Source organism: Pithys albifrons, chromosome 4 (assembly GCF_047495875.1).
Source record: "Pithys albifrons albifrons isolate INPA30051 chromosome 4, PitAlb_v1, whole genome shotgun sequence".
Lineage (NCBI taxonomy): Eukaryota > Metazoa > Chordata > Aves > Passeriformes > Thamnophilidae > Pithys > Pithys albifrons.
Window position 1 is genome coordinate 19,047,064 of NC_092461.1, and position 72,089 is coordinate 19,119,152.

The following is a 72,089-nucleotide window of genomic DNA, read 5'->3' on the forward strand; positions in this document are numbered from 1 at the left end:
ATTTTATTTCTCTGACCTTCAACTTCAGACTTTGTATGGTTTTGCTTTATGCTCTGGTTTTTCCAGGTTGTGGCAGAAATTGTGTGCCTGCCTATTTCTGGTTAGTAATCCTGAGCCATCTGGAGCATGTTTGCTCTGTTGGGTTTTTTTGTTTGTTTGTTTTGGTTTTGGTTTTTTTTTACATGTATTATTGTCTGTTTATTTATTAAAAAGAAACAATTTACAAGTTAGTTGTACAAAACATAAACTCTAAGTGAGTCCAGAGGAGGGCCAAGACAATGATCAGAGGGATGGAGCAGCTCTTCTATGAGGACAGGCTGAGAGGGTTGTAGTTGTTCAGCCTGGAGAATCGAAGCTTCTGGCAAGACCTCAAAGCACCTTCCAGTATGTAAGGGGAGGCTACAAGAGAGCTGGAGAGGGACTTTGTACATGGGCATGAAGTGATGGGACAAGGGGGAATGGCTTCAAGTTGAAAGAGGGTAGATTTAGATTAGATATTAGGAAGAAATTCTTTACTGTGAGGGTAGTAAAACACTGGAACAGGTTGTCCAGAGAAATGGTGGATGCATCATCGCTGCAAGTGTTCAAAGGGACACTTGGATGCTGGATAGGACTTTGAGCAATCTGGTCACTCTGGGTAGCATCCCTGCTCACAACAGAGGGGTGGAAGATGATCTTTAAGTTCTTTCCAACCCAAACCATTCTATGATTCTTATTCTGTGATTCTATGACTCTAAAGTTGTTGAAAGAAATTGCCCTGACAGCAGCAAGTATCCATTGTCCTTCTCTGCTGACTCAGGGTTTCTCAACAGTGCAAGAGGGAGTGAGGCTCTCAGAAGAAAAGGAGACACGCTGCCGACAAGCTCCATGGCAGCAGCCACTGCCAGAGGGTTTTGAGATGCTCATTTTAGATGTGTGGAGGAAAGTTAATCTCCTAACTTCTAAGAAACATTGTAAATGTGGTGTGAATATGTCTATGTTACAATGGGAAAGTGTTCTTCCTTAGGATAGTTTGCCAAGACACAAAGGGGTGTACAGAATTGCCAGAGTTGGCACCCACAAGAAATGTCACTTTGAGGTATGCCATGAAAACCTGAACTGAGCAGCTAGCATATATGCATATCAAAGAATAAGAAATTAAGGTGCATTTTGTTTTAATTTGTGTTTTCCCGAATATTGTGTTTGGATTTTTTCAGACAATTGGAGCATCTAAAAGGAATTATAGGCTGTTGGTCAGAGAAGCCGTATTTCCATGATTACTGAAGTTACTTATTCAACAGGAAGGTGATCTAACCAATTCATCATTGTTTAAATTTTAATTCAGTGACAATGTAACCTCTGGAAAACACTGTTCACATCTATAATTAATAGATTGTTATGCTCTGTAGTTTAAAATTTGATATACTTTCCTCAAACTCCATGAAGAAGTGCTTAATGTGATCTTTTTCTGAAGTCACAACAGATGAAAATGGCCTGCTTGGTTTAGTACAAGGAGGCTCATTTGCAGGGAGATGCAGATCCAGTTTGCTGTTTGCTGTCTAACACAATTTAGTCAGAGAAGCAGAGCCCTCCCTTTTTCTCCTGACAGCAATTCTCCCTCCAAAATGAGGTTCTGACAGTCTGCTTTCATACAAAGTAGACTCAAATGTAATTATGCTGCTATGACAACTTAGTCTTATAGCACTCACAGTCCTTTTTCTTCTCATCTTTATAGTGCTGCTACAAGTAGAAACTGATTCTGTTTTTTCTTCCAGTATAAATAGAAATACATGTCAGTGAAGTCTAAGTTGTACTGGTATAAGGTTGGGGTCAGTCCCATGATATTAAACAATTCTCTCTTAAAAATCATGTAGTGAAAAGAAGGAAAACATGTAAAATGCTCCATCCCCTAACCCTCCCTTAATGAAAGCCATGTTAACCACGCCTATCCACACATATACAAGAGGAAGGAAACCTTCTCTGTTTAAATATTCACAGGGAAAGAGAGCAGCCATGACCACATCTCTCCCCGCCTCACCTTCCCTCAGCAAAAAGCCACATCATTTCTTCAGAGCTCCTGGTTGCAGTTTTTAGCCCTTGCTAAGGAGTCCTGTCCATGCTCCCATTCAGGCTGCTCTTGGGACTGGAGTGGCTTACACTCCAACAGTGAGTCACTGCCATGCAGGGAGGCCAGCAAGTAAAGAAAATAAAGCCCAAAGAAACATCTCTGGACACTGCACAGTGCCTCTGTAGAAAGGCAGACCAAGGGGCTGGACAATGCATGGGAAAAGCTGGTGAGGGAAAGCTGGCTGGAAGGACCACACTGGTCACCCAGGTTGCTGGAGGGATTAACTGTTCTGGTAGGAGAACATCAGGGGAAATGTTCAGTAGCTGAGGAGTGTGTTATAGAGAATGGACATATTCTTTCTGTTCCCTCATGCCTGGTCCTTGTATGAGGTTTGAGCATGCTATCTCCTGCTATGAAAGCACAACCTCTGTTGCAACAGGTTTCAGCTACCCCTTAGACCTCCTCATCCAGCCTTTGAGGCAGGCAGTAGAAAGTGTCTTTGGAGGACCACCTCAAAATTCAGAGTGTGGCACAGGCATACTAAGGTGGAACGCCTAAGGCCAGCCCTGAGGGAACACATGGTTTCGCCATCAAGATATCTCTCTTAATTTCTACCAAAGCCAAAGCTTTTCCATATGTTTACCTTTGATGAGTTATGTCCAACAAAAAGTTGTAAGTGCAGCCAATGCAACAATTCACTGTGACACCTGGGGAGCTGTGGTGAGGTGCTGGAGGTGTGATGGGAGAGCACTTTACTTTCATGTGGCTTCCTGAAACTCCCCAGAGTACACTGAAAGCAGTCCAGCCATTTTTTTCTTTTTATTTAAGGTAAAAAGTATTCCCTTTCCAGCTGTGAAAGCAACTGCATAGCCCAGAACAGAAGGTGTTTGAGGTAAAAAGATGCACAGGCTTAGCCAGACTATGTTGACCTTCTTTTTCCTCTCTGAATTCTCCAAGGAGGAGAGGTACCAACATCAGAGAGAAGGAGAGACCTAGGAATTCTACTTATTTTCTTTCTTCTGACCCAAGCCCCGAAAGAAGTAGGAACTTCTGTCACTTGATGTCCTCTCTATCACTTAGGCTGAGACCTGAGGTCAGAGAAAGACTGTTCTTAGTCAATGTGGCTGAGGCAGTGACCAGACCCAGTGAGGGGCAGGAGGGAGTTCATGAGTCACTGCTTCTGAAACAGACTCTTGTCTAGAATCAGTGACCCACACCATACTTGTTTCAGCATCCTTGAAGCCCCACGGCCCTCACTGCCACGTGCATCTTCCTTTCCACAATGCAGTCACCTTGCAGTGGAGATGTAATTCCCCAGCTTCTCCTTCCCCAAAGCATTCACCCAGAAGCTGCCGTGTCAGACCTGGGGTTAAAGAGAATGAGAACACAGGGCTTTACAGAGGAAGCCACCCCTACAGCCACCTAGGGTGCTGCCATAAAGCCTCAAAAACATGCTAAGGAATAGTAAGTGTTAATTTCTGGGCCTGTGTAAGCTGTTTGGATTGCCTCCTTGCCTGTGCAGGGCTGTTTATAGGGTTAACACTCCACAGTCCTGCAGGAGAGGTGGGGTCTAATTCCCTAGACAAGGGAGCTGTGACAGCCACAATGAGTGCATGACTTCTGTCATGCTCCCTCACCCTGAGTGCTTGATTCTGGGTGCTGCAGAACCTGAGCTTCCTTCTCTGGCTTCACCTTCAGCAATGTCTGTCAGCATGAGCATCACGTATATCCACAGGTGGTCTGGTAATATCAGACACAAAAAAGCTGCTTTCAAAACAGCATCTGGCAGCCCTTTCTCTTCCCCTCTGCCCCTGCTTCAGAAACAGAGAACAGACACCACTGCAGGTGTTTTCCCTGTCTCATTTCAACATCTTTGTGAAGTAGCAGTGATAGAGATGTGTCTTTCCTGTGAAAGAACACCTGCTTTTCTGCTTGTTCCTTAACATTTCAGTGGATGAACTAAGAAGATTCTGGCCTCTATTCTGGCCTCAAGTAATACAGATTTCATATACAGACTGGTTACCGAAAGCTCACTACAGCATATGAGAGATATCTTGTCTGAAACACAGATCTAAACCCAGTGCTTACTGCACAAACACTGTTTCTGTCTCAAGCCCTGTTGTTTACTTGTTCACAGTTTTCTGGCCTCTCATAATGCTGCCTGCTAAGCACCTCATGGACCAGACCTCACATTTTGTTTGGTAGGTGGCTCTTTCTCTGTCGTACTCTCTAGACTTGTGTTTTGCAGACTAAGAATTTGTCTAAGACACTCAGGAAAGCTGAGACAGAACATTGAAAAAATAATGTTTGTTGTGGGAATTGTTCATGGCGGAGTAAGATGGAACTGGAAGGGCAATTTTCTGTGTTTCCATTGACCTACTGATCAGATGGTTTGCCTACTGCTGGCTGCTACTGGAGAGGTTCCTGGGGAACCTTTCCTTGGAGGAAGTCTTAACACACCTCCATATGTATGTCAGCTGTTCTCTGGGTAACCTGAGTGTTCCCAACCTGACTTTACATGTGCATTTTACTCCCAACCTCTTTTCCTTCTTGCACATACTGCTCCCTACACCTCCCTATTCCCAAAGGGACAACACCCTGCTTTGCCTCTCACCCAGTTTGTTCTCAGCTCTGAGGGCGCTTGTCCTCGGGATTCCTGTGCACCTTCACTCTTGGTAGCAGGTCCCTGTGTGCAGCTGCACCTTGGCCCCACACACTGGATACTTAAGCCTATTCATTTTAATGCTTCTTCAGAAGTAAAACCCTGCTTATGTTAAAGATCAGAATACCTGAGAATGTTCATTACTAAAAGTATACTGTGTTAGCAAGAAAAATGGGCATATGAAAGCTTTATGTTCTCACAGTCTTGATTCTTACACAGTCTTATACCATCAATCATACCCCTGCAGAGTAGAAAACAATGCAAAGTGCTGTCTCTCATATTTACTTTGTGAAGATGTTAATGACTGCAGGAGCAAAATGAAGTGGGCCTTCCCTGAGGAGATGATACCATTTTGTTCTGAGAGGCAGCACGTAACAGATGGGATGTATGTGCACTTACTTTCTTGTGTGCGCTTCTCATTTCTTCTTTACTGCTTTTTTACAGAATCCAAGTTAGGAGTGACTCATACCAATTGGTGGTTGTCTGCAAGACAAATATTTTCCATTTTGAGGGTTTTATAAGAGAAGAAATGGGAATTGCACTCTTCCCTCCTTGTCTGTAGCTCAAGTCACAGTCTATTAAGAAGTGGCAACTTTCTTCCAGGTGATGCTCATATTTAATTTAACAATAGCAATTTGTGATGAATAAATTAAAAGTCACATGATGCAGCATCATAGAAAGAGCTTGGAGCTCAATGGGATTCTTGTTTAGTTTCCTTTTTTGGCTTATATACTAGTTGGGCAAACAATGTTTCCTGGTTCTGATTCCGTGTTGGACTCTATGGCTCTGCATTTCACAGCTACCATAAAAGCAGGTACTGCAGTGATGGAAACCATATAAATACCTGGATAGATGATAAAAATATTGTTGCTGAGCACTTCAGAGTGTGCTTTGTGTGAGGAGACACTTAATCTGAAGAATAAGGGATTGTTAACTTTTATTATATAGCATATGCAATGCTAGAATTTATTAGTCTATTGTTCAGTAACAGCACAGTAACTGATGTGCTGTTTCAAGTATTTTTGGTTTCAACCCATGAGATAAAAGAAGTTCCCAAACTTCCTGCCTCAGTTTTCCTGTTTGCAGCATGTCAATGCTGGTGACACTAAGTGAAAATGCAGTAAATTAAACCACAGAATAGATATATAGCACACAGGTGGAACATGATTCATGTGTTCCATTAAAAGATTTGAGTTTTCCCCACATTAATAAAGGACTGATTTCTAGTTTAGCCACAGTAAGGTAAGGGCATTCAGCAGACACTGCTTACAGCACTCACACTCCCCTCATGCTGCATTTGAGAGTGAGCAGGAGAGCTGGTAGGGTTATCTGTACTGTTGTACTCCTCAAGTTGTCAGTAACAAATAGTTAATAAAACACTGTTGTGTAGATGTCCAAAGCCGTCCCCAACCAAATAACCTGCATGAAGGATTGATACAATCACTTTTTGTATATACAGGTCCTCAACAGGCTAGAGCTCACACACTGCCAGGGGTGGTCACTGCTGTGGGGAGCTCACTGCTGCTTCTACAGTGCAGTGATGAGGGGCAACAAATAATAAGAACAGAAACAAAAAGGTGGTCTTAGCACTGAGATGAGTCAGCAACACAGTCTTAGAGAGTTGAGCATTCATTACTTACCATACACAATACTAAGTATTGCCACCATTATTTTTTTTAATGAATATCACCCAATACATTTTTAGATTTTTGCATTTACATTCAGTTTCTGTTTTAAATTGACATGTTTAGCCCATAGCTGCTTTCAGCAAACTAGGAGGGGCAAATGCCATTTTTTAACCTCTCTGCCATTTGAGGGAAAACAGTTGTTCTTTACACAAAATCTCTATCAGTTGCAGCTTTTAAAGACTTCCTTGTGTGATGTCTGAATTTTTTAAAATTTTGAAGTGCCAGCTTTTTCTGCATAAAAGCTGCTTATCCCTCAATTGCAAGAACTTCAAACAGTTTGCTGACAGCATCTAGACAGCTTTAGCTGAAATAACTTGAGATGGGTACAGCTTCTCTTGGCAAGTGGGGGAGATTAAGAACAAAATCCTGCAGTGATGAAGATCATTATGCTGAAGTCCCACTCTGCTGTTGATCCCTCCACATCCTTATGCACTGTGCTGGTTTATAGGTAAACTGGCACGACAATGAACCCAACTCAAAAAAGATTACAAGTCAGAGTTACAATTTACTAAAATTATCACAATAAACACAATGATACAGAAAAAAATGGTTTTAACCCACAAAAGAACAGATGTATAACCCAGCATCCTGGGACACAAACAGAATGGTGTTCATTAGCTCCCGTGCTGAGCCCCATGTGGTCCCACTAAATCCAAAGTAAAAGGAAAGGAAAACCCATTGGTGAAGATGATGGTTGCAGTTATTGAGAGTGGCAGTCACAGTCCTGTCAAAGTTCTGATCCTCCTCTGGATCCAACCAGAAGTCCTCAAACCCCAGCTTTTGCTTCATGCTGGTTTGCAAAGCTGAATTGGCCACTTCACCCATTTTGGTATCTGACACAAATTCATCCTTCCTCCATGCCTCCAGAGTAGTAGATGGGCACAGTCCATTTATGTTTTGTTAAATCTTCATGAGAGGCAGAGAGATGGATTTTCATTATTTTCATCTGGATATGTGCGTGCAGTAGAGAGGGACAGTGTATTGATTTTTCTGTTCATCTTTTCCATCTCTCAATTAATAAATTGTTTTGCTCAGCAGCTGTACACTCATAACCTCAGGCTCAACAAAATTTGCCACTACAGCTCACCCTTCCCTCTAACTTTCACCTACCTGTTTCATATCTTGAGGATCTACCTTTATTGTAGATGAAACTCATAGATATAAAATATAAGATATACATTCATACTAACTTCCTGTTTTCTGGGATCTGAAAGGAGAAAGGCAATAAAGTAATGGGAATCAGCAGCAGATGAGAGGCTGACCCCTGCGACTGCACCATGTACAAGATGCCTGAATACCTCTGGAAATATGAACCCCAATGTCTGTATAAATAGTCTGTTGCAAAAGCAGTACCAGGGTTTATTGCATCTCTATCTGCCTATCCATGCATTATTTCTGCTGGAATAAGTAAAGACTACATAGGTCAGTGGTGATGGGCAAGAAATCTATCACTGAGGGCTTTTGGAGGCGGCTTTTGGATGCCAATGTAACACAATCTCCAGCAGCAGGTGCTAGGAAGGCACAAGTGAGCCTGTTGTACCTTCCCATCCTTTCAGCACTCAAGTCTGCATGTATGCACAGACAATGGTGTCAAACAAGTACTGCAGGCTCACAGCAAGCTATTTGTCTCCTTTTTAACATGGTGCAAGCACTCTATGTCTAAGGAAATGGAAATTCCCTTCTAATAACTGGCTCAGTCTCAAAATTCTGTTTGTATAGATCCCCAAATTAGAAACTATATTTTCAGCTGGCTCATTGCAAAGTCTGTTTTTCCACTGCAGGTGGAATCAAGACAGGAAGCTTTTGCAAACCTGATGAAAACCTTATCAGGCAGACCAAGACTATCACTTAACACAGAAAACACTTTTTGAAAGGAGTAAAAACAATGAGGTGGGGCACCAGAAGGCATGGATGCCCCATCACTGGAAGCATTCAAGGCCAAGTTGATGTGATCCTCAACAGCCTGCTCTAGTGGAAGGTGCCTCCATCCATGGCCAGAGAGTTGGAACTAGATCATCTTTAAGGCCCCTTCCAACCCAGACTATTCTACAATATCTTCTGGGTTTCATGCTTGAGCTGATAGCTCCTGCCTGGCTCACAGACCCCCTGCAAAGCTCCAGTAGACTTGCTGCAAGCTGTTGCTTTTAACCTAGAGAAAAATGAGCACCTGCAGCCTTCTGGGGCTTTTTTTGGTAACAGCTGCTATTTGTCAGAGTGTTCTCCCTTTCAATTTGCAAGTATTCCTTTTCCTTTTTCTCCTTAAGGTTACTCTGGGCTCCTTTCTTCTGCTGTTTTCACGTCCTCTGTGATTTAAAAGAATTGATCATGAGAAAAGTTGGGTGGAGAAAATAGCAACTTTCTTTCCAGCCTTTTCCTTTACTCCAATGTGGAGTATGCTGGGAAACCTTCATGAAGCCCTTCAGCCCCATCAGAAGGTAAAGTTTTGTAAAGCATGAAGTCCCCTCATGGTTCTCTTCTTTATCTTCCTTCACTTCATGTATGCTGTGGGGTCATTGGTAGAACACAATCTTCCTCCCTTTGGTCAACCTGGTCAGGTGCAATGTGTCTCTGCCCATGGCAGGGGTTGGAACTAGATGATCTTGAAGGTCCCTTTCTTCTGTGATCCTGTGATTTCTCCTCTCTGCTGGCAGGCCCACATTCAGACAACCCCAGGCACAGCTGTGCCAGTGCCAGCACAGAGGAAATCTCTGTGTGCTGGCAGAAGGTTGTTCAATGTTGTCTTTCTTTGCCAAGCCCAAGAGCATGCCAGTAACTAGTGGAAGGTAAGTTTTGAAATGCTTTTCCTCTGTGCCAACTCAACATATGAGATAGTAGTACTCTTTATGATATTTTAGTAGTTAACAAACACTATGTGCATGCTGTGAGAAAAATCCTATGTGGAAACAAGATAGTGTGGAATGTATGCTTTCTTTTTCACATTTTTTTTTCCTTTTTTTTTCCTTAGAAGTCTGTGGAATTGGAGTGTTACAGAGGAAGACCAGACAAGGTGAGAGGAATCAACTGAAAGGAAAGTTTGTGGCTAAAAGAAGAAAAGGTAAAAAGGTAGGATTGCATCTATGCAGTTGTTAACCTTTCACCAGCTCACATTGGCTGTAATGGGACTGTTGGCTCAGTCAATGCCACTGTCCGTTGGACCCTAAAGGTGGAACAGGACATTAGAAATCTCCAGAAGTTCAGGAAGATGGAAGTGAGGTGAGCAAGAAAGGGCTTGTACTGCTGTGCATGCGAGTTGACCGTCACAACCACTTTCTCCACTCCTGTGTCATTGTCTCTTTGAGACCAGCCCAACTTCACCACCAGCTCACACACAAATACATGAAAAAGAGCAAACCCTGCATTTATTTGAAGCAGCTACTTCCTTAGTGTTCAAAACTGCTTCATTTCCATAATGCTACATGGCAGCATCATAACCTTTAACAGTACATGAATCAAAGTTGTCCACTTTTTTGCCATAACCCTTGTGATTCTTGCCATGTTCTTCAATTTCTTGTGGTTAGCCAAAGCTTGCTTGCAAATTTTTCTGGCTTAGAAATGTCCATCATTTCCTGTGCTCTTTAACAACAAAGGAATGCCAGCCAAGGCAGGTAGCCTTTCCACACAGCTCTTTGCTCATTCACACTGAGGGTGCTCCAGGTAAACAAGGTTACTGCCTCTCCCTGTCTTGAAGCAGAGTGCAACAAGACTCCACTTTATGCCTTTCCCCTGCTGAGAGTGGGGGATTGGGAGGCTAGAGGGGAAAACTGGCCTGAAAAGGTCAAAAAAACAAAACAAACCCAAACCTCAAACAACCAAAGAGTACTCCACAACTTTTACATTGGTTGTTGAAAAAAAGGTCTCATACACTTATGTGGAAATTTTCCTATTACTGTTATTATTTCAGCTTGTAGTTGGCCATGGGAACATTTCCAAAGAAACCAGTACTCTGGGAAACCTTTTGTTTTCCAGAAATGCTGTCATTCAAAAGCAATTAACATAAAAACATTAAAATTGTCTAACTTCAGAGACAGAAGAATGGAGGAAGGAAATGCGAGAGTGCGTTTGTGAGCGTGCTGGGGGAACACAGCATTCTGGGGTGATGTAAGAGGCAGAAGGGGGACACCAGGAGACTCAAGTCAGGGATGGGTGCAATTGCCAAGGAGTGGGATGATGAGACTCCACAGCCATGGGATGCAGGAGCTGGGAGGACTGCTGGGGAATGCTGTGTCCTTGGAGTGTAGCACAAGCCAAGGAAAGGTGTGGGACCCAGGCCAGTGGGAGTCTGAGGACTGAGGGTGGAGATTCCCAAGGGCCTCTCTATTGTTCAGGTCACGTATGAAATGTGTGTTATGTGTTTTGGCATCTCTGAGTGCCTGTTGTGAAGAGGTGAAGCTGTGGTGTCAAGACCAGGCTTGTTCTCAGCAGCCTGGGGCTATTCTCCTGAATCCTCTTGTTTCCCACTGATAATGCTGGGACAAGGCACTGGCAGCAACAATGTTAAGGGGTTTTTTATACAGCATCATGGTGCAAGGTTTCTCCACCATTTTTCCAGTGGGTTTTGAGCCAGCTGGCAGATTTCAGTCTCACTTGAGAGGGCAGAGATATTAAGATACTGTCTGCTTGTGTGGAAATGGAGGTTGATCAGACAGAGTTCCCAGATGCCCCAAGGCAGATCTCTCTGCCTTTTTTCAAAAGAGTACAACTATTTGAAAGTCTGAACTGTACTCTATGCAGCCTAAAGTTAGGTGCTTTCTTTTGCAAGAGGTGTGCCACAGCTATAAATTCACAGATTACCTTTTGAGGTCTTCTGACATTTCTATCCATCTTTTCCCCTCCCCTTACCTCACCTCTGACCCTGTTCACGTCCACTTGTATCAGTGTCAGTCAGAAATGTGAAAGAGATCTCGGTCCTCCTCAAGGCGGACCTGAAGGACTTGGGAGTCAGCCAGAAGTAACACTGCAGGCAGGAAACCTGTGAAAAGGAGGGGTGGTAGTAAATATTGGGAAGGTTGACATCATTGGAAATGAATTAAGAAGCTGATGAAATGTACAAACCAGCCAGGATTCCTGAGATCAGTGACACTTGGAAGAACCTACCTATGTCCCAGAAGCACATTTGAAACAAAAACCCATAAATACTTTAGATGAATAAAAGTCTGAAATGCAAAGGCTTCTTCTAAACTAGATAGTAGTCTTATGTTCTGAAAAACACAGAGAAATGGGGCAGGAAGCATTGCATAAAAAAGGAAAAAGGCATGTGAACAACAATGACAGCAGAGCTGAAAGCAACTTCAGAGAGGCTCAGGGCAGAATGTCATGCTGGTGGAAGGGGAGGAGGTGTCTGGGACTGTCCTTCTGCCACAGAAGGAGGCTTTGCAGGTTTTCAGGGCAGTGTTTCTATGCTGGTGTTTTCCTGTATGCCTTCCCCTCCACTCAGAGGGCAGCATAAACTTTTAATAGATCAGCAGCAGCTCATACAAGAGTGTCCCCTCACTTCCATCCTTCTGTCTTATTTCAAGATCAAATTTTAATTGAAACAAGATATGGCAGACAGGATGAATGTCTATAAATAGGTTCTAAACTGTCATCTTAAGAGCAATGTATGTGTCCCAGTTCAAATACCAAGATGAAGAAAGAAAAATTGTTAAACACATATTCCCATTAGACACAAGAAGGTCTCCTTGTAAATTGTTTTATTCTTTGACAGATACTTATTTAGGCTGGTTCTAGAAAATGATAACATATTTTCTGCTTTAGTGCCCAGTAAATGCATTTTGATAATAGATTCCATTCATACTACATTTTGTATTGTCATTCAATTTATAGCACAGATAATGTACACCCTTACTAGTTTCTCTTTCTTTCACAATTTTTAAAGAGTTTCATTTATATACTCTATTATCTAACATGCAGAAGAGATTTTGTTTGGGTTTTAACAACATTCTCATTTAAAATATGTAATTTTTGATGATACAATATTCTAGAATGACCATGTGACTTACCTGAGAAACCATTCAGAACATTTGCAGAGATTGTGAAATCCATGTAGGGTTTTTACACTTCCAATTTATGTAACACAGTATTTAACTTGTCTGAGCCCCCAGAAAATTATCTGTATAAGTAGCAAAGGCTGACAGGATTCAGCTTTTGTTATTCAATCTCTTTTCAACATATGAGGTGCTCTTCCAACAGCTGGTTTCATGAGGAAGGTCTGTCAAGGTTATATTTTTCGGTACTTGACTCTTGGCACTGCATATTTCTCATTTGTTATTTGCCTCACTTTCTGGGGGGTTGCATATATCATCCCTACTGCTGAAGTTCTGCAGCAGCATGTACATTTTGAGGAAAATATTTATTTGAAGTGTGGAGTATTTTTTCACTATAAAAAATATGAAGCTAAAAGTGGCTGAAATAAGAGCCAAATATATTTTTTTAAATTATGCTTATGCAAGTTTAAATAAATGAAACACAGACTTTAAAACTTTACCCATACTCGCTGAGCTTGACATGTTATTACTAAAGATAGTCAGCACTCAGAGCCAACTACCATTTAAAGACCAATAACAACAGTCTTGTGTTTCTAGATGTTTTATTATAATGAACTGCTCCTTATCTGTTCTGTGAAGCTAGGGAAAGCTTTACTTTAGACAACAGTGTTTATGTACATACTGAGGAACTTTTCAAATATTTTGAAGCCAGGGGACATTCAGGTTGGAAAAAAATTCTTTGCTGAAAGAGTAAGTATTGCAATAGAATCCCCAGAGAAATGGTGGAGTCACCATCCCTGGAGGTGTTGAGAAAAAAAAGTAAGTGTGGCACTTTGCAATATGGTTTAGTGGGCATGGTGGTGTTCAGTCAAAGGTTGGACTTGATTATCTTGGAGATCTTTTCCAACCTTAATGATTCTATGATTCTATGAAATCTGTGTTATATCTGCATGAAAGCCAAGCAGTTATATTACATCAGGGATAAAGAAACAACACGTACATAATGCAGACTGCAGGATTTAAAATGCAAAATATAGGTGTCTTTTCTTTTTTTTAAGTTGACTTGTGGATTCAGAAACGGCACCCCAGTGGAAGCTGTGAGTTTTAGTATCCTAAACAGTCTCTAGTATGAGAAAGTCACAGAGCTTGTATTACAAAATGAAATATAAAGTTGCCTCAAGCCACAGACAGCAAGCAGTTTGTTTTGATAAGGTTTTTGGGATAGGCTGACAGTTTAGTTCATTGACTTTGCTATTGCTAGAATTTGGGCATTAATCTTGGTATCTAGTGGATAGACCTCAAAATGTGTTTTGAAATCTGTTTTCCTGAATACCAGGGTGTACAAAGGCAGGATAAGAGGATGTGGTGGTGGTGGAGGAGAAAGAGGTCCTTGGCCTAAAAACACATGGTCTCCTCTGCCTTGAGCATTAAACACAGGTTCTTCAGCAGCAAAACACCAAAGACAGAAATCCCAGGAGAAAACAGCATGTCCCTTTGATTTTCTCACTAGTTTGGAAACTTTCCTTTGGGAACCACATTAAAAGGCCTTAATTGCTTCCATCTCATCGTGGTTCTTTGTGGTGGCAAAAACTGAATGATAAGGGAGGACTTGGAGTGAGGTGAGGTCTGAAGTTCCCAGTAATCTAGAAGATCCATGGGATCCTGTACCCTCCTGTGCACCTTACACACCTGGAAGTGCTGTACTTAGCCAGCCACACCACAGCATAAAGCAGACACAACCCATTCACAGAACCAGTAAATATGTAAAATAACGTGAGGTATGTGCCATGTGAAAGTAAGTGTCCCTGTGAACCATCAAGATGGCATTTATATCTGAAAGCTGTAAACTGACCTGTCTACACCTTTTGCAATAAAAACTCAAAGTGTACATGTACAAGGCAGGACTTGGAGTAGAGGTGTTGAGTAAAACACCATCTAGACAGGTGTATCTGCCAGCACAAAAAGAGTGTGGGTATTTTCAAGCTTGAACTGCAAATATCCAGGTTTACATGAGCTGTTTTCTTTTGACAGAAGAGAGAAGATTGCAGTTTCCTCTCTCCTTACAACTCCTTTCAATGCCTTTTTGAATTTTCTGGATAGTCCTGCCCTTTTTAAGAATCTGGATAGGGAATAGAAACCATATTTTTTAACATGAGTGACCAGTCACACAGCATATTTGAATCTGAACAAAAATACTTGGAGATATTGGTACAACTCAGCAACCCATAGGCAAAAATTGCTTTTATTGAACCTCTTCACCAATTGGTTATAAGAAAATACTGCAAAAAATGCTATCCATTTGTGGTCAGAAAAATAGCAAGTACAACAAATTGCCCACACTTAATACTTCAGTTACTGTACTTGGCAGAGAATTTGCTTTAACTCCAGAAGAGCTTTTCAAATGAAATCTTTAGAAGAGAAGTAAACCAATTGAGCAATACTGGACTTTTAGTTCCTCATGCCATAGCCCTGCTCCCAGTCCCATATTAAGGCAACAGAAAATTTAAGCAGTTCTTAGCTACAGAAGTCAGCATAGCAGCAAAGCTATTTGGGATGAAAGCACCATGGGAGAACTGCAGACCCAGCAAGATTTGGCTCAAGGATCACGTGGGAATCCCTTCCACTGCCAGAACAGTGATGAAAAAGAGACAGAGGGTGAGGGGTACACAAGTACCAAGTTGTGAATCACCCCTCACACTGGCCAAGGAATCTGCTGATGAAAAGAGGAGGAAAGCAACCACTGAGGCTGAGCTCTACAGCCTCAATATCCTACTCTTCACTATGAAGAACTGTGCTTTGTTTCCCATTTCTGAGATACATCTTCTCATACAGCATTATCTCTCATTAATTGGAGCATCTCTCTCCTGCATCCCAATCAAACACTGTTGGCAAAGCAGTATCAGTTTTAAGAGTGATACCTGACATGCTGGCTGAGTCAGTCAGTGAATTGCTTGCCTCAGGCCTGGCAGGTAGAGGTCTTCACCTAATTTTATCCAGGATAAAATTATTAATGACAATGAAGTATGTGTAGACCATCCAGAAAAGGAAAGATCCCTGTTGCTGAGAGAGAGCTAGACTTTTAGTTTTTACTTTTGCCCTCAAATTCACTTAAAACATTGCTGCTTTCTCCCTCTGGAGCAAAATACCACCTGGTAAAAGATGGCAGCAAACACATTAAAATGGATGTTACACCAGAAATCAAGAAGGCATGAAAAAAACAGCTGAGAGAGAGAAGTTCAAAATCAAAACTGCATGCATCTGTGAGATGTCCCACTTCTTAGCAAGTACATCTTTCAGCCAGGGAGTTCCTACTCTAGAGGACAAGTACCTGTCCAGCTCTGTGCCAGACTCAAATGTCTTGCAACAGGAGTCAGCTGTGAGTGGGATTTTGGCTGGGTCTGCAGTGCAAATGCGTGTCAGCCACAAAGTGGCTTTCAAGTCTGGGTTGTAATTTTCCCCAAATGCAGTACAGAAATGACCTGCTCCGCATTTTTTACCTCTCCCTGTTGTTAGGGCCTGGACTGATTTCTCATGAAATGTCAAGACGCTGCACAGGTACTCATGGAGTGAACTTTAGTAGAATTTAATTTCGGCAACGACTCTGCTTTTCACAGTTTCCTGATCCCTAGAGAAACAACTGAGGCAAGCAGGAGCCTTTGCAGCAAACCTGACCCTGTGTCGCAGTAGATGGAGCCACCTGTGTCTGTGTCCCTGTGTCTGTGTCCAAGGCAAACAGCTCGCTTCCTGCAGTCCCGGGCCGGAGGGGGATGGCGCGGGGTGGCGCAGCTTGGAGCGGAAAGCGGATGGTGCTGTGGAGAGCACACGCTGTGACCGGCTCGGATGCAGGCATTGCTGCTGTGAGCTCATGGCAGCAGATGGCTCGTTCCTGTGCTTGATGGCAGGAGAGAGGCACGGAAGTGGGGGTAGGGCCAGTTTTTTCCCCGGAAACCTATCTGTCTGGCAGATATCAAGCCTAGCATCTGTGTGTTCTGGGAGGCTCAGATAGACGTGTTACATCGCTGATTCAGCCCCTGGGGCTCCCCAGCTGCTTGGTTTGGGGTGGCTTTGTCAGACAGTCCTGCTTGAGCCTACTGCAAAAGTTAAAAAGTTATTTTCTCAGCTCTTCCCCCTCCCACACCCCCTTGCCAAGGCAGCAAACCTATGGTTCCTTTCTCAGAAACTAACTAAAGCTTTGGTCCCCTAAAACTTGGCCACCGTATTAAGAAAAGGTATAAAATAAAATGGTTAATAAGACAAAATGATTTTTTTCTATAAAAAGAAATATGTTGCAAATTGGATGACATTCTTGTTTCTTTCCTTTTCCTGTTTTTCTCCCTCATCCATGCACAAACATTTCTTCTGTAGTAGGGAGCCCATCACTGCAATTTTAGGCAACCTCCATCACACAGTGCTGCACTGGGGCTGCACTAGGACAGCTGGCAGCAGGCTCCCCCTCTGGGACAGTGGCATTCCCCCTGTATGGAAAGGGAGAAGAGAGACTCAGCATACTTGTACTAAGTCAGCATTTAACTGGTGATTCAGATAAGGGTAAGGCACACTGGAAAAGTGTGTATGTCTTTTAATCTAAGATCATCAGTACGGTGTGTGTAAAATACTGAATTTAGTGAGCTATGAAATCTATGGATAGAAAGGAAAAGGTTTTGCAGTACTTCTGCTGGGCCCCCGTTCATCCAGCCTGGCTCCCTGCAGGATAACTTGTTTTTAAGGGGGAAGTTATGAACAGAGATACCACCTCCTTCCTCTGAAACTCAGTAGCTGGTTGATTACTTTTTAGTGTGAGAGTCCAGAAAAGCATTCTTAAACCATGATGTCTGCAGAGGTTTGTGGTAAGAAAACAACATTAATTTGCCCAGACTAGAAGAAGAAAGATGAAAAAAGAGTAAGGTACACTGTGTTCTTTGTTCCAAATACCTGGAATTAGTGTCCTTGTTGGAGACAAGTACCATAAATGGATTTAATGTTTGAGGGTTTTTCTCTTGTTTATGGAGCAGTGCAGTATTGCTGCCACAGCACTGGTGCACTGCACAGCACGATCCTCCTGTTTTCACATTTTAATGAGCAGTGACTCTAATTACTGTAGTTATTGCAGGGTGTGCACCCATGCTTTACTGCACTCCCCTTTCCAAAGGGGAGTGTGTTATATCAACTTCTAGAAAAGTTAGAGAGCTGCCTGTGTCATGGAAAAATAAGACTTGATTAACAGAGGATGGAGGAAGGCAAAATAAATAGTAGAAATGTGCAAAGCAATTATGGTGGTGTAGATTAGTACATATGAAGGGATGTGTAAATATGAGTGCTTGACATGACTGATTTTTACATCAAAAGGGAAGGCATTATGTTACTATGTTTTCAGTTGGAAGTCCCTGCTGACATTGTTGGAGCTATTTCAAGGTCCCACTTTACTTGAAATCTCAAATACTGTGAAGAGTTGGGCCTGCATTCACATCTTCCCTGAATTTCATATATGAAAGGACAAGTAACAAGAGAGGAAATGTGAAACTTTGAACGGTGTGCCTGTCAGCAAAAAATGCTGGTGTGTACACACAGCACCTCTTGGTTGAACCACATACCTTGTGTATAAAAAATTCCCCTATGAGAGGTAGACGTGATGGTAGCTGTGTAATGGGACAATTTAAAAGGCAGGAGGAGTCCTTTGTGAGCCTGTGAGTCTCACACAGTGTTTGAGATGCTCTTACAACTTTTTGTGTTCCTGACACACAGAGCTCAATACACACATTACAGACAAAGAACAAAGTGAAAAGCTACAGTTACTTAAATCAGCCACTGAGACACTTCCAGTTAACTTGGTTATGAAGAAAGCCTGAATTATCATATTCTACTCTGTCATTTAAAGATAAATGTTTTGCAGCACAAACCCCATCATTATGTGTACATATTTTAAAAAAGGTTGGGTTTTGTTTGCATTTTTATTTTGTTTGTGAGATTTTTTGTTGTTTTTATAGCAATTATAAGATTTTTAGACTTGCTAAGAAGTGGGTCCAACTTGTGGTTAAACCCTGCAGATGATAATCTTGCTGATCTCAGGATTTTCAAAATACTAAAACACACGTCTGGATTTCTCAAAACCCCACAAAAATTCAAAACCATTAGACTTAGACCCACTTCACCTTTTTCAAGGTATCCCAGGTGGCCATAAACCACTGGAGCATCCTGGCAAGACTTCTTGTAATAGACAGTCTCTCAAACAGCTCTTAGTGGCTTATTAGCAATTTCAGTTATTATATATTAGCAAACCAAATCGAAGTTTATCCTTTAGTTTTTGTTAACTACAGTAAAATATTTATAAGGTGCAACTCTATGTGCATTCAGGTGCAATAGTTTTTCCAGTTGTGTTGTTTATATAACAGAGTATATTAAATATGTCATGTGGAGGGAGGGGGGTGCTCTGTATGGAGAGCTGTATAAAATCTGAGCCAAGAAAAATAAATCTCTCAGTAAACCCTGGCACTCTTGTGACAGTGCCATCCCCAGCACTGCTTCCTACAGAAGCCTGACTCCAAGGCGTGGAGGTTGGTACGTGCCAGCTGCATGGCTGTGGATGTGGAATGACTGGTCTAGATAAGAACTGGTTTTAGCAGAATCAAATAGAAGTCCTTAGCTAGAGATAAGCCTGAAGTGCTCATGCACTACTAAGTTCCTGGCAAAATCCTTTGGATGCATATATTTACACTCAGGGTTTGTATGGATATTTACACTCGGGGTTTGTAGATTTAGTTACAGTGTTACAAATATCTCTAATTAGACGATGTGGCAGGAAAGAGACAGTGTAAGAACAGAGTTAAGTGCCTATGTACCTGCTTGAGTGAAAATCTGGAGGGTCTCAGTGTGTGCATGCATCTTTTTCATTTACTTAAGTTGGTTTAAGTTTCTCAAGTGGTAACTGCAAGCCTTGGGTAGCTGTACAGTTCAAGAAACAGAAATGCACTTGATGAAATATGATTGTCCTATATTAGGGCAATTGTCTTGCCCCATGGCAAGGCATTTTTTATTTTCAGGTGAAGTCATTCCATTTTAAGCTTTGCTTTGCTTCAATGGCCCTTTTGACAACTGTAAAGCATGCTTCTGGCTTTGGCACACTCTGGTATTTCATTTACCCTCTGCAGAATTCTGCCTTTTTGGCAACATGGGCCATTAGCTTTCCTCTTGTGGTTTCAGCTTTTCTTCTTGGTTTTCCACTTGGGATTTTTCTTCTTTTAGTGTTTCTTTTATCTCTTCAGCAAGAGGTTTCTGCAGATCTGCAGGTGAATTCTATTCATTCTATCTAAACACCTTCCTTTTATTAAATTGGTCATTTATTTTTCAGTCCTCCTTCTTAAGATGAATATTACAGAGCTGTGTTTTTGGAGCAGGGAGGAGAAGTGAGAGGTGGAGGGAATCACATCTCCCAGGGAAAGTGCTGCTTCTAATTATGCCTTGGAGATTATTCCTTTATGGCTCAGATATAATTACTACTTGATCAAACTTATATGTGCTATTTAGGACAAAATAAAATCTCTCTATATGACCCAAAAAAGAAGCTGTTACTTCAAATAATCATTTTTAGGTGGTTGGGAAACTGCATCTGTAATTCTTACACATCCTATAGCCTCTGAACTCTTTGCAATAGAGGCCACCCCTGCACCCTCTCTCCTACCAAAACTTTGCCACCTATAGCAGTACAGAGGTGCAAAGGAGGACTTTTGGACAGCTCTTAACTTCTGGATTCTGGTTGTCTTTTGAGAACTACCTAGAAATGTATGTTGTAGGACAGGATTTTTAACCTTTCCCATGTCTTATCCAGGTTGGAAAAAGTTGGAGGTAGAGGGTAGTGCAACCTAGATCATGAAGGTAGTAGGGACATGGCCTCATAGGGCAGAGAAGTTCTGGGAGAATGACAAGAGGCCCCCTGTCTGCCCTTGATGATTTTCTTTCCTTCTCTAATGCTCATGCTTTCACCACTTAGATCCAGTACTGGGAGCAATACTAGGTACCTTCTGGTGACAAAGAAGTGTGTGCTACATGAGCTCGTGAGATGATACCAATGCTGAGTCCAAATCCACTGAATTGGTAAGACTCATTCCTAAGTCTTCAGAGAGCTGCAAATCACCAAAAGGGATCTGGCCAGAGTTTAGACAGTTTATGATTAAACCTGCTGTCCTCTATATCCTCACACAGCTGCTGCCTGGATCCTGGATGGTTACCCAGACATCTGAAGCTTTGTCTTTGAACATGCCCAGAGACATGTCAGACTCAACAGAACTGAGCAGCCTGGTGGCAGCCTCCTGCCCATGTTCTGTCCCACGGCACCAGATGCAGCACTTTTCCAGATCACACTCTTCAAAAAGGACTATTGTAGGCTATTGCTCTTGTTTGAAGTACAGCAGGGATGCTGCAGTTCCTGTTCTCCTTATCCAACCACCCAGAGTGAGGATGCTTCGCCCGCCATCCCACCTGGTCATCTCATATGTGTTCAGTCTCTTCTGCCAGCTAAGAGATTTAAAGCACATCTCGCATTCTCCAGAGACTTCCAGGGCTGTAAAACTATGTATAACTGTTTTGTAGTGGGTGCAATCTCATTATTCTTAGAGCTGAAGGGATTAATAAAGAAATTGTTAAGTGCAGTGAGCAGAGCATGTGTGCAAAAGCAGGAAGAACAGGATTCACTGCTTCTTCCAGAAATCATCCTTATGGCTTATGCATACTTTCAATGAAAGATATAAGCAGACCTTGGTGTGACCGTCACTGCCTAAAGGCTCTGGAGAAGTCTGTGTGCCCCAGTGACATTGTATGCAGGAAATGTACAAGAAGAATGCTGTTTGCACTCTCTGTGCCAGTGTGATCCTTCAGAAGGACATCTCAAGGTCCTTGGAGAATTTGGCTTCCAGTTCATTATTAGGTAAATTATAATAATGTAGCGAAAGGTGCTGAAATCAACTGCTGAAGGAGGGTATTTCATAGTGGGGTTCAATGTGCTGTTTCCCAAGGGTTAAGGAAGCATGGGGCCAAACCAGGGTACTGATGTGGAACACCTCGTATTTCACTAAAATGGTAATAATTTTCAATTTACAAAACTCTTGGGAAGGGCTCACATAACACTGGAAAGGAGTTGCTGGTACATATTTCTTTGCCCTCTGATTTTGTGCAGTCTGTCACAGGGGATGAATCATAACCAACAAACAAATTCTTGGTAGTCAGAGGCCAAAAATGTTTGGTTGATTGTGCTTGCTTCACCATCAGTTTCAATAACAAAAGCCTGTTTAATAGGAGGAGAACAAGGCTTGTACCTATTAGCTGCTGTCACTTGTGCACATGAGACTGATGGCAGCCACTGACTCCACTCCACCAGCTATGACACATATAAACCTCCTTTGAAAGGCACAATTTGAAGTAGTGATTTATGCACTATTGATATTCTTTATTTCAAATATAAAGCCACCATAATGTCATATGTATTACTTCAAAGGATTACAAGCCACCTACAGAATGTTTTATAAATGATTTCTGTTCAACATTGCTTTATATCATCAGAGAAATTTCTTCTTCCTGCTTCCAGTCCTTCCACCTTAGTCTAAGGCCAGCTCTTATTGAAATCCCTGAGATTCTCTTTTATTAAGGTTATTATCAGACCCCACAATGCCTCTCTTTTCCTCCATGCAAGAATTGCTGTTTAGGCACACTCCTAGAGGCTGCTGCCTTTTTCCAGTTGGAAATTGGGTGCCTGCATTTTGGTCTTGAGCTGGAAGGCTGACTCACACCAGGAAATTGCCTGCACATGTTCATCCCCACCATGTCTGCCTATCCAGCTGGTGAAGGATGCAGCTGTGGGAACAGGACAGGGGAGGTACACACTGTGTTGACAGCCCTACCATGGCCTGGAGGTTTCACACAATTAAATGCTCTAATCGTTGAACAGGAGCTCAGACTACAGAACACTTATCCGTGTAGGCAGGGTCACTCCTTCATGCCCTTCTGTGAGCAACAGCATCCAAGCTGTCTAAGAGAGGATTTGGGCTCACAGATAATTTATTAAAACATCCCTAATTCTGTCACCTTTGTGTCATTTTTATGTCTTAGTCATGGAACTAATGACCAGACACACAGTATGTAGGCAATGTGCATGTGTGTTTATGGTGTCCTTTCACAGGCATCTCTTTCTCCTGGGAGAAGAGAATCAAGAAAAGCTGCTGTTCCTCAGCATATAAGTGAGATCGCGGCCAAAACTCAAAAGGACCTATGACCCTTTCTTCCTCAGTGCCCACATATGGGCCAAGCAGACCAGGCCTGCATCTCTGCTCACAAGGGTTTACTGCTGTACTTTATGAGAGCTACATTGACACTCAATGTGCACATACACCATTTATTTTGATATGATGAGGAAGGAAACACTTTCTTCCCATGCACAGATAGACAGCTGTCTTCAGAAATCCAAAACCTGATGCTTAGAACTTGCTTGTGTGTGACCTGTGCTGAAAGAGAAGTACCCACACAAGGGACACCTATTCTTTTTTAACACAAACCATGCTTTGGATTCAAGATGTGCAGAGAAAAGGAACACTATTCTCATGGGCTGTGCATGGTTAGAGACTTGTAAATGATTTCTTCACTTGAGAGAAGAGTAGTTTTTACATCCCAGATTTGGGACGTTGGAGAAGACTTTCAGATCGTGCATGAACCAGGTGCAGTATTCTGGGGTGCTGTGCTGGGTGCACTTGAGTCAAGTAACAGAGTCACAGCAGTCAGCCTGTGATGGGACCTCTTGCTCAGAGGAGAACACAATGGTAAACAGTAATCACAGCCAGCTTCAGCACCAACTTATTTTCTAATCCACTAGTATTATGATTTTATGTACAAATTATTGATTTTAGGCTACAGTATCAGAGACAGCAATGTTCTGTACCCATGTGACCTCAAAGGTTGTGAAATGTGTGCAATTACACAGGCACTACTTACCAGTATTTTCAACAGTGTTTGCTAATTATTGTCGTTATCTCTCCCAAGAGATTAGTGCCATTACTGTCTCTAGGCTGTGATTTATAGGAGTGTAATCATCTGAAAATACTGGATTGGTTAAGCTTCTCAGATAATACAAAAACAACTCAAGCAATACTGACAGATACCAAAAGGACTTAAAATGTTTTCCTTCCTGAAGATGTATCATTTTATTATATTCCAACTACACACTTGCCGATAGGCAAAGTAGTCTGTTATTGGGGGACACATACTAAAATGAGAAAAAGAAGCTCTTTCTGTGAATTCTGATATTACTGGTATGATTACTTTAGTGTGACTGAAGTGTTTAGTAACAATACACATACCACTTGACTCTTCTTGTTTAAAAGAGCACTAAGTCAGGGTTTTTGTCCAGAACCCAACATCATCTGTAAGTCTTCTTCCTCCAAGTTTTTCAGAAAGAAAAACTATATACTATTTGTTTTAAGTATGTAAACCACATACTTTGTTAGAGATTGTAAGAGGCCTTAAAATCCATTGGTGAGTTTTCTAGTAATAAATTATGGTTGTATGAATTTACTAAAGATTACTTAGCCCTTCAGAAAAAGATTGTAATCACAGAATAACAGACTATTCTGAGTTGAAAGGGACCCACAAGCATCATTGAGTCCAACTCTTAAGCCAATTGCCCATAGGGGCCCACATAGGGGGTTGAACCCATGACCTTGGCATTATTTACAACCAAGTTTTAACCAACTGAGCTAATCTCAGGGTCATCATGCTTTTCAAGCGTTTTTTCTTTAGCAGAGTGACTTAGAAAAATCTTTTTAAGCTTATACTAGTTAATTTTTACTTTGATATTTTTCCCCAGTAAAAAGCCCTCCCTTTTGCTTACCTTCATTTCCTTGTGGTTTAGTGGGGTTTGACACTTAGATGCCTCTGTCAAAGGAGATCAAGGCACACTTCCTTGCATATGCCTGCTACTCCTGTCCTCCACAGAAGCCCATATATAGCAACTCCATAGGGAACCAGAAGGCTCTGATGGGAGACAGCCAGGAAATACAGGACAGTGAAATGCGGGGGCTCCAAAATGTGCTGGTCCAAGGCCACTCTGAATTGAATTTTACTGCTTTTCAGGACATGGGGCCAAGGTCATTCCTAACATAAACACAGCAGAGGGAGGGGCTGGGGCAGGAAGTTTCCATGGGCACACACCTGCTGTACGAAGCAGCAGTGAATAATCAAGGCAAGAGCCCTGAAATCCAGCACCCTGCTTTCCATCCACTAAAGAGCATGGAAGCACCTACTGCAGCTGTTGAAGGCTTCATTCCTCTCATAGGTCTCAGCATATCCCTTGCCTTGGGAGCAGCTGGCTCTGCAGCCCCAGACCCCCATGTGGCCCAGCCCCTGCCCCAGCCCAGTCCAGCATTCTTGCAGCACCTGGGTTTGGGCCACACCAGGAGGTTCAGCTACAGCAGTTCCAGAGACAGTTGCCTGCTTTGTCCTGGACTTTCAGAGCAAGCACATTCACCCAATGTGTGGTGTAAATACAAGCTACTGCAGTCTTAAATAAAGTGAGAAAACCTCACATTAAGATTGGTGTAACCCCCCCCCCCCCCACCACCACCACCCCAGTCTCCAGTGTTTGCTGGACCAGTGGTGTGTGTTGCCCAAGTAGCTGCAGAGGAAAACAGGAGCTTGGCCTCTGGGACAGAACAGATGATGCAAGGAAAATGTTTTCCACCTGCCAAAAAGACTAAGGCTAAAGCTTTGCCAGCTGGACTGCACCTTGCGAGTTGCTGGACAAGCTCAATTCCCATTAATGTCAGTAGGATTTCTGTGGGAGCTTAGCAACTGGCATGCTGTAAGCTGTTACAGGGGAATGACAAGGAACACATTAATGCAAATGCATGTGAGGCTGAAGCCATCCATGGTCTGATATTAAGTAATGCATTCAGGTGATGCTTCCCAGATAGTAACAATTGTACTTGAACAGATTAGTCCTCACCCTGACTGCTAGCTTTCTGCTTTATAGATGTGGCAGCACTGTTAGTCAAAACACATTCTCCTCAGCTCTGAAATGGTATTTGTTGAAGCTTCTCTTTTCTAATGCTTTTCTTTTGTCCTCTCTTCAATTTAAATTCGACTTATATATCTAGATAATGTCCCATAAGTACTTTTACATACAAATGTACTTCTCAATTTTCACTTCTTCTAAAGCTGTCAATAAAACACTTTAAAACTACTCTGTGGCACAGGTAAGTGCTTCACTTATCCATATTTTCTCTTATATACAGCAAGGGAGTTACTGCTCAGTTCTCTCAGAGAAGCCACTGGTGAGAGCAGCCGGTTCATGCAGTGTTCTCGAAAAGAACCCAGCTGGACTGACCACCATCATACATGTTGGCTGCTAGATCTGTTCTGTTCTCTGCTTCCTGCTAAAACACATTTGCTTTGATTGTTCCACATAGTAAACAGTTGTTGATCAATGTAATGCTGAATGGTGCTGGTGGTTGATTCATCACTCTTGGCTTAACTACTGCACAGCCTAAGGAGTAAAAGGGAAATATTAACAACTAGGGAAAAAAGGCCAAAAATGGAAGAAACAACGAAGGAAAGAAAAGGGAATCTAGCAGCCATCATAATGATACAGAGCATTGAGGGAAGAGTCACTAATGTTTTTTTCCAAATCTAAGATGTATTAATTTTCTGATGCAGATTTATTCAGCAAGACACTTAGATTTTGAAAATGGAATGCATAGATGCTGTGCGGCAGAAATTAGCCAAGAGGCAACATCTTAATGTAGAGCGCAGGAGTGCATGGAGCACTTCTGACAGTGGAGGAGCCTGGGTTCCCACACAGGCATTCCCAAAGAATGTTTAAAATATTTGTGGGAGAGAACAAGCTCATGAAATCGATTTTCTGAGCTGCTGTCTGCTTATTTAAAACAAAAATGATCTTACAGCAGTTATATGTGTTTTCATATCAGTGCTAAGCTTATCTTATAAACACATCTTCAGTACGTAAAGTAAGCCAAAAACATCCACTATAAAACTTGCATGCAAAGAGAATGTGGCTTGGATGCTTACTGGCATGCAGACAGATATCCTGCCTTATTCTTTTTTGTACTATGATACAGTTGTAGCATTATCTGATATCTAGGGCTTTGAAGGATCTATTGTGAGCACGTCAAAAACTTACAATTTGTTTTTGGCAATATTGCATCACAAAAACTGAGGAAGGAGTCACACTGACTTTCATTAAACAATGTATCCCATTATTGTTTTTCCTGTTTTGGAGTTGGAATTAAATTAGCATTAATAATAACACTTTGCATATTTATCCTTTCAATGAGAAAGAATAATTACTATGTCTATAGAAATGTGCATTCAAAGTGCAGCTTAGACACTAAGTAGTCACTGCTGTGTGCTGCTTTTTCAGTCAAGAAGAGTGTGCCGTGCACTAGACCCTGATGTCCATGATAGAGCTTGAGTGAGACAGGAGGGCTGTCCTGTGCCCAGCATCTCACGTCCTCAGTGACCTGGGGAGTCCAGGACTAACAAGCTATGGTGCAAGTCTTCCACTCAGCAGTTTTGCACATGGGAAGAGAACATTCCCACAGCAAGTGGTAACTTGTCCAGCCTTTCAGGCTAACACCCACTAGCTCAGAGAGATAAGGGAGGGAAGTGCCACAACTCCAGGGCAGTTCATGGAGTATGGGAGTGAAGGTTGTGTGACTGGGGGGTTAAGAAGTTGAGCCTAAATTTGGAGTCCAGATTAAAAGCTTACGAGAGTCTAAGGCTGGGACAAAGATTCAAAAGTGGGAAGATAACAATCAGCATCTGTCATAAGAAAGAGGACAGAAAGAAAGAATGGGCAGAAAACCCTCTTAAATCCTTGGCCCCTAGACTTAGTTTCAAGGAAATCATGGTCATTTTGTTGTTGGCATGTACTTGTCAGCCATCCCCCCAACAAGTGTCCAAACTCTCCTTCAGTCTCTTTCCTCCAAAGTGTGATAATGTTCACTTGCTCTCCATTATTCTTTTAGTGTCTCACACTGCTAAGTTCAGTGTTCTAATGTAGAAGGTCTTGCCTTTCTGAAGACCAAGTGGATGTTAGACACCAATGGACAGTGGAACTCCTGCTTTTTAGGACTTTTTTTTTAAAGTCTGGGAAATAAGTACTTTTTTCATACTAATTAATACTAATATTGTTCTAGCTAGGAAAGGTAGAAGAATAGTCAGGTTGTGACATAAAGCACTCAAAAACTACGAAGAGTCATGATTAAAAGTGACCCAGTGATTTGATGTAATCCTGTTATGTGTATTCATTAGGGTATTTTACAAACAAGTTTGAGTCAAACTTTATTTATCTTGGCAGTATTTCAATTGAAATATTTGTTTGAAACTGTTCATTTCCACAGTGCTCAGTACAATGTCATCACAATAGCAGCACTTGCTAGGTATTTTAGCTTTATTTTACAAGTGGGACAAACTTCTTTACAGCCAAGTGGCAAGTGCATCTGGTAAGGCAGGTTTAGATGTTTGGAGATCTTGGTGCCTTCTCCTTAACTCAAATGAGGATTCCTTCTGAGCCAGGACAGTACAGCAAATATACAGGGTGGAGATGATGAAATCTTGTCTCTACAGAAATTAATATAAATGAGACATTATGGTACAAATACATATTGTGAAGGTCTAAGTTGCTCTGTTCACCAAACCAGATGGCTAACAAATTGGTAAACTAACAAATATCAGCATTTATGAAAATTAAATCCATATGTTCTTCAAATGCATGTATCATCAACTACCTCCAGATGTAAAAATCCATGGACAGTTTTAAAGGACCTCAGTCCTGCAGGCAGTTTCCATCATGATACTTAAAATTAGCACTGTTCCAGGCAATATACAACAATATTTATTCTCTTCAGGAAACAATACTTGTTGCTTTCCTTAGAGCTAGGTATCCTGTGACCACATCTGAAGGGAGCATCCGAATATAGGCAAATTCTTCGATAGTACTAAACCTTAGCTTGCTCTGCGGATCTGTGTAACTTGCCTGAAAAAGAAACAATGGTAGAGACTCTACTCAAATAAAATTTCAAACCATAATAGTCAAAAATTGTCATAATTACAAGACCACAAAATAGTTTCTTTTCCCAGTAACAGGACTCCTGTTCTATCACATGACCAAAAGTTTGTCTTTTTTTCTTTCTCCTCATGTCAGAACTTATGAGAAGTTAACAGACTGCCATAAAATCCCATTAGAAATGCATTAACAGAGGGCTGAAATAAGTTTCATGAAAAAGAGTGCAAAAGAAATTCCTCAATTCTAAACTCACCCTAGCAACTCTGTGCCTTGTGCAGTCTCTCTCAAGGCAGCTCTCCAAATAGTCAGGCTGCTGCCAATAAATTACCCACAAAGAGGCTGAATTATGGGTGCTCTGATAGCTTTGGACTGCTTTTCTCTTGCTGCATACAACTTAGCTTTTAATTTACTTTAAAGTGGTTGTTAAAGCTAGGGAGTCTCAGCTTATGGTTCTGTGACTGAACTGATAAGAAATTTGAACTCAGTGCTGTGTTTTGCTACAGATGCCTGCTTTTAGGATAACAGCCTGGCCAGTTCACCCGGGGCTACACTTGTATTCTCTGCTGTATTTGGACCCTGGGTGCCTGGGAGCAGTGCCAGTTTCCTTCTATCCTCTCCCCTTCCCTGTTGCTACAGAAACCTGGAGCTTGGTGACCTCAGGGGTAGGCCAGGAGGCTGTGCTGGGAGAAGGCAGGCTTCACTTCAGGGTACTGCCTCTCCACTTCCAGCCTGCAGGACAATCATTGCCTGCTCGGTGTTACATTACCAAGTGCCTCCCAAGACTCCAAAGTGTCTTCTGAACCTTTCTTTAACAGGAGATGATGGCAGGCTGCAAGGCACAGGCAGCTGACATCCCTTAAGACATTGCTACTAAAAATACAAAAGGCTAGGAAGAGCTGGAGTATTCCTGCCCCCATTACTGTTAGAGTGCAGAGCCCTCTACCCTTTTTATGTGGAAAGCACCTGTTGACCACGGTAACAATCCAGTTAATTGTTTGGTCTGATATGACTCAGAACATTTAGTGTTACTTGTAGCTTGTTACTTTAAAAGGAAATGCTGTCAGGTTAATTAAATGTAGTCAGCTAACAGTCAAGCCATCAATTAATTTTCAAACAAATGGTAAAGTTAGAACATTAGGATTAAATTTATCCATGGTGGTAACTTCATGGCTACAGTAGGTATAATTTATTTTTATTTCATACTTACCTCTGGCCTTATGTAAGAAAAGGTTAACCAATTAGACTGCTTTTCAAATGTGCATGACTGAGTAATAAACTAGCCAAGAAATATCTGCAATTTGTATTGCACACAAATGTAGGTTAAAAGTACTAAGGCAATTCTTCACCATTCTGATAGTTTGCATTTGGCTGAACTGTTTGCAAGACACTAATGTATAATAACTACTCATTTATGTCCTGACTGCAGTCTGAAAACAAACTTTACCAAAACTTCAGCAATAATTAAACAGATTAGAATAGTAAAGTAAGACAAGTTTGCCAAGAAGAAACTCTGTCATGTTTAAAAACTAAGTCAAAAAACACAGATACACACTCTTAAAATACAATAAACTAGTTATCTCAATCTGTTTCTGTAGTAACAGGGCTGATCCATTTTCAGAAAAGAAGAGAAATATAAACATTTGAAGATTTGGGTTTTTTTTTAATCTGCTTTACAATAAATTACTCTGTTTTGCATGTTGAAATATCTAAACACGTATCTTGTAAATTTGGAAATAACAGGTTTATTTTGCAGTGTCAATATAGTAAATAATAGCTTTTGGATTGTAAGCTGCCTTACAAACATATATAGGCTGTTCTGCTGAGAACATTGGCAAATTTAATTCCATTTGTGTTACACACAAAGAGAGAAGAGGATCAGTAGAATTTAATTATGGCATTTAACGTAAGTGCAAGTATACTAACTGAGAGTGTTTTAATACAGTTCTTTTTTTGTACCTGCTAGACTATTTCATTCTTCTCTAAATGCGTAATGCTAAGGAATTTTTTTTTCCCCCAGGGGTAATCCAGCAATCCCATAGAAAATATATTCTTACACAAACACTTAGATTTTACACAAAAAATACAAGGACATTTTTCTACTACTAGATTTCTAAAATATTCTATTGTCCTACATATCTGCCTACTAGGAAATGATCTTGAAAGCATATTTAGTGCTTCTTATGAAACATTTCTAAACTAGCAATTTAAAGGACACACTGTCTTAGTTATTTTAATAAAAAAGACGTTTTTAAACATGGTAATTTTGTCAGAGTCTGGAGAAACTTTGCAGGCCAGGTAAAATAGGAAACTTGACTTACAACGCAATTAGAGGATGGAAAATTAAGGGGAAAAAGTGGAAAGACAGAAAAAGAAAACAAAAGAAGCACTGAATGGATTTGTATTGAGAGTATTCATACTGAGCCAGAGTACAAAAATCACTGATGGAAAGGAGGAGCTGGTAAAGAAAAGCTGAGGAACTGAGAGAATGACTCTTATTTCCTATGACTAAACTGACCCTTATCTGGTAGGGACATGGTCTCCACTCACATCTATATCCTGTATCATCAACTCACTATGGGTGTGACTGACTAGTCTGAAATGCATCAAAGGTCCGTGCTGGAAAGCATTCCTTGGAGATGGGACAGTGAAAGGAACTATGTCCCTATGCCTTCTGCCCCACAGGTTAGCCCCAAACAGGTTAGAGATGTTGCAGCAACTTAATAGCACCTGGTGGGAGTGCTACTAACACTTGCAAAGTAACTCTAAGGGGAGAGGACAGGGAAAAGATGAACACCACTAAGTGACCCAGTATAGAATGTTTGCCGTGTTGGTGAAATCTACTCAATGTTATTTCATATGCCCACCTATCTCCCCTTCCTCTGTCCACTGCTTCTTTATATAGAGCAGGGGTACTTATGCAAAGTGCTTTATTCAACTGATCCCTGCTCCTTCTCTGAAAACAAGCTGCTATTATATCAAAGCAGTGCTGCCACAAGAATGTAAGTGTGCCTGGCTGCAGGGAATTATTTTCCCAGTGTTTGTGAGCAGTCTCTTGCATTTGCTGTCTCTCAGTTCATCTGTGAGGGAGATATTGCTTTCCCATTCCCTCTTGAACACCAAGGGTTACCAGCCTCTATCTGAGCAGCCCGCTCCATTTCCAAATCACATTTAGAAGCACAGGCTGGAAACATGCCACCTCCTAGATGCCTTATTTAAATGTGTTACTTAAAAAATTAAAATGTCAAAGAAAACATGTGCTACGAAATCAAGAACTCAAATACTAGAATGTGCAGGATTCCATCTGATGCTCTAGCTATTCTTTGATGTTTATCCACTGTTATCCACTATAAGGCACTCCTTAGTTAGTCACCCATTTTGTTTCCTAATGAGGACTTTCACCTAATTCAGTGCACAAAATGCATGTGGTATGTTAACCTGCATCACCATAACAAATGTGTACTTTCAAAGACATCTCTGTGATGTGATACCAAGTCTGTGAAGGTGGGCTAGTGCTCTATGGATGAGAAACAGATTAAAGTGGGGGATAGGACCCAGTAATTCTGTCTAAGGCTTTTTGACATCACAAAGTTTTCATTACTGTAGTTACTTAGTGTAACCATTACTTATGCATTTTTTAGTCCAAAATACAACATTCCCATTCATTACAATTGTAATAAATGTATGGGTTTCTGCAAAATAAATCACTGGGGGCTGAAGGTGAACAGTGAAAAGATATGATGTTACTAACACTTGTTTGTTTTATGTAAACTTATTCATGTCACATAGGAATAGTTTTAGCAGCAGATAGAAAGTTTTTGTTGGGCAGAATTCAATGACTTTACTCCTGTTTTGTGCCAACAGAATCTTCGGGGAATTAAGGCACCAAATCATAACTACCGAGACTTTTTGTAGCATGTGCAAACAAAAGTCAAATGTGGGACTGGGGTTTTATTCCTATTTTCTTTAACAAAAACATGTAAAAGAGCCCATCTGTGACACAAAGGCTATACATCTGCAAAACTCCAAGATCCAGCTCTGAAGCACTGTGGTACTTGACATTCTCAAAAGTCGATGCCAAGTGTCTGTTTCTGGCTGATTAGTTTGAGGCAAAGTTTGAGAGCAATGATAACAAAGATTTTTTTTAACCTGGGCCAATCAATATAATTTTGCCTAATCTCACTACTGAAAGTTGCTAAGCCATCTTTTTAAAACTTCCTCTGCAAGACAAATGAAATAAATCAGCCTGATGCAAACACTCAGCATGGAAGGTTTCACTCAGTGTGGTTATAGCTTGGCAAAGTTGTCAGTCATGGAGACTGTGGAGTACTAGCTTTCTTTGCAGAAATCTAGAGAATTAGAAATGGTGGAGATCAATGTAGCTTCTATAGCTGAGGAAGTGGTGTCATAGGAGCCACCTGGCAGGACCAGGTATTTATCTGTCCTAGCATCTATTAACAACCCAAGGATTTTGTGATGTAGTGCCAGTAGTTGGGGTTTGGCCCTAAATCACTAGATAACTATTAAGCCCAAGGCTGAATAGGAACCCCGCATGTACATCTTTTATAAAACAATGCACCAGCACTATCTCCTTCTGGAAAATGAGATGCCAATTTTGAAGCGAAAAATAAAATCCTTACCGGAAGTCCTGAAATGTCAGAATATTTCTTGGCAGGCTTAAAGGAAGGAGGAGCATCAATATTAAAATCTAGAGAGAAACAAAGGTATAAACTCAGCGTCTTATGTGTATTTTAATACATAAACCTACTTTCTGAGGTCTCTATTAACTAGCAATACTAAGGCAAAGAAAGAGAATTACCTCTGAAAACACTTAGCCTGTTAGCACTATAAATCACAGACTGATCCTGCTCACCTCTGCAAGCAGAACTGTCCTCCCCAAAAGGAAAAATGCAAGAGCTATTTGAAATGTGTTAATTTCTTTCAAGTCTCAATGAATTCCCTTGCAGCCAGTCACATGCAAAGAACAGCCACTATCATATGCATGCTGTATGTTAAGATCATGAAATATTGCTCAAGATTGCAGCTCTGAAATACTATAATCCACAAAAGCAAAGTAATCTTTTAAATCAGTTAAATCTTTAAGCATGTACCACTTAAAGCTCAGTCAATGACCTAGAAAATTGTCTGAATGTTTAAATTAAGTGGTGGAAATTACTGTTCTTTGGTGCCCTTTAGATGGCAACTCTCATTCATAAACATTTTTTAAGATACAGCTGGTATGTTTAAGACGTTAAATCCCCAGTTTTGGATGTTTACAAAAATATCTTGCAACCCATTCAGAGGCTATGATCAATTCAAATGCTCCATCCATATCAACTTTCTAACATAAATCATAATTCAAAAGACCCTAATGTCACAAACAGCTGGTTTTAAATATGAAACTGAGTTTCTTTTCCTTCCTTCTTAAAAAAAATCCTGTAAATTTATGGTTGCAAACAGAGCATAGTAGAAATAGCAACATCAGCAGATTGTCAGTTACAATAGCCAGGAACACACAGTAGTCTGCATTTTTCTGTAACAGTTGTGCCTAAAACACTTCAAAAAATGGCAAGCTATTTTTGGATAAGGCACCAAGTCTGACAAAAAGTATATGCATATGCTCAATTCTGAAATGCCTCCACACGCTTAAGTAAAATCTGAGGACCACATTCTGCCTCCAGCCAAGTTCAACAGCATCGTACTTTACAAGTAGACTTGAAGTATATCTAGATTAAGACCAGTGCTGTAGCTCTGCTCCTGTGGATGTACACCAGCTAGGACTGCTAATCAGGATGCCTAATAATGTAGTTTCAGCTGTGCTGTACTGAAGAGGGGATGTAGGATTTAAGTCTCCCAAGAATCTGGGATAAGGGGCTGGATAGGAAGCTTGGGCTAAGGTCTAAGCTTTGGCAGGTATGCGGCTTAGCAGAATCAACTTGAAAATAGTTCAAATATAGTTAATCAAATAGTAGAAGACCTCTGGGCTGTATGCAGAGGAAGGGGAGGCTTTTACCCAGTGAAGAGGTAACAAAAACCTGATGGGAATAAGGATTTCTGACCTGGTTTGTAAAAATACATTTCCTTTATTGAACTCTCTTCCCAAACGTATTCAAACTTTGTCATGATACTCCAAATTATTTGCTTCCCCCTACTTTCCACTTAGGGCTTAGTGTTGTGATTGGACTAGTCTTAAATATACTGCTGGACTCTGTTCAAGCAGGATACAGCATGCACTGATGAAATAATTTAGATTTGTTTTAAAGAAAGTTATTTGTATGGATTCTATTATTTATAAATACAAGCAAAGCGTCTAAGCAGCTTACAGCTAGGATCATTTAGTTGCCATGGCAATGCCCTTTCAGAAGCAAGAATTTGTTTCAGGTTCTTCCAAGTTCTGTTCTTCTTGCCAGCTGCTGCTCCACCAATGCCAGAGTGCTAGAATTAAGAATTAAAAATATGGTGTTTAGAGAAAAAATAACTAAAGAATACTATTTCGCAGTGTAACATTCCTACATCATAGTCTTTCTGATATGTCTCATCTTGTCATGAACCATTTGTTATCCTCACTTATTTCATCAGCAGGCTAATATATTATACACTTTAATCTTGGCTGCAAGAAAAACAAAGCTTTTTTGGACTATGTCAAAGCTTCTATGTTTTTGATTAACTGAAGGAAATGAAAATCTGCTTTTTACATGGAAATAGAAAATCAATGTGGTTAGGTTTAGCCTGAGATTACAGGATTCTGTATGTACCTTCTATCATATTAGAGCTTATTACTATGAAGCTGTGTCTAAAATTGTGATTACACAGCTAAATTTTCTCTCTCCTTTTTATGACATATTACAAGTGAAGCTTTAGCTCTTTTAAAATTATCCATGACTAGAAAACACAACTGATCTTGCAAAATGTAATAATGAGAAACTTTCTGGAAATGTTATTCTTCTTTCAAAGGATAAAAGACAGAATAATAGAAAAAGAATAATAAATAGAATGTTGGCTGCCAAGACAATTTTGCATTTTGAAAGGTACATTAATGGAAGGCTTGCCACAGGTACTATAAAGGTATTTTCAGTTATCAAATGTGATTGCTGCAGACTAATTTATTTATGTCCCTCCAGAGACAGAAGCTGTGCAACACACTGTACTACCTCTAAATGATCAAAGGACACAGATTTACAGCTTTACTTCAGAAAAGAAAATGTTCTTACAATTGGGGGGTTATTATTCCTGTTAGTAATTACTACCTGCCACATGAGCCTCATAGAAAATCAGCAAAGTTCCACAAATACACTTCTACTGTGAATTGTTTATAAATTAACCTGTTAAATTGATGAGAATCATAGGAGGAAGGATTCAAGGAGAATTTTTTTTTCTGTAGACATAAGATATATTGAGAAAAGACACTCATGAGCTGATGATATACTGGGTTTTGGTGACGGATATCTGACATAGAAAGTACAAGCAAATGTTTGATCTGAGGGTAACACCTTAGTAATCTAAGGATTGCTGTAAATTGAGAGACTGCTACAACATGAGATGAAACTAGATGTACTTCCATATTACTAATTCAAATTCATTACATGAATTTTCCCCCTAATCATTGCATAATGTTTTTTCCTTCTGTAATCTGTTTTCTCAAAAGCAAGTATTGGTTTTATATGAACTTCTGCCTCCTAAGAATGGGACTTAGTATCACCTCACATACCTACAATGACAAGGCAATGACTGCCAAGCACAAATGAACCAAGCTACTTCTGCACTAGTGAAGTTCAGAGAAAGCTGGAGCTAAGACAGGTGGAGCTGCTGCTCGACAGCAGCTACTGCTCTACACAACTGTCAAAAAGTCTTCTTCCCCTTCCCCATTGCCAAGCGATGTGGATTCCATTCAGAAAGTTTAAAAAGAAGTTGTTTCTTCCTTCTTCTCTGTTCTTAAGTATATTCTCTATGGTGAGCTAATGGTATATGTATGAGAGATAGGCACTATTTGATTTATTTTCTTCCTTTTAAGGCAAATTAGGCAAAAGGATGCAAAAAATCATCCAAATGGTTAGTACCAGGTCATACCAATGAAATGCCAATTAAAACTTAATGCTTTTCTCTCTAGTTACGGTGTTGGAGAGGACAATTTTGTATTTTTTATTATAACTGCCTATTATTTTTTCAGCAGTTGCCAAAGGCCCTGTACCTTTATTATTATGTCAAGCATGCAGACATTAGTACTGCCTCTTTGGAAACAGCGACATCCTCCTAAGAACTGAAGGATCAGCACAAGGCCTCTTGCTATTTAAATCCTATGTGGAAGCTACATGGAATGCCTCTGGGCACAAAAGGAGCTTTTCCAATAAGCCCCATTTCTGAAAGATGCTGGGCTGGAGGATTAGTGAGCAAAGTAGATGGTTGTTTGAAAGCCCCTCTCATGACAGAAGTTGTCTGCAAAGCAGACCTACAGCGACTTGCATGTCAGAGATTAATTTTATACCCCCTGCCAAACCTGTACGTAGTCAGCTGTGCAATGCCCAATTACTCTGAGTTTATGCTGTGATATATTGTGTCTTACTCACATAGAATGAGATCTGGGATAAAATCCTTCATTCTAAGTACTGGCTTAGGACCAGCAGTCTGAGAAGTTTCCTTGTCTAGAAAGCATTTGTACAGTGTGCCAACAAGTTGGCTTGGCACAGCAAGATAAAAAGATATTAAAAACAAACCCAGCAGTGACAGCATTACTAGCTGTAATCTTCCTTCACCTTCTCCCCTAGTTTAAATCTCAGAGTGTTTAGGAGCCTGTATTTCATCAGCTGTCAGCATTGACTGTGAATGTTGGCAGGCCAGTCTTTTGGGGAGCACAGAGCATTTGCTTCTAAATCCAGCAATGAATTGAAGAAGACCCCACAAGTCTGTTAAAAGTTTCAGAAACCAGAAGAGAAGCAAAATGCCATTTGCTAATGACTCTGTGGCTGATTTCTAGTTCAACTGCTTTGCAGCCTGCCTTGGCTAGGAACTGGAACATTGCATTCCTACATTTCACAGCAGCATTAATTGTTCCTCTCTAACTTTGGTACTTTGTGAGATACCACATCATAAAACTTCCACACTTATCTGGATCTAGCAGGTTTTCTCACTCCATTCCAGAATTTAATACAGCAGTTCTGCCTCTGGACCAGTGCCATTTTAATGCTATAACTGGTGTGCACATTGCAGCATAGTGTGGCATGGACTTGAGGTGAATTTCTTCAAAATTGTCAACCTTTTATTTGACTGTTAAGCTGATTTACTTAATATTTACATTAGGAATATGGTTACTAGAATCCTAGTTAATGTTTTAGTGGAAAAGTTTAGAATTTCAAACTGTTAAAGCAATATACTTACGATGAAGTTTGGATCTTTAAATGGTAATGGCTTGACAGTAGTTTCCACTGATCCTGTGCTGGACTCTGTGTTCAGAAATTTGTTTTCATTCATGACCTCTCCACCTGCACTCTGCAGAAAAAATACAATCTTACTGCTTGTTAATCTGAGCAAGTTTAACTGGAGATGGAGCTGTCTACTGTATTACCTACCTGTTGCCTTTTTAGCCTTCCTATGTCTTTTGAATCTTTAAAGCTGTTGCATGACAAGAGTGGGGACCCATTAAACAGCATTTGCCAAGCAATTTACAACTGACACATAAAGGGGAGAAGGAGGATGGAGGGCCAAAGCCCACTGAGTAAAAACCACATTGGGTTTATTTCAGCATTAATGAAAGCCATTGCTATAAAGTGCAAGATGGCATGTGCAACCCAAAACAGCAGAAATGTACACTGGGTCTATTTCAGAATGTGCCCTATGAAGTTTTAACAGGAATATATAAAATTTATAAAAAGGTTTTCTGTCTAGATTCTAAAGAAAAATTGAATAATCATTTTATTCTTCAACCTTGGCTGAGTGAGGATTGAGATAAAAAGTATTCTATCATGTATTATTTTTATTTACAAGCTTTACAAAATCTACATGGGTGCGAGTTGATGTTTTCTAGGCTTTTTCTGTGGTTTACTTATTTAGCAGGAAGAGCTGTTGAAGAAGGGAGGGTGTGACTGGAAAGTTAAAAAAGTTGTGTGGCAGTCTAACCAATTTCTGACAGTTCTACATTGCTGAGTTTATGTTGTTTTTTATTTTGTCCATGACTTGCAAGTCTCGACACTCCCAGAACTAGCCCATGCTACATACATAACATGTTTCTTGTGAAATTTTCATCTATACAGAAGACAATGAGAATTTTTCCACTGAGTTTGGCATTTTAGTCAATAGGATATCATACCTTTATTTTTTTTTTTCACTTGGAGAACAAAAAGCTTGGCTAAAAGGTAAGTCAATATTTATTGAATAGGTGGTTAAAATATTCTTTTATGTTACCTTCAGACAGATAATACTTAAAATAAAAAAATATTTTCCTGTAAAAACCTGCATTGAAAACCTTTTGTGTTGATACAATACTCATTTAAGTAGAAGAAAAAAGGATCATTATTATTTGTGACTTATGGGAATACCTCTAGACACAGAGACTATATAGCAAAGGCCACGATTCTTCATATCCTGCTCCATGAGATTACAAGGGATGTGTTTTTACTCTTAACTACAAGCATAATTACTGGATTAGGAACTAGGCAAGTTGAACTATTCTTTGGGGAAATACTTCAGTCATTCTACAGAGCCTGTTTAGAACACAGCAAAGAGAGGTCATAAATACTGAAAGTATGGTATAAAGTAAATGTTTGTAATGCCTTCTTAAACTAAAATATATTAACTGAAATAATCTATTTCCAAAACAACAGTCAGTCCTCTGTAAGTACAGGGGATACTGCCACAATAACATCAGTGGAAACAACACTGAAGTCTGTACTTTAAACTTGATTCTTTCATTAAGAGGACAGATAACATTAAAAAGTAGTGACTGTCAGAGAAGCAAAAGAAATGCAGATGGATATTTAGAAACACGTACATTATGTGGCAGTGAGCAGAGAAAGTATCTTCATAAATCCTGAGTAAAGTGGCTTTATTCACTGAGCTCCTAGGTTTCAAAGTATATTCTTGCACATGAATGCTTCCTGCACTTCAAATTTCTGCAGCAAACATTAGTCAGTCTTAGGAAAGACAAGGCTTGAGATACAAGATATTTCTGACAAATTAATTATCTCTGATACTGCTCATTATCAGTGTAAATCCTCTAAGTGGAGGAATCAGCACTCACAGTCATTCTTCAAAGCATTCTTGCCTTTTATTTGGTACCATCTGGTCGGTTTTAAATCCAATCCTACAGATAATTACTTTATCACTTTTGTCCCTTCAGTGATCTTCTCCTAAATATTCTGATTTTTATGAAACAGGCTTTGAGTAGCACTTCAACAGTTTCTCAAAACAGTAACTAATATATTGAGACAGAGTAAATAAAAACAGTTAAATAGTAAAGGGAAAGAAATTTCCTTATACATATAGTCCTTAGTTTCTGCAGCTGGATATAATTACATATTACACTAACGGTCTTCAGTGATTTTTTTCTGTATGGATTCAGTGCTAATCTTGCTAGTGCATTGGGAAGGAAAGTAAGGAATTGCTTCTGGCAGGAAAATTCCTGAATGTAAATCCTACATGTAGTTTCTTTTCTGGACCAGCCCTTAAGGGATTTCAGGTATTAGTGCTTCTAAGAGTTGGGCTAACTCTCATCACATCATCAGATGTTGATTTTGTTTGTACTGGAATCCTTGCACAGTGGCAGAGGCAGCAGGATCTGGGGTAACAACTTCTGCTTTTCTAGGCCATGTGGATGCCCAAGCCATCCTCCAGTCGCAGTGGGACATAATGCCAGCAGTAGCTTCTGGATCTGTCATGGACAATTTGAGAGCAGAGGTTTCCTCTCCAAGGCAAAGGGTGCAGACTGGTGTGCGGGGCTGTAAAGCTGCTTGCATACCACTGGGGTATGCAACTGATACCATGATTTCAGAGCCCTGTGACAGACTGCAAGGCAAGTAAGACCGACTACTATGATCACTGTTAAATGCTGGGAACTGAGATAAAGGTATACTGTACAGGCATGTCAGTTCCCTCACTCAGCATTGCTTGTATGAAAACTCTGATTTTTAGCAGTGGTGCTACGGAAGAGACATGCTCAGCTAATATGCTTTCTTTCTGAAAAAACATTAAGGAGTTGAGTAGAAGTACTGCTTCCAAAATAATGTGCTACTGCACAGAGGCATGAGCTCTGGCAAGTACAGAGCTTTGAAATGCTCTTTCCATGCAGCCTGCAGAAGTCCCAGCTGATATCCTCTGCAGCTTTATAGCCACAAACTGCAAATGTCTCCAGAAACTACAAATCTGTCTAGGCTATGTTTTAAATACCAGGATTAAAGCATAGGAAACATCCTGTAAAGCTTCAGGATTGTGTTTTGGAAGTTTTTTTAAAGTCAGGGGATATGGATCTACCTTTGTACTGCAAAAACTGATGTCTCCTGAAAGTGAATAATAGTGATAATACAAATCACTATTTACAGATTCCTCAGTGAACAATTGCAGCACAGTAAAGGTAATCTTCAACATTTAACATCAGTTGAACAAATCTCTCCCAAATGTGCTTGTCTTTTGAGGCATTCAGATTGGAAGACAGTACATTCTTCACTTTCATATGTTGGGACAAATAAACAGGAAGAATTCAAATCGGCTTTGTAGTCCTGTGAGGTGATGGTGGTCTGGTGAGCACAGTGAGGAAATGCCTGTCACCAGGGCACACGCACTGCTCAATGTGTGCCGTAACTCCCAGTCACGCGGGGGGCAACTTCCCCTTCCTGCCCAATTCACAGTCGAGCCCCAGCACATTTCCCTACCCAGTCAGTCTCTCACCTAACTCATTCACCACCAGAGCCCTAGGATAATCCCAAATGCTTTGCAATGGGGCTAAAAAGAAAGTGTAGTAACCAGGTGCTGAAACTCTCAAAAGCTTCTTTAAAGCTTTTTTTTTAACTGATCTTGTAAACAATCTTTATGGAGAATTCAATATACACTTCAAGGAGAGAGCAGCTTTTAACGTGCACTTTATAACTAAATTGTGTCTTTTAAATGGTGGTTTATGTAACTAGAGCTACAGGGAATTTGTGCTACATTAGTCACTCAGCAGTATATGTTTGTCTCCATAGTCTGTTGAAGATTATAGCCCAAAGACTTTGGAGTGGCTTTATGTTTACATGGTACACCTGCATGGGAAAATTAAGGTGTGATTTCAGTACAGCTGAACGTGTTTATGCTAGTTTTACTTCAGATAATGATAAAAACACTGCAGTAAAGACTTAATCTAAGCCATCAGTAACTATGTTCATCCTCTCCCATCAACTCTTCCTCTGGCTGTTAATCCCCACTGAACTCCATGCTACCATCTCTCCTCCTCCTCTCCCCCATCCCAGGCACAGTGGAATCTTGACTGGAATGGTATGTATTGAAAGTCATAGGAAGAAGTTCACTTCACTTGCCTGACAGCAAAAATTTGACAGTGAAAACCTGCAGCAAACACTTGGGAGTCCTAATAAGTTTGTTCTAAGAGCAGCCGAGGCTGGGGAAGAGACCTGAGTTAAGCTTTGCTACCTTAACACTGGCTTCTTTTGAGTAAAGCCAAACCCCAGGAATGAGCCAGCTTGGACCCTACTGTATATGCTGTCTGAAGCAGGAGCAACCACACCGGGAGGCTGCCTATTCCCGCACTACTTTCAGTATTGGGTTTTGGTAGATCTATTAATTTTTTCAATGTATATTGTTCCAAATTCCCTACCGCAGACGTTTTCACATGATTTCCAAAGATTGCTCCATCAGTCTGGTTTCATTTAGAGAGAGAACAAGCAGAAGTAGACCACAGAAGCTGAATTCTTTGTTTTGGCTATTTCGAGGTGGAATCAGCATTGTGGGGTTTGGGATGAGTGTCTGTGCTGGGATGAAATATCAGGTGGAATTACCATATTATGAAAGTGCTTCTTTGACTCATGATTCTTTTTTCTTTCTTTCTTTCTTTCTTTCTTTCTTTCTTTCTTTCTTTCTTTCTTTCTTTCTTTCTTTCTTTCTTTCTTTCTTTCTTTCTTTCTTTCTTTCTTTCTTTCTTTCTTTCTTTCTTTCTTTCTTTCTTTCTTTCTTTCTCTCTTTCTTTCTCTCTTTCTTTCTCTCTTTCTTTCTTTCTTTCTCTCTTTCTCTCTTTCCTTCTTTCTTTCCTTCTTTTAACCCAGCTAGGATTAAATTAAATTAAAACTGTGCAATATATACTGAAGTATCATTTCTTACCTATTATTTTTGGATTATATTCTATAACATGTTTTTATTATTTTAAACTAATAGAATTTTATAAAGAAAAAAATGAAATATAAAAGCCAAAGACATAAATATGTGCATTTCTGGCATCCTATCACCGCATACCATGCATGTCACAGTTTAGGAAAAAAAAAGGTATTTGCACATCACTGAAGGTGCACTATGATCATCAGTGGCCATTTTTGCTAGGTGTTACAGTTGTAGGTGCTAAAACAAAGTTTAAAAACAGAAGGTAACTGAACAGTGTGCTAGTAAATCAAAACTTCAATGCATAGATAAATTCCATACAAACTGAAAGGAAGTGTCTAATTTAAGGAAGCAAAAACAATACTGAAAACATTGATTTTCTCTCTCATTTGTTTTCTGCAAATCATTAATTTTTTAGTTTTAAAAATATATTAAATATACAGGAATTATAGATGAAGGTGATTAAATACATTGTCTTTTGGTTTAGGCTTCTGCATTCAGTATTCCTGAAACGCTGGCTTTGTCTTACAGTGATGACTGGGGTGCTGTTATGTCACTGCTGAGAAACAAGTAACAAGAGAGGTCTGGTACTAAATCAAGCCCTCAGCCTTGGTGATAACTTTGCCCCAAGCACCCAGTTTGGCTTACTGAGGAATCCACTTGCCTCCACCCTTTGTATGTGAAATTCAACAAACAGTTTAAATTATTTTTACTTACTTTTGGCAGCTGATTTTCATAATCACAATACTACTACAATGTTATTTTAACTCAGCTTCAATAACGGCATATGTCTAATTATTCCTGTAGTAGGTTACTTGTAAAGCAGCAATATCCCACTTGCAGCGAGTTACTCAGCTTTTAGTTGTGTGTAAGTTCTGTGATATCCTGACAGAGCTGTGGCATGCAGCCAGGGAAGAAAATGGTAATTTATAAAATCGATGGATAATACCTGTATTTTCACTAGCAGACAATTACAGTGAGTGAGAATGCCACGTAGAAACAGAGTATGAATGTCACTAGATGACAGCAGCAATGATATGAGCAGACTTTTTAAAATTGGGAGTAGATCTTGAATGTCAGCTATTTAACAGACTGCCAGCTAATACTGCTCATACTGGAACATACATTAAGCTGTTTGATTAATATAGCTCTCACTATAACAAGGCTGGCCCGGGCTCGTGCACATTCTGAATACTTAAATCATTTTACTTTGCATGATGACATGACAGGAGCCATTAAAACTTGAACATGTACTCTGGCAGACAAAAATGCAGCTCTTTACATTGCTGGGAAAAATTAACAGAAAAAGGTGTCAGAATAAGATGTGCTTAAGCTCTAGTTAAAATGATGGGCTAAAATCTTTCTCATTGGTAACATTCTTACCATAGTATATTTCTGAAAGTAAACTCACTGAAGACCCAGTAAGAATGTAAGAATGAGGAAACAGCACTCTCTTGAACAAAATTAACTCCATGTCTCTGGCAGAAGGGTTTGCTGGAAAGACTTATTCAGTAAGATATATAAACATGTCTTCCTCATCTGGTTGCATTTTACTAGTTCTTGGATTTAGCAGGAACCCTCTTCCTTTCCATTCACTAAAATGAAGCCTAATGCAATTTCCCCAGTCTTTTCTCTCTCAGCGCTCTGGTACATGGCAGCATTTTAGGAATGTTCTCCCTTCACAGAAGGTCCTACCTTATTTTGGGATAGGGCAAAAAACAGTTAAGCTTGAAAATGTTCAAATGCTAGCAAGGAAAAAAAAACATAATCTTGCATATTCAAAACAAATTTTGTTCCACAGGGCACTGAAAAGCTGAATTTATGAAACAAAAAATCCCCAAGTATTGCCCAGCTGAAACCAGCTGTCATTAAGTACAGTGCAGAACATTGCCCTTGATTTCAAGCAGCTATCAGGACTGGCAATATATTCATATATACAGTGTAAATTGTGAGTAAATTCATGTAAGTCATTTGGTTTAATCATTATCAACTTGTCTTAAAAGACAACAGTCCTGGTACAGGTTTCTACTTCCACAGACATCAAAAATAAATCTCTCAAAGGCCTGACAACAAAAATATTTTTGTTCAAATTATCACATTGTACTCAGATGCTACTGCTGCTTTCACTTACGAAGAAAGCTGAGGAGGGTTGTTAAAAACAAACATAACAACACAAAGTTTGAAATGAGATTCTTGGACTATTATAATAACAGTCTATATCTCCAAGTACCTGTCACTAAATGTACTTCTTCTAAGCAGTCTCCAGAGGACTTCTGAGTCACAAGTCAAACTACTTACCTGTGCGAGACTTACGAAATCTGCCCTTGCTAAAGCAGCGGTTCTTTCCCTCTAACTTGCTGAGTAGTTCCACTGAGCACCAGGAGTTAATCAACTGTGCAATTTAACTCTAAACTTACGAGTAAAATTTAGCTATAATCTCTGCTGTTGAGCATATAAGACTAAGGGTGAAGATTTTTGAAGCAGGACATGGAAAAAGTTTCAATTGCAATCTAAACAAATAAAGATCATACCTAAAGACACATACACTGCCCATTTTGCTTTCAAACATTTGCTGTTTTGAGGTGAGTTAAAACATCTCACATTTCAACTGCCTTAGAAGGGCTGAATAAAATTTTACTCATGCACTAAAAGATTGGACTGTCACAAAGTGATGGATGGCTTTTCTATGCTCTCTGTAGGGCATTTCAATACCATAGACTCCAAGTGCTCTTGATTAAAAGGCGACATTCTCATTTAGGGTCCTGTCAGTGCCTGAGCTACAAACCATTATCATTCACCTGCACTGGTGCTTCCAGTGACAAAATACTTACCAAAATGTATAAAATACTAATTACTTTAGTCACTTAGATAGAGGTATAAAACACCCTAACACAAAGCTCTATTATGCTGTGTGAGGGTTTGAATTCAAAATTTAAAATGCAGCCAAAGGCAGAATAAGATTTTAATTACATTCCCCACCTCTCAAAATTCTCCTAAAAAACTAAGGGAAAAAAGATGTAGCAATTTCATGACACAATATCTCCTTTCATAATGGTACTGCTCACTTAGGAAAAAAATAATCCAGAAAAACTCAAGTTTACTTTCTTCTCTTCAAAATTATTAGACTGTCACAGAGAGAAAAAGACTAACAAGCTTCGATGAAAAACTTGGACGTATTCTCAAGATATTTCAGATGCCAAACATGTTTTTCCATTTAAAAACTTTCAAGTAGTGTGATAGGCAAAGTTTTATAACTTACACATATTTAAAGGGGAAAAAATTACTATTTCCTGTGGGGGAAAGCCTCAAATAAAATGTAATTAGGACACAACTGTGAATAGCTTCACACTATCCCAGAAAAGCTTGGTTTAATTTGCATTTGCCACAAAGCTGCCTTTGGCTTAAATAATTGCAAAAGATCTCTTACTTTTAGAATTCATTTGGTGGATTGGGACTATTCCTTGTTTATAAAGTTTGACAGTTTTCTTTATTAAGAAAATTATACCTTGGACAAATTCATAAGCTGAATGGCCTGCTGAAGCAGCTCTGGAGTTAAAACTTTCAGTATATAAGGAATCAAAAAGTGTTAGGTCATACTTTCCCCAAGGGTAAAAGTGAGCCCAGCTAACAGAATATTTTGGTCCCTCTAAAGAAAAAAAGGCTTCTAAATTGATGGGCTTTAAGACTGAAAATGGATGGAAGCATACTAGCAAAAAGGACTACAGTAAATCACAATTGAATTCTTATAAAAACTGCCAAGTACGTTCCTTTATCAGAAAAATTCAGTTCAGTCAAGGACTTTGGCTAAACTGTTTCTTAAAGTTTAAAATACATCATCTGATACAGAACAGTTAAGGTCAAAGTACTTCTGGAGAAAAGAGTGGAGGATTACAATATGCTCATGTGCTGTTAACTTTGTAATGCTGCTCAGGAACCAGGCCAGAATCCCTCTATCGAGTAAAAGGCTTCGGCCAAGGCGGGAGAAGGATCCAAGTCCATTCATCTACATGTGACTGAATCAGGTACAAGGAAAGCAAAAGGTTATTGGCTCCTATGAATGATGGGAAAGCAACTTCATTTTTGAAAAAAAAAAGAAGAAGAAAAAAAGAAAAATAGTTTCCTGGTTATAGTTTATTCTTTAAAACATTATCCATTAGGAAGGGAAACAATGTTTGAGTAACAAAGAAAAACAAAACAACATTTCTTCAATGAAAGGAAATTAATTTGTTTCAAGTAAAACCAAGATGTATCTGTCTTTCAGATCTTCTATCTATTTTGCTTAGGGAAAAATATACTTGAATTACAATAGTCAAATTTTACATTCAAAATGTTATGGACTAACTGGTAAACCTGAACAGAAAATGAAACTTTACTTTTGCATTTGCCCTATTTTTTACACATTTTAGCACTTCCTTCTGTCTTTCTTGTTACTTTAAGTAGATAAAAATTTTAATTTTATTTCATTTCTGCTAACTACACAACTACTGCATTGCAGCCTAAAGTTACTCAGTAGAAGGTTCCTCTTGTGTGCAGGTACTTAAGACTGTCATACTCAAACACTGTATCAGAAAGACAAAGTTTAGGTACGCTGATGTATGGAACGTTCCACTTCTACAGGAACTGAGAATAAAAACATTCTTTGTACAAGTCTACAAAAAGTTATTTTTTACAAGTCTACAAAAAGTTATCAAAGGCATAACATATCAGAGGGCAGTAATTGTATCAGGTGCACCAAAGGTCTTTTAAAGAAGATGAGAAAAGAAACTATACCTTAGTTTAAAAATTCTTCAGCCTACAAATGCCATCTTGATTGTGTCTCATGGGAAAAAAATTCTGGTTGCACAAGCCCTGAATACTGCATTCACTTTTCTTCATCTAGTAAACTCAACACCACCCATTCCAGGTGTGAAGATCCCAACAGGTCTCCTGTACTCAGTAAAACTGTAGGTGCATTACCCTACAGACACTTACATTTAACTGAATAATGAAAAAAACCCAAACCTGAAGACTGAACAAAAATAAACATATGGCAAGTTCTAATTTAGAAGAAAATAAGGTAATACAAGTATGTATTGCAAGCTATTTTGAGGCAGCTTGGGAGGAAAAGAGAGGAGGGAGTTTTATGGTAGAGTTATTTTCAAGGAAATTTCTAAAATATTTCTGCAGAAACATTTGTACAAGTAGGTGGTTGTTTACTCAACTCTAAAAGTTCTGTGACACTTCACCCTGATACTATATATTGAAGTTGAGGAACTGCAGCCATCTGAAAAGCACCAGACAGCTCAGTGTTTTGCTTCTACACTTCTATCCTGACTGCCTTTTTTTTGCTGGACATGAAACAGAACAGAACTATTAAAAGACCTGTCTTTTCCACTATATAAGAATTAGTGAAGTTTTGGTATCATGTCCACACTCATAGGTGAGAGGGAAATAAAGTATCTCATATTTTGTGGTGGGTTTAACACAATTCTATTTGAAGACATTTCCCACAATGAACTATTCAGCAAATAAAAAAAATAACTTTTGGACAGATGACAAGGATAAGAATAAAAAGGGCAATTCTATAGCTGTAACAAAAGGCAATTCTGGGTGCAACAAATAGGTTTAACAAAAATTCAGGAGAAAATGGAATTTCTGACTTGAGAAAAAACTCAAGGTCATTAATGTGAGACTCAAACTAGCATTTCTAGTTCTAGACTATGTAAACAAAGATAATCAATTTAAGCAATAAGGCCTTTACTAATTTGGTCTGAGGAGCCTGAACACATTGCATACACCAAAGAAAAACGGCCTTCTCCTATTCCAGTTTGTTGATTTTAAGAATTAATTTTGCTGTAAGAATATCGTCCTGTCCTTTCCAGGGAAGAAAAGTTATACCTAAAACATAACCATTGTTACAGTGTAAGAGAATTAATACTTGAATTTTGTGGTCATTTTCATATTTGAACCTGCCCACGGAAGGAGTGCACAACTGCTTGCAGGGAGAGGACACACCCATCTTAATCACATAAATCAGATGTCTGAAAGTTGACATGGCAACACTGAAGCACTGAGGCTGGAAGGGGTCTCAGCAGGTCACCAGCCCACCTCCTGCTCAAAGCAGGGTCAAAAACTACCTTGGACTGCACTTACAGGGCTTTGTCCCAGCAGGTCCTGAATACTTCCAAGGGCAGAGATTGCACAGCTGTCTGTGCAGCTTTCCATCTCCCTGGATAGAAATCAATATCCTATAAAATAGAAAATACTGGGTTTATTAAGAAAAAGCTCTTTCCATCATGAGCAGTCATATAACTCATGTTAATTACTGCCCTAATTTCTGGATGCTCCGATTCAGTAATATTTTGCTGTAGTCCTGATGGTTTCAGGGCATAAATGTAACAAAGTTTTTAGACAGAAGGGCCCTTCTCTGGATGCTCTCTAATAGCTTAATGTCTTTTTTATATTGTGGTGCCCAAAGCTGCACGTGGTACTCAAGGTGTGCCTGTATCAGTGCAGAGTAGAAGGGGACAATCCACTCCCTTGACCAGCTGGCAATGCTCTACTTAATGACTCATTTTTCCTTGTTTAATAAATGATAAAAAGACAGATAACAGAAGTCTCTTTTCAAGTGGTAAAACTGGCAATGGCCTGCAATGCTTTACAGAAGGAATTTTCTTTTAATTCTCAAAAATGCTCCTTATCCACAGCAGAGTCTTTACAATCAGCAAGGACTTTTCTTCCTGAGTCAGCCAGTACTTACATCCTGGGGCAGGATGATTATAAAACATGTAGCTACACATATCCACCCCTCCCAAAACGGTGGGGTCTGCCACGCTTTAAGTACATATTACTCACAAAACAGTTTCCTTCTATCAATTTCAAATTTGTTGCTTGAATTAACAGTAATGCGTTTTTAATACAATATAAATGCACGTTAATAGATGGTAACTATGTCACTTTTTTGGCTAGAGTTTAGAAAGAAAATTATTTCTGATCCCTGTTTGCACAAATGCGTATCTTGAATAAGACAAAACCTGTAACAGAAATAAATACCTAAAATACATAAGCAGACCATAATACATAAGCAGACCATTCTGACAACCATGTTCCATACCAGACTATGGATTTGTTCTCGTTGCAACAGAGAACCTCCACTCCTGGCTGTAGGAGAGAAGACATTTCCCTGCTCCTCTCACCACACCAGACTGGCTTTTCAGGCTGGTGGTTAGGGTGTGTTTGGGGAAAAAGAGGTTTGAATCCCCTCAGGCAGTGACAGGAACAGGACTAACTTCAAGTGGAGGACACAGCAAGTGCTTCTAAGGACAGATGATAAAAAAGCAAGTATGTAAAAAAAAGTGTAAGTGTGTCTTGCATTCTACTTTTGAAAGAAAAAATTTAATATCTGCTTTCAGAAAGGCAGATATTCATGGCTGAATCCCAAACAGAAAGAGTTGCCTAAATCTTCAGGGAGAAGTAGCGTTAGGACTAGTACATAATATTTCCTGATGTCTTATTTTGGTGGAATGTCACAAAGCTTGCTGGAGTTTGCAGAATCAGTGAAGGTACCTGGAGACTGACAGACAAGGAGTATGACAGCTGAAGCTGTTCCTTTCCAGGTCTTCCCACAAGCAGGGACACTGAATCTACTAATGAATCAGATCCTGAAATGCTCAAGTTTTCATTTAGCTTGTTATGGTAGACTAATGAAATCTGCAGTGAAGAGTATCTAAGCTCATGAAGTAGCTTGCTTGCAGTGGAAGAGTGGTTCTCCCTGCCACATGGTTGTGTTTCTCCCTTGTGCTACATCCAACAGCTGTTTGACTTCCCTGTCAATCAGTTCAACTCATCAGTGCAGCAGGAGACAACGCAGCTGCCACAAGTTAATGTTCCGATTGCTGACCTCTGTCAGCGGGAACGGGTCTGGTGAGTCCCAAAGCTGGTGTGATGCAGGGGCATCAGCCCAGACTTGTGGAGGTGGGTAACAGTGAGGAAGACGGGAGGAGATGGGAACTCTTTCTGATAATGAGAAACTAATACATTGCCTAATTGAGCCTCTGGAAGTTGCAGGGATGGTTCGTAGTGAGGCAAGACATGCTGTTCGTGGATATGAATTCTGCTGTCAAGGCCAGGTGTATTTCACAACACAGTGAGTGAGTGTCACAACTTTTACAGCTTCCTGCAAGTCTAAATAAACAGACAATCTTTCTATTTGTTTTCTTGGAATGTTTGGAAAATGTGTTCAAAGCACTCGCAGGCTTTACCAAACTAATATTTCTATTAGCCTTTCTAATACAAAATGAATACACTGCTATAACTACCAGTGCCTTCCAACAGCAAGAACTGAAGTTATTAACCTAACACAAGTATTACACTTTATAAAAATGTGAAAAACAGTCTGACACACCTTTAAATCTGCAATATCTAGACAGTTAAATTATTCCATGTTTTCTTTTGCTAATTGAAGCTTTTAAAGCACTTAACTGAATTCTGAGATCACTTTTTAGGATTACTACCTCTCGGAAAAAACTGTCATGCTGAAGTACATGATGAGGTGTTTTAGATTGTTCTTTGATCCATCCTATTTTATCTCCTTATGACAGAAGCAGTGAACCATCTATTAAGTCTCCTAAGTTTCTGTGTGTTTATTGTGCATCCTGAAATCAGGTGTGATCATAGTAAGAGTCTACTTTCTGTTAGCTAAAAGAAAGATTAAAATTTTCTATTAGGATAAGTGGAGAAGAGTAAAAACCTCATGAACACCAGCATACTGATGGCCATAGTAAAAGACAATACACTTGTGCTTTTGACTTTCTTCAACATAACACATCTCTGTTTACTCTAAATCTAAAATCTAATCACATTTGGTTGGGGGGTAGATAATTCTCTGAGACTGGCACAATCTGGTTTAGAAATTTACATTCTTTTATGATTACAGAACATCTGAAGCCTTCAAAATATAATAAATGTCAAGCAAAGTCAATTCTTAGCTCTGTTTTGACAGTTTCCGTGTTAACCTAGATTGCTCTACAAAAACAATTCCCTTCTTAAAAAGAAAGCTAAACTTAAAATACACATAAATTTTGCCAGATTTCCCTAGAAAGTCTGCTAATTGTCTTTTAATTACCAATTTTCCCCATCAGGGACTGGAGAGATTCTGAATTTTTAACAGATTTGACTTCAAATGTGCAAGTGACAAAAATTGGATAAGCTTGGCTCTCATTAGTGGACTGCCTGAAAATAAGATGCTTTTGGGATGAGTATTTCAGCTATTAACTTTCAGCTTTGTTGCAGAAAGTGTCTTTGTGGTGCAGCATCTGAAAAGATTAGGAGATGTAAGCAGTGACCCTCTGAGAGCTTCGTACAGAGACTGCATGTTTGGGGGATTTTCAGTGCTCTGTGACCTGGTAACATGCAGTGTGGGGACAGAGTATGTCACCTCTGTGTGGGACAGCTATCCCAGTTTAAACACTACCTGCTAAAACTCCTGCTAAGACATGGCAATTTGTTTTAAAGTGGCTGCTAGTTTTGTAAGAGCCAAGACTCTTTGGTAGGGTAAGGAGTAAGTGTGCAAGTGGCTGAACTTGAAGAGCTCACTTTAGCAGTTCTTCTTAGTAATTAGCAATCATCTGCAATGTATCATGGTACCTATACTATATCCAATTAAAGTGCCATTTAAATCAATTTAATTAGGTTTGAATTAACATCTCATGGGAACACATTATATCTTTTAAAGGTATCACTCCAGGCAAGCAATAGCTTCAGACTGGCACTGCCTCATTGGGTAAATTCACATATTTTTGGTTACTGTTATAATATTAAGGGCTGAAAGACGTTTTAACACAAAAGGTGTAGTCTAACACATAATGACATGATAGCTTTGTAATAAACTGGCAAATACATATGTATTTATATCTCCCTATTACCGTGCGGTTTCAGGTTCCTTCTATCTCTTTCAGGGCAGGTGGATTGGTAAGAAATGCTACTTGTTTATTAAATCTCCAAATACAAAAGAAAATCATGTTTTTCTGTAATGGAAAGTCTTACATGGAATAGTGTTACGATAATTAGAATAAGTTCAGTACTATACTGATGGGAGTAAACAAGGTCTGAAGTCGTAACCAGGTAATCTTTAATTTCAGATCAGAAAGTCCCTACACTGCACTAGGGCAGGCACTTGTCACAGAACACAGAGAGCAGTAGTTCAGCTCAGCAGTCACAGTGGTACTCGCCAATTCCCTGGTTAAACTCCTTCACCTTAACCTCATTCTTCAGGAAATTGCAGTCAGATCAAATGGACTCTTTAAAACAAAGTTATTTTTAATCGATTTGACCGTTTCCGACTAAAAGTGATAGGCTTGGTAAAACAGCGTAACAGGAGAATTGATTAAATTTACTGATGGCTCAGGGTCCAATTCCATGCTATTTATGTACTAGGGTAAGCTCTCTGTCTTTAGTGGGCAGGTCTAAGTATGTAACAGTAACCGTGTTAATATGTATATATTTAAGTCCATTTGTTGAACTTACAGCTGTCTATCAGAACTATGAAACCTGATGATCTTCAGTTTTTATGATATACAAACATCATAATTCAGTTACATTTAAAATAAAAATGGATTTTTAAGTGTATCTCAGAGTCACTCCTTTTATTTTCATTTTGTGCATTAGAAAAGTTCTTTTAAAAGGACAGTAACTTTAAACCATTTTATTTTCTAATATTGTTGTATAGCTTTTGTTTTTAAGCATAGAACAAGAAACACAGGAAAGTGTGAAGTACACATATGAGGGCTAATTACATAAAATGAAGGTTACTAGTAGTACTGCTGCAATAACCATAATTGTAGATAAAATCAATATTTTTAATAATTTAACTTCTAAATACCATTACAGAAGTTTTGCCTTTATTTTCTAAATGGTACCAAGATCTGCTGTGGCTACAGCAATGGAGATGAGGGAAGCAAAACTCATTCTCTGTGTATTTCTGTAGTTTATAGGGCAGTTTACATCCATTCAAAATATAAGACAAAACATGCCATCCTCAAAGAAAAGTGTTGACTATATTTTATCAGGTTGTCAAAATTGTTTCAAAATAATGTAACCAAATATAGATTTACCACAATATTTGGCATCTTTTCTCTCTTTAATTGTCCAATGACAAAAGCAGAGACTCTTTTTTTCCAAATTATTCTCTTATCCTACTGAAATTTTATCTTCAAGCTTGTTGGATGCCATGGGCAATCATTTTGCTTCATTAATTACATCTTGGTATAGAATATACTCTTTTAAAAGCGTCTTGTTGCTGTAAAATTAAGGGTGTGAAAATTAAGGTAGAGGAACCGGTGGCATTTTAAGATCAGTGTCCAAGATTCTATCCCACATTAAGTGATAATAGTTAATAAGATGGGAGACCTGGAGACAAGTCCACACAAGAGTCAGCATTGAAGCTGAATCAGCACAGTAGCTTTTGGGAATCACTGGGCAGGGATACCTGACTGAATTGTGCTGTGTAAATCACTACACAGAATAGGGTTTGACACATTATTGTTATCATTTAGTACACATAATAATCCTCAACATTGCTGCAGCAAAGACTGAGGTATTTTTCAGTGGTACAACAGCATGGGAGGAAGAATTGCGTAATGCTAATGAAAGTGAAGTAATCAATTTGCAATCATGCTTTCCTGTAAACTCATTTTTAATTTTACGTTTGGTAAATACAGGCATTGTATCCAAACAATGTGTGACTTCTTCTGCAGACATGACTGACAAGCCCCATGAACAACGTGCTTCCAAAACAGACATGACTCAATACCTTTGGGTCGGTAACTCATACAAATCACGCAGAATGTTCTGAGTCAGAAGGGCCAACAAGGATCATCAAGTCCAACTCTTACAGTGAATGGTCCACACAGGGATCAAACCCACAACCTTGGCGTTATTAGGATCATGTCCGAACCAAATGATGAAGAATGTTTCTTGGCAATGTTCCTAAAGTGTATCTCAGAGAAAGTAGCAATTCACATGCTGGAGAAACAATCAGACTTGGGTTTATAAAAATCCATATGCTGTGTGATAATTGTGTCTTCTTGTAGGACACACACAGTTACTCAAACTAGTTGATTGCATTCCTATGAGTAAGCAAATTTGTTACATAAAAAAATAAACACATTTTTGAAGTTTACAGTTTTAGCAGACCAGCATGTCTGTCAGGGTGAGCACTGTGATAGCTACTTGTGGTAGCAGCTCTGTAATAGAGCATGAACAAAAAAAAAAGTATACGATTTGCAGAACATACAAAAATCCTTTTTTCTTTGCCTTCACAATGACGGAATCAGAGACATGGGGATGTTCACAGCTGGCACAATGTGAAGTGTATTTTCATACAGGCTGGCACAAGGTTCTCAGCAAAAGTTACTAGTTAATATGATGGAGAGTCCCCAAATCCTAAACTGACCCCTGCAAATAGTTACAAACTTCCCAGGAGGGATTCTCTTACCTGTTGTTTGCTTCTTAACTAAGGAAATAATTCACTATTTCTCTACCCCTTTCGGTGTCAGATTACTTAAAATAGAAACCATTTAATGTTGAGCTATAGCAGGATACATTTGTCTTCTAAAGGGATGAAAACAGGCTGTAAAAATATGAAAGGGGTTAATTAGGAAAGTAAATTGTCAGACAATTAACAAATGCGACCTCCAAACCTGTGCTGAAAGTGGTGTGTATCAGAAGTGTAACTATCAGACTACCAGAAGAATGTTACTTGTCTGGAGTTAAAAAATTAAAATAAATACAAATCCCACAATGACTGGATATTTGGTATATAATATATTTAGAAGAAGTATTTAAAATTCATGGATGACCTAGTCTCTGACTCAGGGAGAAACTTAAAGACTGGGTGAATTATCAAAAAGGAGCATTAAGTGCTTGTTGACTGGCTACATTTTGAATAACTCATTGAACTAGAATTATTGTTTCATTGTGTCACAGGTTTCCTTATCCAGAGAAAGTATATTACTCAGCAATTAACTAACATCTTTTAAGGACTTCTGGAAATTAAGATTAAATAAAGTAATGCAGAAGAAGGTGCCCAATGATCAATGTTTCTACCTCAAAAAAAGCAAAGCCCCCATTTCATTTCTGTTTGAACTGCCTCACTCCAGAGCTAGTCAGCAACATAGAATGAGATTGCTAGAACATCAACAAGCTGTTCCTCATACCATTCCTGAGGTTATACTTTTTCTGAGACTCATTTTTTTCTTTTCCTTATTGGATTGATCTGCACTGCTGAAGTCAATGAATGTGTACACTGACTCAGACGTAGTGGTGAGAAATTACTTCTTTCTCCACTGAAATCACTTGTGAGAAGAATTACACAAACTATTTAATACACACTATCCAAACCCAGACTGTGTAAAAAAAGTCTCATAATACTGGAAACTGTGAACAAATTTTAGTTTGGCATCAACTTTAGAAAACAGTTCTAGAGGCGGAAGGGTTTGGGGAAGTTTTTAAATATAAGTGAATCATACACATTTAAATAATATATAAATATGTAAGGTTTTATATCTGCATACACACACATATGCACAGACCAGCCTGTTTTACACAGGAAAATCCAGACTGTTATCTATATCACACCTTGAAAAAGTTGTCAAACGTGACATGGTGCAGTTAGTTAGTGACAATGAGCACCATGGTGCATACTCCCTCTCCGAGGGATAAGCTCACCAGGAAAGAAACCATGGAACTGCCATGGTGTGAAAACAAATGTTACAAGAGCATCATTCAAATGAGGAAGGGTTTGTGTCTGTCCTCTGGTGTGTGCACAATGGCTTTTATTTGCCTGGAGAGAAGATCTGCTGAAAAATTCATAAACATTCCTATGATCTGATGGCTCATGTGAAAAAAAGCAACGTAACTGGCAGTAGGGCATACTTTGTAGCTACTGTTATAGTTCATGAAATATGACTGAGAAGAGTCATTTCTAGGGGAAAGAAAAAGAAAGACATTTTTCCAACCCCCTCTTGACCACTTAAGCTACCAAAATCTTTCTAGAAGAAGTAATCCAAGACATATGGCATCTAAAGTCAATACAGATGTCGTATACACGCTGACTGAAGATCTTGTGGGACTTAGTTTTGGAGCATGAGATGTTACCACATCATCAAGAGGCAGGTAACATCAACTGGGGATGGGTGGTGATGTCACACGACGCAGAAATGGTCTATACCACCCACTACGACTGAGGGTGGGAGAAATTCTCCTCAACAGCCCTTCTCCCTCCTCTGGCACTATTCCCTGAAACTCAGGCTCTGAGGTTACACCTTTACTTCACCTTTAAGTCTTCTGTCCACTGAGCCCAATCGAGAGAAGGCCATCTGAGCTGCACACAGCAGGACCAGCAGCTGTTGAACCGCGCTCTGTCCAGCACTAGTGCCTCCCCTGCGACACATCACCTACCCCCAACTAAACCCACCACCGCGCACGGTCAGAGGTGTGTGCGGCACCCGAGTGTGTGCACAGCTCAGGGACACCGAACGCGAGCGCAGCGAGCAGTGAACAGCGGTGGGGCGGAGTGACCAGAAAGTGTCACGCGCACCGATGTCACCGCACACAGAAAGTGTCACCGCACACCGATGTCACCGCACACCGGTGTCACCGCACACCGGTGTCACCGCACAGCGATGTCACCGCACACCGGTGTCACCACACACATCTCAGTACTGTCACCGCAGCCTGGTTAAGCCTCGCCTCCAACCCACACGCCCGGCCGAGGAAGGCGTGAGACCCACACCACCGGTCCGGCTGGGCACATGGAGGGAACACAACCCTCACGATACAGGGGGACGAAGGGCACGGGCAGAAACTCGGCATCCCAACGCCTGGAAGGGACCCGCCAGCCCGAAGGACACGGCGGACCCCGGGCCCACCGGGAGGCACCCAGCCCTTTCCCGGAGCTCGTCAGCTTCCAGCATGAAAGGAGGGGGCCGCGGGAAGGGGGCGGGAGGTGGAGGCGTGTCCCGGGATCTCTGGGGGCACCGGGATCGGGGGCGGGGAAGGGGAAGGGAAGGGGCCGCCGCGCATGCTCGCTACCACCGCCGCACCATTACCTGGGAGCTGGCTGGCGTTGTCGCTTTCTTTTTCTTAGCGGTGCTGCCGCCGGTTCCCGGGCTCGCCGGGCGTTTCTTGCTGCGGGACGCGGCGCCAGCGGGAGAGGCGGCGGCGGGAGCGGGGACCAGGCTCGCCATCCCGCCCGGGCCGGCAGCGCTCACCCTCCCGCGCTGTGCCGCCGCGGCGGGCGCGCATGCGCAGTGGCGGCGACGCGGACCGCCACCCCCGGCCCGGCGGGGCCGTGGGGGGTACAGCGGGGCCGTGGGGGGCAAGCCCGTGGGGGGCAAAGCCCGTGGGGGGCACCGCGGCCGGGCCGGCCCTCGCGGGAGAAACTCGGCTTCCTCGTTGCCCTGCGGTGTCGCGGGCCCCTCGGAGGCCTGGCTGCGATGGCAGAGCAGGCCCCGGGGAGAGTGCGTAGGAGGTGGCAAAGTGTGTCGAGGTGTGGGTTTGCTCAGCGAGGGGGGAGCGAGGCCGGAGAAGGCGCTGGGTCGGAGTCTCCTGTACCAAGAAGCCTTTGCAGGCGCTGGGGAGGTGTGCAATAAAGAGCTGTGAGGCTCGGGTGAGCTTGGGCTGTGGTTTCGGGGATGGGAGTGCAGGCTGCCGGCAAACACTGCTGGGCCTGCACCTCGTGGCCTGCCCAGCCTGCCCGAGCTGAGAGAACGCTTATTGAAACGTCCCCAGCCTGCCCGAGCTGAGAGAACATTTATCGAACTGCCCCCCGTACGATGAGAATGGTGTGCGAATGACGTGTCAGCTTTTTTTTCCATTTGCCTCATAAAGTACGCAGAGAGGACTAATTGTGCCCTTCAGTTCTCAGGTGGTGAGCTCTGAGAAGCCTCACCAGAAAGTGTTCCCTGTGGTCAGCCACATTTTATGTGTATGGCCAGACTTCACGAACGAAGATTTGGGAAGGGCTTTCACCCACATGGGGAGAGCCCTTCCAGCCTGCACAGTGGATTTTTTAGGTGAGGCACAGCGTGCGCAGAACTGGCCCCACCGTTTAAGTCCTAAGGTCCATTTACCACAGCCGAGCGAGCTTGGACAGTGACAGTGAAGTCCTTGGGACTGTCACAGCACCTGGTACTGACCGGGGACTAGCCCTGCTGACCGTCCGAGATGTGATGGGATCGGATGGCAGGGAGGCATTTAACTGCCAGGGGACGGTCCCCAACTGAGACTGAAACTCAGATCCTTGGGATTCAGAATCCATTACACCACGGGACTGCACCTGGCCACACTTTATGTAAGCTGTTAAAACTCAAGTTGCAAGTAATGACAGTTGTCATTAAAAGTTTCAGGATATAACTACAGGTAGCTGATACTGATTGCCTTTCTGGGTAATTCATCTTATTACAGATTTGGTTGCTTCCACACTATTTTGCCATGACTAGTGTCCTGGTCCAGCATTTTTCCCTCTTGTTGGAATCTGGAGTAATTTTGCACTGGAAAACATCCAAGAATAGATTTGAGGAGTCTTGGACTGTGCTCCAAACTGGTTTTGCGGTCCTTTTACCATTTGTGCTGTTTTATACCGTGCTGCAGAGAACTGGTTGGTGGTGATATGGGGCTGCAGATAGTTCTTAAGCTGCTTGAGAACACTTTTTAGCTTTATGCTTGCATGCACCTGCATTCAACATGCTGGCCAACTTATTACCATATCTGTTTGAACTACTATGCTGTGCCTGTCTTTTAGGTTTCTAGCTGCAGTTGTATGAGATTGTGCCCCAGCACATGCCTTGTAGAGAGGCAGAGATCCAAGAAGTTGATATTCAGGCATAAAAATTAGGTCACATTTATAGAGGGTGCTGTAATAAGGACAGAGCTTGGTCACAGTAGGGGTGCCAGGCGTGCTGTGTTGAACAAAAGCTTTGAAGGTGGCCTGAAAGAGAGTTGAAGACAAAAGCCTGGACTTCCAGGCTGTGTTCCAGGCACCTGTGTATGCAGTAGAAAAGCAGGACAAGATTTGCTTGCCAGGGGCATAAGCAAGGCCTTGTACAAACATCCAAGTCCCATATTCTCTTTCCCAACTGTAGTTGCTGTCTTTCTGTCTGAGCACACAGGCTGCCAGCAGCTTCACAAAGACAACTGGTAAACTTGATTGCATTTGCCCTTAGTGATTGTTTCAGGCTTGTGTGTGCTATGCAGTACATGTTTCCTCTTGCTTAAATAGACAGCCTCCTGTCGCATGCTTGAGCTGGTGAGTTGAGTGTAGAATTAGCAGGGGCGCTGGGAATTGCAGGGGAGTTATGTACCTTGACAAACCCTGATCTGCTTTGTTGTGTGCTCAAAGCGTGGATCTTGTCTTAGTCAGCCTTTTCTTGTTCCCAAGGCTGGATCCCATCTCTTTCCCACGCACATGCTGTGTGCTCAGCTCCCAGGCATGATCAATTAAATAGGAAGCATACCTTATCACAGGAATGTTTTTACTAAGAGGAGCATCTTTAATGAAGTGCATCATGCAGAGGATTAATATGCTGCATCTGTGAAATTTTTTTAATAGCACTTAGCCAAGCGTTTTCTTACCTGTACCCATTTTTATCAATTGGTTTACTAAAAATCACAAGGCCCATGTGTATTGCAGCAATATTCAGTACAGTGGAATTTTACATGGTCCCAAGTGCCTTACAGAATCAAAGAATGGGTCAGGTTGGAAGGGACCACAGTGGGATATCTGGTCCAACCTCCCTGCTCAAACAGGATCATCTTAGAGTACATGGCACAGGATTGTGTCCAGACAGTTCTTGAATATCTCCAGTAAGGGAGACCAAAATCTCTCTGGGCAACCTATTCAGAGCAACCTGCACAGTAAAGAAGTTCTTATTCAGGTGGAATTTTCTGTGCATCTGTTTCTGCCTGTTCCCTCTTGTCCTGTTCCTTGGCACCACCAAAAAGAGCCTGGCTTCATCCTCTCGACACCCTCTCTTCAGATACTTACAGTCATTGATGAGGTTCCCTCTCAGTTGTCTCATCTCAAGGCTGAACAGGACAAGTTCCCTCAGCCTTTCCTCATGAGAGAGATGCTCCAGTCCCTTCATCATCTTCATAGCCCTCTGCTGGACCCGTTTCAGGATCTCCATGTCTCTTGTGTCCTAAGGAGCCCAGAACTGGACACCGCACTCTGATGTCGATTCTCTAAGGCTGAGTAGAGGAGCAGGATCACCTCCCTTGACCTGCTGGCAATGCTTTTCCTAGTGCACCCCAGGACACCATCAGCCTTCTTGGTCACAAGGTCTCACTGCTGGTTCATGGACAGCTTGTTGTCCACCAGGACCTCCAGGTCCTTCTCTGCAGGAGCTGCTTTCCAGCAGGTTGGCCCCCAGTCTGTACTGGTGGCTGAGGTTATTCCTCTTCAGGTACAGGACCCTGCATTTGCCTTTGTTGAATTTCAGAATGTTCCTCTCTGTCTGTTGGGGTCCTTCTGAAGAGCAGCACAGCATTCTGCGGTATTGGCCACTCCTCACAGCTTTGTGTTGTCAGTGAACTTGCTGAGGAGGCATCCAAATCATTGAAACAGCAATGGGCCCAGTATTGAACCTTGGAGGGCGCCACTAGAGACAGGCCTCCAACTAGACCCTCTGATACTGATTATGACCCTCTGGGATCTGCTGTTCAGCTGGTTCTCAATCCACCTTATTTACAATTCTGGAAGATCTCAACTCTTTGAAAAATAGCAACAGTGGCAATGTAAATGGTGAGAGTCTGCAGGGGATGAGTCATAGGATTAAGGGTGAGAGAAAGGCTGTAGAAGTTGCATGGTGCCTTCTCCCTGCTCCTTGACTGGCTGTCCAGAAACAGCCCTGCTGAAAATTAAGAGATGTTTTTCTGCTGAAAACTTGCAACGTGTATCTTGCTGGTTTCCTGTTACACACTTAAATAGGCAGTTGGTTTGTGATATGGATGAGAGCTTACCTGAAGAAGTACAAATTGCAATTGCTAGTCTGGCTGGATGTGACATGGCTCTTTCTGCTGTTCCTTGTGAACGCGGCTTGTGTTGAACACCTCTTCCCATACCACTACTGCAAGGTCTCTTTTTTATATATTACCTTGCCAATAAGAAAATTAAATACAGCTCAGCAACAACCCTGCATTCTCTTTGACATGAGCCACCTGCCTGTTTGTAATAGTCTCAGAGAACTTGAAAGGCTTCTGATACATTTTTCAATAATATTTGGGGAAAACTGCAGGAATCTCACGAATTAGGGAAGAAGATCTCAAACTCCTGTTACAGGTTTGTGAGGTGGGGGTTTGGGTTTTTTGTTTGCTGCTTTGGGTTTTTTTCACCCTTTTGCTGTGTGGAAAGACCACAATAGTTTTCTCATCATGTATGTATGGCCAAACTTCATGAATGAAGATTTGGGAAGGGCTCTCCCCACGTGGGTGTGCCCTTCCAGCCTGCACAGTGGATTTTTTAGGTGAGGCACAGCGTGCGCAGAACTGGCCCTACCGTTTAAGTCCTAAGGTCCATTTGCCACGGCCGAGCGAGCTTGGACAGTGACAGTGAAGTCCTCGGGACTGTCACAGCACCCGGTACTAACCAGGGCTGACCCTGCTGACCGTCCGAGATCTGATGGGATCGGATGGCAGGGAGGCATTGAACTGCCAGGGGACGGTTCCCACTGAGACTTGAACTCAGGCCCTTGGGATTCAGAGTCCAGAGTGCTCTCCTTTACACCACGGGACCAACCTTTTCCTCATCATACAGAGAGGGTTACTCCAGTGTGAAGCTTATTGAGGCATATGAAGGGTAGTCGGTGCCTCATGATTAGGATAATTAGGGGTTTTTTTTCCTTTATAATGCAGAAAAAAATTGATGAGACAAAAAAAAATGTTTGGAAAACCAGCAGAAGGATCTTTAGCATGAGTTGGGATAAGCAGAGTGGAGAGAGCAAGGCCCCCAGCAGCCGTGTGAGCCCCCTGCACAGGCTGTGGCAGTCAAAGGAGGGCTGTGTTGGCTGCAAAGTGTGATATGAGCCACTGGGCCAGTAAGGACTGATCTGAAACGGAGGGGGATGGCACACCAGTAGGAGTGTCAATAATGTGTACCTGGAGATGCAAGGGCAGCTGGTGGAGAAGATCCATAGGCAGAAATGGCTGGGGTAGCACATTGGTGGTGAGAGCTGCTCCCAATCCCAGGCACAGCTTCATAGTGAGTGGGGAGCTCTGCCAGTTCTCTTCTTACTGGTGAGCTGGCTCAGTGGAGTGGCTGGTTGTGGTGGGATGCTTTCTGACTGACACAATCAGGCTTCCTGGAACGTCTTGGATGTTTTTAGACCAAATGCATGGGTGCTTTTCTGCTCCATCAGGAGGAAAAGGCTGCTCTCTGAAACCGAGACTTTATTCTATTCCAAGCTTTGAACTTAAATCTCTCTCAGCACCTGATTTGCATCCCATCTGACTGTTTAGGTTTCAGTATTTCTACTGTTCATACTTCTGAACTACCAGAAAAATGGGTGGGTTAAAAATCAAATTGTCTGTGGCTTCACTCATTGGTCACATGCAGTTCATAAAATTATCAGGTAGCTAAAATCGTGTGAGGGAATATGTATAATTCCTTTGTATGTCACTGAATTAAAATGAGGTCTTTTGGTCATATCTAAAAAGTGGGGATAACTTTTTACTCCCTGGTAGGGTGAGATAAAGATAGGAAGTTGAGGCAGTTGAGAAATAACTTGTAGTGATGGTTACATAATGATTTGTACTATTACACTTTCCTGGCAACAGTATCCAACAGTTTCAGACAAGTTCTCTGTTACTTTAGCCATCTTCAGTAGCATTGCACAGGTGCAATTTGTGCTGTAATTTGTAAGCTTTTAACTATTTAAAAAGAGTCAAGTCTTATTGAAAACAAAGGCAAATGTTTTCTTTTGTGTTTCCTTTTTGGTTGCATATGTGATTACTGGGTGTCTTTTGCATTTTTATAGAGGCTGTGGAAAAAGGAAGGATTGAAGTTGTTACTTCACTTCTCTGTCAGGTAAAAAGTAATGGATTCCTGCAGGGTAGCTTGTGAGGTTTTGGTGGCATTTTGTATATAATTCTTTAAAAGTACTTGGAGGCTTTGATGACTTTTCAGAGCCTGCAGTGTGAACTTTTGTGATTTGCATTTGTTCCCTGCAATTTGCAGCTGCAGGCATTGCTCTAGCTTTGTTTAAATATAATGCCAAATGCCTTTAAAATAGGTATTTGAGCTGTGGATTAAGGAGGCTACTTTTGTAATATTAAAGGCCTTTCTGCTGCACACATCAAGCATCTAACATTCAATGCAATCTTCCTCAAGCTGGTTTTATGTTCTTAGTGACACAGAAAGAGAAGCAGGGTCTTTAGAGATGCCTCTTGTGTCACTTTCCTAGTAGCCTCTCCTTGAAGTTAATTTTATATTGTGACAAATTTGACACCTCAGAAATGAGCAGTAAGAGTCAGAGTGCTGTTCTGTTTGCAGTTTAGTTGTACCTTACTTGAAGTTTTGCTACTAACTCAAATAAAGTTACACAGATAGCACACCTGCCATTTATCAGTGTTATTACTTGAAGTGTGGACTACTGACAAAAAATCATATTCATGCTGTGCCTGGCACGTTTTACCAAAATACTGTGTAGGCAAGGGAAATCTAACCCAGAAAGTTTTGTTAAATACAGGTTTTACTATGGTAAAATAGAGTTCTATGCTGGGAAAAATGAGTATATGGAGTGTTTGATTTTAAACAATATTCTTTTTGCATATGCTGTGAAAGGGAGAAACTGGCCATTGTGCAAGTTAATGGAATCCTGCATTCTCTATATCCTGGATAAATAATTATTACACAATATTTAGATTATTTACATACTGTCTCAAAAGATTTATGAATTAATTTATCATATTAAATTTAATCTTTTTGGAAGTGAAAATGGGTTAAGAATGTCCCTATTTAGTTAGCATTCAAAGTCTGATGAATGTTTTCTGCAGTTATTCATGTGAACAAGTTCTTCATTTCTGAAATGCTCAGCTGAGAAAGATAAAAATGTCATGATACTCATTTGCATAATCTTTAATGCAGTAACCACCTTGAAAATGCAGTGGGTTTGTAGACTGAAAGAAAAAAAAAGTGGATTAGATCCGTAACCTGGTTATGAACATAAAAACTTGGTGGGATGGCAAATAGTGTGCAAGCAATATGGAGATTGAGCATGCTAATATAATTAATTTATTAATAATTCTAAAGAATAAATTCATAGAAATAAAAACGTCCCATTGAATTCATTAACAAAACAGGGGTTGAAGTCACTGAATAAACTGCTCACAGGGATTATCTCATGCATCTCTGCTTGTTAGAACAAGTTTTCTGGTGCTGTAGCACTGTTAGTTCTATACTAATTTTTCATTTGCCTGTAGATTAAGGCTGTGGTATTTTTATTACAATTAGGATATAAATTTGTGGAAGTTAATAATGACAACAGTATCTCTAAGTGTTAAAGGGCCATCCCTGAATGTTATCTGCTTTACTCACTATTATATTGTCAATGCAAGAAAAAACCTAAAAGACAAAGATGCAAAATGCAGCCAACATGTGACATCTGCTTAATGGCATCTTGTCTTTGGTGGTTATTTATCAGTCTGACTTGTTTTATTTTCCAAAAGCAAACTAGAAGTTCAAGTGCTAGATAAAGCACTCTGGTGTGTGCTGAACTAGTCAGACTGCACCCGGTGTCTTAGCCAAGATCTCTGCTGAGTTGCTACAGTGCAAATCAGATGATCAGATAGACAAGAAAGCCCTGACTAAATTTGTAGATACTCAAGAGGAGCCTAGTTGAAGACTGTAGTTGAAGGTTAGAACTTAGAGAAAATGTTTTGGTTTTGAATTGGTTACTTTTGGCGTTTGGGGTTTCTTTTGTCTTTTATACACATATATATGTGTGTGTACATATATATGTATGTATGTGTGTATATCAGCACAGACAAGCACAAATTCACACTTTATTTCTACAGCTAGTGATTTTTAAAAGTCTCATCTCTTGATCCTGGGAAGTCTTTAGGGTCCATGTGAACTGACCAAGAGAAGCAAATTGATACTGCTTAGCATCAGTGCAATTTTTTGAGACATTCCTAAAAAAGATTATCTCTTCTCGAGTAAAAAGTGTTCCATATGAAAGGAAAAAAAAAAAAGAAAATTATTGGAACTACATAAATCATGGGCTGGGGTAAAAATGAATGGATAACAGTTGCAATAGAAGGCATGGGAGAGCCTGGGTGATTTATGAGCTGGCGATGAATCAGTGGTATTGCAGTGCCTGGAAACACACACGTCACACAAGCAGGAAGCCTGCAAGGCACATGCTGTAATCCTTTCACTTGTCAAAGCTTTGGTTAGGCTCAATTTGAATGCTGTGTCTAGCTTTGGGCATTGCACTTCTGGACTCTCTCCAAATCTTTTCTGTCTTTCTTGAAGAGAAGAGGATGCTCTGAAGTCCAGGGAGCATAGTCTGTGAAGAGTGATTGAGAATTCGGGTTACCTATATGGCTTAAGGAGGAGGAGAAGAAGAGATTTCTGCAGAAAAGGAAGACTCATTCTCTGTGCCTGTTGTAGATGAACTCAATTTTCTATGCACCATAGGCCATTCTTTATATACTGACCATAATTCACACATGTTTTGGTTAGTTTCTTTTAGTTTTTCTTTGTTTGGTTTGTTTTTGGAGGTTTTTTTGGTACTAGTAATGACCCTAGGAAGTTAAATGCCTCCCTGACATCTGATCCTGTCAGATCTTGGAAGTTAAGCAGGGTCAGCCCCAGTCAGTACGTGGATGGGAGACCTCCTGGGAATACCGGGGGCTGTAGGTTCTAGTCCTGAGGACTTCACTGTCACCATCCAACCATGCTTGGCCGTGGCAGGTGAATCTCCCGAGTTAGAGGGTGGAGCCAATTCTGCGCACGCTGTGCCTCACCTAAAAAATCCACTGTGCAGACTGGAAGGGCACACCCACGTGGGGAGAGCCCTTCCCAAATCTTCGTTCAGGAAGCCTAGCCATAAACATACAGTAATGACCCTACTAGAAAAATCTGTTTTGTTACTTTCTGTGATCCACTCAAAGGGGTAGTGTGTAGGGGAATTTTGGTGTTTGCAAGGAATGATGTTTGTTTTTTCTTTCAATGATTAGGTGACTACAATTTGAGAGGGTTTGATTTTCTTTCTAGGTTTTGGTGGATAAGTTGAAGGATATGAAAAATCACTGCAAAACAGGAGGAACCATCTCTTTCTGTCTGTCACAATGAAGAAATAAAGGGAGATTCAGGTTACATTACAAAGAACTTTTTTCAGAGAAGGCTATTCACCCTAGAATAGCTTACTTCTGAAGGTTTTGAAAAACAAGTTAGACATCTGCCACAAAAGATCATGAACAACTGATTCTACCAAGAGACAGGGGAGTAGATTAGGTGACCTCTCAAGAATTTTTCCAGTTCTGTTTTCTGCGATATTGTCAATTCCATCATTATTCATTAAGGGCATGTGCTTTCACACAGAGAGTGAGCATGTGGGGCTGGCTGGCTGAGGTCAGACTGTTTAACCCAGGACACCACCCTCAGTGGGAGCAGAAAGCAGATGTGCAGGAAAGACTGTACAAACAGGGTGACTACACAGGATGGATGATACTTTCTCTGTAGATGGTTTCTGTGAGTTTAGTAGCTTTTGTTCGATTCCAGTTCCATGAATTTATCTGGTGCCCCTTGGACAAGTCTGAGCTGTTGGTGTCCTGGTATTCTACAACCAGAAGCTCTCACAGCTCAATCACGTGTGTGAAGACCTTTTGCTTGGTTTTGAACCTGATTCCCTTTTAGCTTCATTTAGTCATTCTGGGGTCCTGGTTTTTTAGACCAACTTTTTAGACAGACATTAAAGACCCATTCTCTCCATTGCAGCTAAAGACTTTATAGACCTTTACCTTATTCATTCTTAAACATTTCTGTGTCTAGACTCAAGAGTTCTAGCTTACCTAGCTATTTATTATATGGCAGATGATGCTGATGCTTAGATTTTCCTTTTTGCCCTCTTTGGAACATTTTCAACTCTACATTCTTTCAGATGGAGGGAATAAACTGCAAGCAGAAGTTAAGATGCAGGCTCTCTATAGGTGGCAAAGCAATATTCTCTGTTTTATTCTCAATACCTTTTCAAGTAAGTGATTTTTTTAAGTATTTTTTGTAATGCTGTTGAGCACTAAGATTATGTTTCCATTATTTGGCTGTTCTAACCTCAAGGCCCCTCTTCCTGAGTAATACTGGTTGAGTCATTGTATATATGAAATTTGGACAGCTTTATTCTCCTGTGTATCTTTTAAGATTTGTCAATAGCAAATTTCCTGTTCTGGTTTATTACTTAATTTCTAAGTCACATAAGGTGACTCTTCATTATGAGCCCTCACCTTCACTACCCTAAATAATAAAGTAGCGTCAGCAACTTTTACCACGTTGCTTCACCTGGTTTTCTAGCTTGTTTATAAATACAGTGAGCAGCACAAGTCCCAGGATAGATTTCTGTGAGGACTGTTTACTTCCCTAATTCCTATAGGAGATTGTATTCTATTTTATGACAAGTTCTCTGTGCAAGAGCTTTTGTTATTTCTTCATAAGTGCTTAGGTTCCTTAAGCCTTCTGGAAATCCAGATAGACTGTATCAACTGGATTTCCATTACCAGTGTGGTTTTGGACATAAAAATAAGACAGTAGCAGCAAACAATGTGATTATCTTTTACATGAGAAACTATTCCCTTTACCAGATACAAATTTGTTCATTTAATCACACTATCACATTCCTAGTTCTGACACATTAACTTGTTGTGCTTTTAATGCTCAGATTTCATCATTTGCATCTTCAATTTTTGAATACTGGAATTGGTAATAATATATAATATAATAAGAAATGGATGCATTTTACTGCTTGAACAAAGATTTTGATGAAGAACATTGTTAACTGAGTGCTGTTGAGTATTTCATGTTATACAATAAAAATTTGCAAAAACATTTGAATCTTTTAAATACTAATCATGCCCATTGAGGCAAACTAAATTGTGTTTTCAGCACTGTTTAATGTTGTTGTGTATTGTCTTTTATATTTCCTAATTTGTAGTTGAATATCACTCAGCAAACTGTGTGAATGAGGAAAAAGAAAAAGTAAGTTCAAGCCAGGGTTGTGCTGTCCTGGTCATGTATAGGGGGAGCCCCCTACACCGAGCTGGGCTGTGGACTGGTGGTCAGAAGAGCTCCGGCACAGCAGACATCAGAAGGCTTGATCAGAAGGCTCACAACTTAAGGAGTTTATTCAAGATAGATTAACAGACAGTTCTCATAGCTCATAGTAGAAGAAGTTAGTTCCTAGTACATCAGTAGATCTAGATCTGACTCACTCTCACATTCTAGTAGATCTCTCTCTCACGCAGTAATGTCCACACCTTTTAAGCACACATATCCAACATGCCAACACATAATTGGTTAACCAATTCACCTTGCATACACCACAGCCTCTCATTGGTCACAAGCCACCACACATACTCCAGGTAGCTCTGATCTCTTTAAGGTAGAACTCCAAAACAGCTTTCCTTAAGGGATGCACTCACACTCACCCCCACAGTCATGTCCATTGCTCTGAGTTTGGTAAAACGGGTGAGTTTACTTACTTGTATTAGGTGGATATATGTAGCACTTTACAAACAAGAACTTTTGCTAATTATCTCATTGTGTGAGGAAGCTAAGATCTCTGCTCCTTTAATGGAAAAGAGCCCATCATTAAAAATTTAATGCATGTTTTTAGGTAATTAAAAATTATGCATCTGAGTACTTTTCAAGGTTTTTCCCTTCCCCCAGTTCCTTCCTTCCTCCAACACACTTCTGGCATGGGAATGTGTTGTTTCCTGTAGCAAATATTGAGGGCAAATATGAACAGAAGATATTGTCTTGGTCACCTTTCATCTTTTATTATTGAAAGCAAAGGTTTTTTGCACATTTTTGAATTAAAGACAACCTCCTACAAATATTTAAATTCCTCTCTTGAAGTGTTCCAAGGAATTTGTCTTCTCCAGCTAAGGATCTGAGAATGCATATAATTATACCTAATAATTTCACCACTGTCAGATTAGATTGGTTTTTAGTCACTTTTGTGCAGATTAGATTCAACTCAGGTGCTCAAACTGAAAGGAGGTACATTAATCTGCAGTGACGTTCAGTCTCTCCCAATTAGCAAGTTCTGAGAGATGTTAGATAATGCAAGTTTGGTGATGTGAAGCATTTTTGTTGTGCTATAGATTTAGGAAAGTTAAGGAGGTGTAGGCCTTCAAAGGCAACCATCAGCAACATAAGTGTTGGGTCTGAAAAAAAAAAAAGAAATAATGAAAATAAAGAATATTCCTGACAGATTAAAAGATTGGAGACAAATGATAGTGGTTAAATTGACACTTTGAGGGAGATGTTTAAAAAAATCCATTTCTGTAATGTAGGACTGTGCAATCAAATGGTGTCTTTTAAAATCTTGGTTAGTGTATTGACTTTTATAAAGTACCTAAGTTTGCACGTAGTGGTTTCTCTAATGCTGCATAACCTTGTTATCTGTCATGTGTGTGTTTTTGTGTAGGGTTGGAGGTCATGCATTAATTTCCTCAAACTGCATGTGACCAGACTGTAGTTTTAATTATTTTCAAAGCAATAATACATTAGCATTACAGAAGCAAACAGAGGAGGAGAAAGTACTGAAAGATTAAGTGTGAATAAATGCCATTGCAATGTGTACATGTCTTCTGATTTGGCAGAATTAGTGCTGGCAAGTCTTTGCTGCAGCCTAAAGTATATGTGTATGGCTTAATTATCTCAATTACTGAATGTGTTTATTGCATAATCTGGGATAGCACTAATTGAGCCCATTACTGTGCATAAACAATTGTCAATTTATAGTACTTCATAAAAAAATCTTGACTGTAAACAGATGTTACAGAATCTAAAATATTGATGCTATCTTACTTTTACCATGATGAAATCTTTAGTGATTTTCTTAATGTGTGCTCTGCTAATGCTTGTTGAAAATTGAAAATATTTTTATTTCTTGGAGAAAAGAGTCTCCTGCAATTATATTAATTTTTTCTTTCATTTTCAAAATTGCCTTTATTTTTGCATGAGCTATTAGGGTTCTTTTGTTTGTTTAATGTTGGTAGCAGTTCTTTTTAGTAACTTAAGATTGGCTTTTGATTAAATAAGAGCAATATGGGATGTGTTTTTAACTGATGGAACAATGATGATGTTGTAGGTAGGTAGGCATTTTTCAGTCTCCTACTTAAAAACATAGAATAAGTTCATTATATTTCAGGAATGTTTGAATATATCCCAAATTAGTGTCAGAACAAATGAAAAACCCAACTGGTAGGAGCTCAATATGAATACCACAAACTAGTTTGAAAGGCATGGCAAGGTGTAGATTTCTTCTGCACATCATAATCCCTTGTAATTTAAGGTCCTTAGATTTTTCAGAATGTTAACCTGCCTAATCCCAAAGCAGTGGTCAATATCCACTTCCCCATTTCCATAAAATCTAGCTGATTGTTTAAAACTGTACGTTGGGTTTCAAAGAGGGAATGTTGCTACATCTGAAAGAATCCTTATAAGAAATAGGCTTGATTGGGCATGGTTTGGTTTTTGTGTTGTTTGGGATTTTTTTTTCTTTGTTGATGATTATGAAATACCCTCTGCTTTAAAATATGTAACTTCTGCATCAGCAGGGACACTGTAGTCTTGTCTGAGTGATTTCTGTTTGGATGGAGCAAGGCCTGGGCTGATTCCTCTTGGAAGCAGAGGAAAACTCTCCATTGGCCATAGCAGGAGCTAGAATTGCTGTAGCAAGACGAGTTACTCCATGTACTTTAAGGAGATTATATGTCTCTAAACTGGAAGTGGAATCTCTGATATGAGAATGAAGTTGTAACCTGTATGAAGTACTTTGTATCAACTATCTCCTTGCTGTATTAGCTTATGTATTCTTACTAACACTACATGCCATACAGCAGTGATAGATTGGATTTTAATATATATATATATATATATTTATATGAATATATAGGGACTGCAGTATTATGTGATTGGAAGTCACATACCCAGACACAAACATATATATACAAAAAGATAAAATGTCTGTTATACATCTATAGAAGTGTGAGTGAGTGTATGTAAAAAGCACTTCGGAGGGCTCTCCTACCATCACTGTAGAGTAGAGTAAGAGTGAGTACATGCCTCCTGTCATGCATAATTATTCTCTTAGTCTCAAGGGGCAGTTCT

At 40.4% G+C, this 72,089-nt stretch overlaps 1 protein-coding gene across 1 annotated transcript; it reads right to left on the reverse strand.

Annotated features, from left to right (window-relative positions):
• Positions 1-27,637: 27,637 nt before the first annotated feature.
• On the reverse strand, positions 27,638-58,021 carry INO80C (INO80 complex subunit C). The gene is given in 6 exon segments (XM_071553595.1): positions 27,638-28,411; positions 33,079-33,146; positions 34,762-34,873; positions 37,811-37,921; positions 57,811-57,955; positions 57,957-58,021. Coding segments are annotated over 6 exon segments (618 nt in total). The 5' UTR covers positions 58,007-58,021; the 3' UTR covers positions 27,638-28,279.
• Between the last annotated feature and the right edge of the window lie 14,068 nt (positions 58,022-72,089).